The following is a 67,773-nucleotide window of genomic DNA, read 5'->3' as shown; positions in this document are numbered from 1 at the left end:
ATTTTAATAATTCACAAGTAAACATATTTCTGGCTACAACATTTTGGCGCCCCTAAAATACTGGCGCCCGGGGCAGTTGTACCGAGGGCCCCCCCCCTAAATGCAGCTCTGGAACAGGCCTACCTTTTTTAGATATTGGTTCACCCTCGAATTGATGGTTGAAGCTGTCTGACTACTCTTGTAAATGTAGAAAAAAATATATATGCATAATTTAAGCATAAAAAACTATACACATTAGTCTTAACGAAAAACATTGAATCATGGATATACTTTTGCAGGTGTCAGTTTAATACAATACAATTTTAACTGTGTACATTTCTGTTTTATTTAAATAAACTTGTATGATGAGATGTATTTTAGCTCAATGAAATGTAGATAAGATGCTGTTCCTACCTGCAGTCGTACTCGTGCATGCGACCATAATATTATAATAATATATGTACAATATGTATATATATGTGATTTGTAAATCGTTATCTCGCACGTCTCAACGAATGGATATTTCTTATAGTTGCTTGTGATTATTTTACTTGTGCTTACTGTTTGCATGTTATGTTTACGTACTAGCCTAGCTTACTTAATTTACTTACTAATGATATCTTTTTTAGTTTTATGCCAACAGTAGCACAGATTAAAATACCTATCGTCATAATATGCGATTTTATATGTTTTTTTTTTATTATTAGGTTTGAGACTTTGAGGACTGAGTTTGTTAGCTTGTAGGTTGGTAGGATTGGTACCAGTGGCGTGCGCAGAATTTTTCAGTGGGGGGGGGGACTTGAAAATTAGATACAATTTTATTTTTATTGTGTCCAGTCTAATAATTTCAGACGTTTATTTGAGGTATTTTAAAATGTAACTTCTCAACTTTTCTGGTAGAAAAAATGCTCCGATCATAAACTTCAATGCCTGATGTATGTTTTTGAAAGCAAATTAGATCTAGTTGGTACTTTCAGGAGGTCGAAATTTAAAATGCTCAGTGCTTTTAAAATAATTGGAGAAAAAAATGAAAATGTATTAAATTTGTTTTGTAACCATGGTTACAATCTGCAGATTGGTTATACCGTCCTTTCTTAGATTGTATTTGATTAATTAAATTTTTTTTCTTCTATAAATATCAATAAAAAAATATTTATCCGGTCAAAAAGCTTAAAAATGTAATACTTACGTAAGTTTTTATTATAGCTAAAATATTAACGATACATACATGCATAGTTATTTTTAATAAGCATTTAAAGTTCAAATTTCGTCAAAACTACAGTTAATTTGTAGTTCAAAACTTATAAAATATTAAATGTGTAAAACTAAGGCTAGTCAATTTAATACAAGTAGTTCATACTTTTACCGTAAAATTACAGATAATTTTAGAAAAATTGGTATGCAAATACTATGTTTTTTTCCAACAATTAATTCATTCTGGTAAGACGTATATGGAATTAACGTCTTGCTTATTTTAGTTGATAGTTGAAACTGTATAGTGGGGACGGCTGGTACGACCGGTTAAGAACACGTGTATCTGTAGCAAGGGTTTTGCGCACTACAAACCCGGGTGGTCACCCATCCGAGAACTGGTGGCAGCGGCCGTTGCTTATTCTCAATCATGTCGCGTGATTGATTTCAGCCACTGTGTCGCGCCGAGCCGCATTATATGTTTCAATAAGGTGCAATAATATGTTGTAAATATTTATTGATACTTACTTTAACTGCTCTCAGATTGAAACAACAAATATTCTATAAAATTGCATTTGTAAAAACTTAGTTGTATGTCATAATATAAAAAATATATTAATTATTACTTGGCATGGCTTGATGGATGTAATCTGTCACGCAGCGTGATTAAGGGTAAGTAACGTCCGCTACCACTAGTTCCCGGATGGGTGATCACCCGGGCTTGTAGTGGCAAGAACCTTGCCAACCATTCTAAACGTACCACCCATACCAACCCTACCAACCGTAATCCCTATACAATAGCCAATTGCCATAGATGCCGGGTTCAAGTTTAATAAAATTAAAAATATTTGGCATTACTTCATATTATGATCATATTGTTATTTATTTATTTATTTATTTATAAGTATATAAAGGCTGAAAGGCTATTTAAAAATACAATGGCTATGATAATATTATAGGTAATAATATACTCATTACAGAAATAGTGATAAATATAACAGTTGTAAGTCTAGGGTGTGGATTTTTATGCATTAAAAATTCAAAAATATGTAATTAAAAATACAAGATATGTAAAAAAAAATTATAAAATGAGCATATTAAATAATTACGTAAATATAAATTATACAACACTACATTATATTATTATTTTATTAACATTACTTAGGGATACATTAAAATTAAGTATTTATTCATTGGAGTTAGGATATACTTCGCCGTCAACAAAACAATTGACAATCATATACTTTTTTAAGTTGGCAAAAGTAAATTGACGTCGATTAGGACACAATATGTTTTTATAGCGGCTAAAAGACCTTTCCACGTCGACGGAATTTTTAGGAGAAAATTTAAAAGCCCCTAATTCAGCAAGACTAAATTGAAAAGAAGTTTGCGTATCGCTGCCGTTGTGAATGTTTGCTTCAAGCTTCAAGTGTTTTTAAACCTGAGTTTTTACTAAATACTTGTTCAAATTTTTTCTTAATTTTTATTAGGACCTCCCCAGGGGCTTCTTTTAATTTACTTTTATCGAAACGCGTATAGCGATAACTATAGGCCGATAACGTGTGAACTATGAATTAATGTCAGTGGACTATAATGGACTAATAATAGTCGCAACTCGTGATTATAATATTAGCACACGGACAGATTGGAGAAGATAACAACACACAATATAAAACGGCGATACATTACTAATTTTGTAAATAGCTCAATATTTAACAAAAATATGTAATACAAGTAAAATACGTAATTCAGATTAAATATGTAAAAACATGCAATATCAACCATAGCTTAAAATAATTAGATAGTCCTGTAACATATTTCTATAAAGGAATCATTCGTGACAAATATGTAAATAAATACAAATCCGCACCCTCGTTATAACATTAAAATAATATTTTAAGTAAATTTAAATAATATACTATAATAGTAGTGGGGAGCAGCTAACGTGAGTTCCATGATATATTTTATTATTTTTTTATGCATAAAAAATATCTATACATTACTTATACATAAATATTTACTTAAAATATTTCATTATATTTCTTATAATCATTCTTTTCTGAAAATGATAAGTTACAAATAATAAAAAATTGTGTTACCTACTCAGATCAAAAAAGAATATTAGGTACCTAATGATAATAAGATTTACCAACATTATTTTACATTTATACTATAGAACAAATTGAATAAAAAAACTTTTGTAAGATCATGAATAAATAATATATGAGAAAACTAAAACGCAACAAAGTTATAATTATATTATTGTAATATATGACGTAGGTATATCAACATAATATAACAAAATAATAAATTCACATTAAAATAGTATGTAACAATCGTTTATTGTAAAATGCATTTTAAATTACTAACTAACTGCCTTCGGATCACTGGATATAATGCAAAGATTCTTTTCAAGAGAAATAAAAAATATTGACAATTTCTAACCATGTGATTTGAACTAATAATGCATTGACAAGACGTATAGATAATTATGAATTGTGATTTTAATAGAATTCTTGAGCAAATAAAAATATGTTTTATTGAAATAACTTGTATACACAACTTTTTATTAACATACTTAGATTCTATAACTTTAAAAATGTCATATTATCAGCTAAAATGAAAAACCTTAAAATATAATGAATAAACTTCATGTGATTTACATAAATAAATTGAAGAAGTCGAATTAAAATGCAAAAATGACTTTACAGATTCTCCTCGTATCTATAATTTTATGTAAATATACTTAATGGAAAAATACTACACATAAATTGACTAAAATACGCCTAATAAGAAATACAGTCTAAGATTGGAAATATATTTTTAAACTCTTTACACATTTATACGTAGACTACAAATTTATCAAGGTTTTTTAGATTCACAGGAGTAATACATTTTACAATAATGTGTTTTTTTTCGATCATCATTTTTAAGAGTAGGAGGGTTTGAAACATCGTATATACCTTCTCTATAAATTTATATTAGACACTAATGGTACTTTACAGAAGTCATTTATGGAATTTCATAGTAGTTTTTCTGTAAATTCCAAAAAAATTACCGAAAAACTATTGTGAAAACAATGCAATTGTTTTAAAAAGTTATATTTATGTATCGAATTTGTTAATATTATATATTATTATTAGATAAACATTTTAAAAAACCATAAATTAGATTCCTGCTTGAAATAACAATTTTGAAATTAGTTTTGTAGAATTAAAATTGACGGTGGTTCAGAAGAAAATCATTTTAGGAATCCCCCTGAAAACTAATACAACATTTAAATTATTTGATCGTGCATCATTTTCAAAATAATAGATTTATCACGTTTTACTTGCTTATTTAAAAAAAAAAAAAACGGGAACAACACTTTAATCTTTAAGGTAGATATTGAGGTTTCTTATAATTAGATTTAGTTATAGTACTTTGGGAGGGTTTTCTATTTTGCTATCAAAAATTGATCTTTTGTATAAACTTGAAATTTTTACCAATTATTAAATAAATTATTAAATATATTTTTTTTATAAGAATTTTAAGTTCAAATTTCGACGCGTAAAGATCATGAAAATGTGCAAATTATTTTGTATGAGAAATTCATAAAAGTGTTTGTTTTTAAATCTAATATTTGAAAATATAATACAATATTCCTTATAAGTTTGTCTACCTTTATCAAAAAAAAAAAAAAATGTCTACAAAAAAAGTCAAGTTTAATTTTTATGAGCGTTTGAGGTTCATATTTTTACAACATTGGATACCTACTCGATTTCTCATGTAGCGATTTTATTATTTTGTTGTTATTCAAAAAAAAAATAACTGTAAATACATGAAAATTTCACTGAATGTTTATATTCTCATTTTCTATACACGATACAATTTTTAAAAATATTTGACTCATTTTAAGCTGTTAACGGAAAATTTCAAATTTAAATTTTTTAGTTTTTTTTTTTTTATAAATACCGATACAATGTTATTTATTGAGTAAAAAAGCGTGAAAAATTAATACAAGGCTCCTGCTATTTTGTCACAATCGTAGATGAAAAATATTAAAATACATGTGCACGTTTTTTCTTTATGTAATCGTTTAAAGTTCAAATGTTGACGTGTTTTATCAAATTTAATATTTACAAATTATTTAGTTTATTTATAAAATATTCAACTTTTATGACTAAGGATTAAAAATGTAAAGCAAAGTTCCACGTAAATAGGTTAAATATAAATTACCCTATTCAAAATTATATCATAAAATATACTTAGTAACATCATAGGCTGACTGACCGTCTTCGCTCAGAATCGTTTTTTTGTCTCTCGATATTATATTATCATGGAATTGTAATTTAACACAATCAATTACAGTGACCCACTTCTAACCTACTGTATAGCAGAGCGACAACCACTTGCCCACTTTTTTTTATATTAAAAACTTAGGTTTAAAAATATACTTGAAAGTTTAATATTATAAGATTCATCATAAGTTTTTATTACTTCCTAAAATTTGAAAAAAAAGGTAAGGGTAAATCCTTACATTTTTTATGAGAGTTTGAAGTTTAAATTTTGGTGACATTGGATATTTAAACGAATCTTAATGGTTTTTTCTCTAATGATTTTAGTTATTATGTTGGAAAAAAAATAATCTTGGAAACGTGATATTCTCGTATTGGTGTTTATTATTATTTTGAATTCACAATGCAATTTTATAAATATTCAGATCTATTTAAAGCTATTCACGCCGTTCTATACATTGATATTGACTTATCTATTAGCTATAAGCTAATAGTTTACAATATAATATTGCAATAATTAAATTAAATAATATTTGCTATGTTTTTGTTAAAAATAAGTTAATCTATCCTATTCGTAAATGTAGTAAAGTTTTCTTGATACCTCCGTGTCTTAAGGAACCGAAAAAAATATTTGACATATCAAAACTTTAAGTTCATGAAGCGATTCAAAATATACCTAATATTTTAAATAAAAAGTATGTTTATTTTAACAGAAATCATTATTTATAATTTACAATTTATTCATAATATGTATGTAATTAGTAATTACTTATATTGTATAGGCACATGTACTAGTAAATATTTTTATTTATAATAAGCACATATTATTTTCTATATATTATGTAGAAAATCTGTCATGATTTTCTACATCCATAGAATTTTTTGTTTTTGTTTATTACTAGTAGTGCATAAAATTACCTAAAATATTATGTGAAGAAAAACATTGAACGTTAAGCATCAATAAAATTATAAATCAATGATATATAACATTCAACAGTATTATATTAGCCCTATCGTTTAGCATGTACTATGTCGCTACTTTATGTAATCTGTCATACTTTCAAGTTAGTGAATAAGCGGTGGGTACTGGATGACTAGGTAGTAGAAAAATTTAAGCACGTAAGTCCAATGCTTAGGAGTTAGGACTACATATTTTGTTGTCTCCGTCTTACACACGCACGACATAGCATATTGTCGTTCACTAGTTTCAATAGTATGCTATTAGTTTTAATACTAGAGTGTCTAAGATCTCTAAGATTTCCGTCTTAGGAAATCTGTGCTTGAGCGTTGCCGATTTTTCGACATTTTCATTTTCAAGCAAGAATTCTCATATCTCCCTTGAAAATTAAAATATCGAATAAAAGCCAACGCTTAAGCACCTAAAAAATTGATAATAGGTCAAATCACTCTATAGATCACTCTATAATATCAAAACTAACAGCACACTATTGAAACTAGTGAACGAAAATTTGTTGTCGTATGAGCATATGACAGAGACAACAAATGCATGGGTAGCATCCTCCTTATAATCGGGACTGAAAAATAAATTGGACAAACTGAAACTTCGAGATACTTGGAATTTGAGACCCACAGTCTTGGATAAGAATCTATTTAAGTGTTCTAAAATTTATCATAAAGTTAAAATATTATAAAACATCCATTACAGTGTAGTTGACTTACTTAATATAAGTGGGTACACTCGTGACCGCTCATATAATATAATTTGATTTAAATAGGTTTTAGCATCAATGTTTTCATAAAATTATCATAATATCAAGGTTTCGTAAAAACATAAATAAATAAGGTTTCCATATGAAAAAAAAAAAATGATAGTTTGTAACGTCTTCACTGCAGAATAATCCTTAAATAGCACAAACACTTTAAGTACTTAACAATTTACTCTTTAAGTCGTATATCTATATTTTAATATAGTATATAAAAATCATAACTCTGAATCACCGCATAATTACAGGACAAAAAAGGGGTGAGCACGTTTGGTAAATCACCCCGTATATATTTTGGACCCCAACACGTTGCATGATGTATAAATCATAAATAAATACATACACACATATACACATATACATATACATACATATACACCTATAGTAATATACATATTATTATATTATATAGAATATAATGTACACATTTGCACGACTGCAGATATCTCCGGAAACGTTGTGTGTGAATGCGCGAATATATTTTAATGTTCTCGTCAAAAGCTCGCACATTACCATTCCCGCGGTGTTGTTTCAGTGGCCCCAGTTCGCTTTTATTTGCCAGATTCAACGCTTCCTCCACGGCACCGGAACGGGGGTGACTCGCCCAAAGAATTATTACATTGTTTGTATTGTACTCGAGGATTTCCATCGCCAGACGCGCGCGCGTTCGCGTCTCCTCCTCTGCCGGCTTTCCCGGAACCAGCGAAAAACTAAACGCCGTTACGAAGACGGCACACCGAACGGAATGTAAACGAGTCGGTGGTTTTCCCGTTGTTTGACGGAGATAAAACAAAAAACAAAAAGAACACAATAAGTATAATAACATAACAAAAATGACAAAATTCCATAATAATATTATGTGGGTACCGTGATTAAGTCACGCACACGTGCTATTCCACGACGGCCACACCTAATATATTTTGTTTTCCTGCATAATATTCGTATTTTTGAATAACTTGTAATAAACTGTGTGAAGTAAGTTACGAGTATAAGTTATATCATTAAATGTTTAAATAATAGTACTTTTTATCATTGTGGTCTTATAGGTTTTATATATTTTTAATAGCTACCTTCAACATTTTTAATTTCTATGGACAAAAACAGAATAATTTTCTATAACTGTCGATGTATAAAATATATTATTATTTGTATAAATTATTATTTATTATATGACCTTAACTATAGTAATTTTAAATTTTAAACATAATTTTGACAATTTTTGCCACATTAAAATTTTTAATTTTTTTTGTTTTTTCTATTAATATCCATAAAAAAATTCACTTGGTCAAAAATATTCAATATAAGGTTCTTCATAAGTTACATTAAAACTATTCAAAATTATTAAAGATACATATGACCACAATTTTTATTTACAGGCATTTGGAGTTCAATTTTTTTTTTTTTTATTGGATTATAGGCTTCACTAACTGAGGTCATTAGCCTGTAGGGTTGGTACAGTAAGGTTGGAACTGTTGGTACGGTTGAAAACACACGTATGTGTGGCAAGGTTTTTGCACACTACGAACCCGGGTGGTCACCCATCCGGGAACTAGTGGCACTGGCCGTTATTTATTCTCAGTCACGTTGCGTGACTGATTGCAGCCATCGCGCTGCGCCAAGCCCCTCTTGAAAACTTTATACAAGGTCCATTATACATTAAACACTGGAACCCAAAAATAAAAATAAAGATGATCACATTATTTTTTATTTTTACAGACATTAAAAGTTCAAATTTGGACAAAATTAGTTATTAATTCAACAAACTGCGTGGGCTCAGATCCAAAGGTACTATTTCAAAATATAAAATTGTTCAGGAGAGCTATTTTAAACTATTTTCAACTTGAAACTGTATTATCTTTTTTCGTAATAAATGATTTTTAATGATTGGCACATCTAAAAATTCACAAAGTTGTTCTTCGTTAAATCTAGCAATCAGTTTTTTAAAATTAAAATGAAAAAAAAAACAATAATTTAAACAATTTTCGATAACAAACAAAAAGTTCTTCAGATAGAACATTTTGGTTTTTAATATTATTTTGTTTACTTAATTAGAACTTTTTCGTTCTGAATTAAATGTATATTTTTACTAAAACGTTACCAACCTCAAAATAATAAATAATGTGGCATTTGCTTTCCATTTAAAGAGATACCTATTTACGAGACAGTATCCGGGGAGGGGATTAAGGGTTCAACCATCACCCCGTGTAGTTTTCTTAGATTATGTAATATAAATAATTAACGGTTACAGTTATATGGTATTAATTTTCATGACATCCCCTCCACCCACTCCCTAAAATTTGTTCTGTGTACGCCCATGCCTACTTAATTTATAATAATTTTACAATTTTTTTTATAGAAATCTTTGTTTTGTTGATAGTTAATAATGTTATATCGTCATATTATTATTGTATGGTTGATAAAATTAATATGAAATATTACTTTTTGGTTATCTCTAATTTATTTTATCATTAGGACCTTATAGTTTAAACACTAGTGTTAAGAACCAAAATGTGCATTTAGATTACTATCAAATAACAAATATTTTAATTTGATCGACTTGCCCCTTTTAGTTTTGAATAACTTTTTAAATAATGGACCTACAAGGTTGATGAGAGCTTGAATTATAGATAATTAAACATGTGTGTATGTGTATCAAAAAGTGAATTTTCAAAAAAAATCTATTAAGCACCTTTAGGTTCTGAGCCCACGGATATTTTTAAGAATAACGATTTTAATAATTTTGTTGTAATTCAAAAAAAAAAATGTTTACTTTGCTTTTAAATTTTCTTGTAAATTATTATAATTACATTTGTAACATAATATTTATATTAAATATAAGCAATTGCCTATTTATGCCACAAACCTATTCAAATCGTTAAATCAGGGGTGTGCAACCTTTTGTGAAGGCTGGGCTACATTAAGCGAGTAGGAGTTGGCATGGACCCCCAATTACAATGTGATAATACATATTATTTATAATTACAAAGAAAAAATATACATTTATTTATGCTTGAAAAAATACTATCGATTTTTTTTTAATAACAAAAAAAGCAAATGTGACGTTTTAAATTGTATTTTATGTGAAAGTCTTGAATTAATATTATAATTATATTGTATTATATTATATTATAATTATATGTTATAGCCACGTTAAACCCTACTGTGGGCAGAGTGCATATTACCTACTTTCCCTCTTTTTTAAATTAACTATAATAAAATAATATCCAAAAATCTTTTTTCAATTATTTAATGTAATTACCAGAACATTTTAACTTCAATGTCTTAAACTAATTGCGCACAATTGTTATGTATTTTTATATTCTTACATTTTTGAATGAACATTTTATGAATTTTCAACTACAAAAATAATCAAATTTTTGTGGTTTGGCATATTTGGTCAACACTTGAACTTCAAATATTCATAAAATAAAACCGTGTCTATTTAGTTTTAATATTTTGAATGAACATAAGTATAACTTGTGAGGAACCTTATATTACATATTTTATAAGCTTTTCGATCGTGAAAAAAAATTGTATCGTAATTTATTGAAGGTTCTTCTTAATTAAAATAATAATTTTAATGTCATAAAAATTTGAAAATATTTATATGATTATGATATTAATTAAAACACATAGGTAAAAATGGTGTATGGTTTTCATACCACCCTGGGAGTTGTTGCTATTGTTAAACATATAGTTATATAATTTGAGTCTAATGTAGTAGTGACGTAGTGTTGAGTTTTTATGTAATAAATACTTTTATGTTATACATTTTACAAAGTGCACATTTAGAGCTTTGCGTGGAGTAGGTATCATTATATTATTATATTTTCACACAATGTTTCGGTTGCCGAAAATAACTTCTAACGTTTCCTTTTATGCCAGTACGGCAAGAAAGACGGAAAGGAAATTTTATTTTAATTTTCTAATTAACGAATTATTAAGAATTGTGTAAACGTGACAGTCGCCATTAAGTGTAAATATATGCCTACTGAATGCCTGTGGTGAAACGCCATTTCTGTAACAATAACGTCACGATGCTTATTTGTTAATAATAATATTGTCGCTGAACGTGCATATACACACCATAAACTATGAACCTGACAAATTCGACAACCGATTAAAAATAAATATTTAGATGACATTATTATTACAATAATGAGTATCCGTATGACGTACCGGTCACATACACAATTTATATTCATTATAACGTGCTTCTAGTTCAGAGAATCAGATCGCAATTTGTGTTGATGATGCGTTGCAACAATATAATGAAATGAGATTATATTTTTTGTTCATATTTTACCGTTGCAGTGGATATTCGAATAGGTACTTCCGACATTAATAATGTGTACAATAAAACGTTTTCCGTTTCGCGGCCACGGCGTGGTATTATTATTTTTGCGTCCAGCCACACGTGAAATGGCATTCCGCAAGAATTTTCCGAGATCATTCGTGTTGCGTCTGAATCGGTGTAATCGGGACGTACAACTGGCATCGGTCCACGTCGCCGGTCATTTGGGACTACTCCATTGGGGATAAAATGATGAAAATACCAAGAGCCAAGAAAAATAAACACATGCTAAATACCTACTCCGAATGACAATTCTTCGGGGACCCGTTTCGCGACGTCGACTTAGAAACTGAAATATTATATAGCAATGAATGCGATTCACTCGAGTCATTTTACTATAAAAATAAATTGACTTATCAGACGCAATAAAATTATTTTATTACTCAATGGTATAATATAAGTTATTATACCAAATGACAAATAATGAATACGGCTCGCGTTTTGTTTTATTATTATATATTATTTTATTATAAAATTGATTATTTGGTTTAAATTTATGAGCAGTATTTTTCTAGAAATATATTTGTACATATTTACATGTTATTATTATGACCTATATATTATAATAAATTGCAGAATTTATAACTTTATATAACATATTTTATAACTTTTTTCACTCAAACTGGAGAGTCCTCATCGTGCATAGATTAATAAATTGTAATGAAATGTACGAATAATTTAAAACCACATAAGTCAATACTATGAACCTCGTTAAATATCATACAAGTATACAAGTATTGGTTATTAAACTAAAAACCATAGCACACTAATCAATATTTGTCCTCTACAAGGAAAATCTATGAATCATAAATATGTTTTTGTCAATAAGTAACCATGACTACGAAAACGTCTAATTTTTAAAATCGGCCAGAAAAATAAATTATCTTAACCCAGCCCAAAAACAATATTTGTGTAAAAAAAATTAACAATATATAGGTAGGTAGTGATTTAATCGTTGTCATATTTGATACAATAATAATAATTTTAAAAAAAATTATAAAGTTGTGATATAAATGTCTATTATAAAATCCATAATATAAAAGTCATATTATAAGCATAACAATAATATTTATCTATTGAAATACAAACGATAAATGGCAGTTACAACAGAGTAAAGACATAATATTATACAATACTTTATCTTAGTAACTCTTCATTTTTAATACCTATATATTTTAAAATCATCATTATAATATATAGTTATGGAATTATCTTGTGATTATTAACCTTACTACATCAACTCCAATACTGAAATAACTCGTGTCTAACTGCATTACTGCTCTTAGAGAATAATAATAATTGATATCATAGATTATAAAATATTATATTGACATAGGTATTATTAGATTTTTTTTTAGTCTAGGTATTTAAAAAAAATTAAGTAACTTATTTTTAACTGAGTTAAATTAATATTTTTATAATTTATACCTCATCTCTCATTCAAACTTTAAGAGTTCAATATACTGTTCGTCACCAGCTAGGTATATAACGTATAGGTTAAGTTTTTCAACGTTAACTTGATATGACTGACTCAGGAAATTTTAATAAAAATTAACTTTCCGACCTTTGAGATATCAAATAATACAACTATATATTTTAACCATATTGTTATCTATTAATAGTTGGTTTAATACGTACCTACCATACATGTTTTAAATTTTGAATTAGGTTTGTTTTGAAAAAATTAAATAATATAAAAAAAAGATTAATCAATCATATAGTTTTGTTAAAAACCAATTTTGTTTAAATATGCATTTTAAAATTGATAAAATATGTATGCTTAAATATTCAGAAATAGTTTGAAATTTATAATAAATAAATTATACTTAACACTTGAATGGCTAAAAACGACTTTGGTAATAACAAATAATGATCAATGGTCATAAAAGCAATAAACATAAATTGAAGATTTATATTATTACTTTCTAAACATTTTAAATGCTTTAAATATTTAATTATTTTTGGACAGTATTTCAAGTTTGAAAACTTTTCCAATTTCTTTTACACCACAATGAGCATTTTACGATTTTGAGTGCAGGAAACTATATTTATTTCAGTATAATGTTTTTGTTTTCGGTTAACACATTTTTTGAGCATTATTAATAAATGTGATTCAAATAATATTTATGAAACATTTCGCGCACATGAAATTTGATCAACACTTCTACTTCAGATTTTTGCAATTTAAAATTTAATATTAATGCTCATAGTTAATAGTATAAATTTTCAAAATATATATTCAAATCCTAGTTTCAATAAAACTATAGTGATTATAAAAAAAACAAATAATAAATCAGATGTATGAATTATAATTTCAACCATAACTAAAAGTACAATGATTATTATTCATTGATGCCTAGATAAGTATAATCATTTATAGTAAAAAATATTGATTTTCATGAAAATTAAAAATACCTCATACAAAACACCAGAGAACTCACTTCTACAATATAGTCGATTTTAATTAACCTTGACATTTAGTAACCTACGTTAAATCTGAATTAAATGATGAATCAACAGTGTATAAGACAGGCACTATTTTTTTTTTTTAAGTACAGTGTGTATATTATTACCTTGTATTATTAACTAGGTATGTTGGCTTGCAAATTTAAAAAAAACTTCAAAAACAAAATTATAAAAAATATTGTTGAAATAAATATCATTGATAATATGAAATTTCTACGACTATTCTTGTCTGAATTAGATGATAACACATAATGGATTTTATTTAAAAATGGGTGTACAACAAATATTTACATTTTCTGTTTTTTTTTGTAAGGTTTTGTTGGTAGTATATACTAGTAAATATTTACTTAATTTATTATTTAGATGAGTAGGTGCCTTAAAAAATTAAAATTGAAATAAATGTTCTGCTTCAAAACATGATGTTGAACACAAAAAACCATAATATGCAGGTATCATTTTACATTATGTTTATTTAATTTAAAGGCTTATTGCGTGGTTATTAAGGAAACTGGTCTTATACTTACGCGCGAAGATTTTTGTCACATTACAACTTTGCAAAATAAAAAGTTATTGTTCCACGATAATTAATTTTGATGGGCGTTGCAACTAGGTTACTTGTATTTTGTCGAGTGAAAAATGAGTTTACATTTTTTTATACCTAAAAACTTTTAGTTCTCAAGTTGTTATTTGGCTAATAATCGTGTGAAAAAATCAAATTAGTCACAAGTTTTACCCCAAATTCTAGATTACCAAAACGGGCCATATCATTTGTCACAATTAAGGTACTCATATACGTTTAAACAATGTGTTAGATTATCACAGTGGGTGGACATTTTACAACTGGACTTATTGTGAGTTATGTTATTGGTAATATTTTCTTGGTTGGAAAACCACACAGACAATGGTATTTTTGCAGCTTTTGACACAAGATAATCATAGGTAGTCGGAACATTACCAATACACATGAAACACCAGTTAGTGGCTTTATTTACCTTTCATTCGATTTTACGAAAGCCATCAGTTGAAACATACAAATAATTTGAAATGAAAAGCATCAATGAATACATCCGAGAAAAAAATTATTACACTAGGTACAGGTACCTATATAAAATAAATCACAGTTTCTATAATATGTTCTATATTACATTACCTGAACATGAACTTCTAGAAAAGATTGCTTACCTTATAACTCAACATTTTAAATGGTTCGGATTGCTATAAGTAAGAACATAATACCTCTGATTTATCATAATTCCAATTAAAATGAGATTAGAACTCTAATACTTTATAGTTTATATACTCGATAGTCGATTCTCTTAAAATGTAGGGATATAGTATCACATAAGTAATTATATGTATACTTGTATATATTTAAATGTTAATTTGATTACAATTATATTATTGATAACTTCAACATGTGTAGATAAGTATAAATGTACTTATATAGTATACTATTTGTACTACAAAAAAAGTTGGCAAGTAGATACCGATTTGCTGTACAATAGATGTCTTTAGCGATCGCTATGACGGATGGGTTAAATTTGAATTCAATCATATAAAATAATTGTATAGGAAAAAAGATGAGCGAAGACTTATATGTCCATCAGCTTCATAATATAATATAGTATATTTTATGATATTTTATATTCTGTGATTAAAGTAATTTACTTTACCATTAGACCTTAGCGTTACAGTTTCTTTAAATTTTTTTTAAAAAAGTTTCAAGTAGGTACTTATAACATTTTATCCATTTTTAAATTCAAAATAATTTGCAAATGTTCGAGATTTTGTTGCATTTAATCAAAATTTGAACTTTAAATGTTTGTAAAAAAAAATCGTAACTATGGATCTTTAATTATGTGAACTTCTATTATTTCAGTCTATGGTGAATCTTGTATTGTTAAAAAAAATTAGATATAAACAGACCATTTTTTATTGAAATTTATAGAACAAAAATTTGAAAAATTGAAAAATTGAAAATATTTGTAAATAACTTAAAGCAAATCAAACTATTTTTCAATTTCTATCATCTTTAGAAAATTATAAAATAACATTTGAGGATAATTTAAAGTATCTGCGGTCATTCATTTTTAATTATAAGAAATATATAAAAGCCGTTCAATAAGAATTCATCGTGTTTTTCTCGGCGCTTTTGAAATCTAATGGACATTTTGATTCATCCAAAGTACCAACTAGATTCACTTTCCTACCAGAAAAGATGCTGAAGTAGAAAATAAAGTAGACAATTTTATTCCCCAAAAGGTGACGGCAGATTCAAAATAAACACACACAATATACACCCGCACACGCACATACACATATTGTAAAATCAATAAAAATATCGCTCAGAATCTATAACTGTTATTTTATCAAAAAATTGTGTTTTATCGAACAATTGTGAATATTAAAATATATGATGGTGCTCAAATAACTATATTATTGTTTTTTTTTTTTTCATAATCCATCGAGACTACCAAAATTTATTCTAAAAATAGAATATCATCAATACAATCGTATTTACCACTCCGTGGTATTTAAATAAATAAACATGTAACAGAAATTTGTGTGATATTGATAATTGGAACCCGGATTGGTCATATAAACGAAAATCCTATACAAATACAATATCTGTTTATTTTATACTATGTTCAGTGGGGTTTTGGTAAATTCCGCATGCAATTCGTGTCAACAGTCCAATCTATTTTGATGTGATGATTTATTCTTACCACTCAAATATGATAATATTTGAATATTAAAAAAAATTTATGAACGATTCATAATGTACCCATACATAATATAGGTAGTCTATACCTCTAGTGCTTAGTATATTTTTATAATTTGAATTTGTATTTATTTTATTAATATGAATCATTGCATTTGCGATTGCGTTTGTTAGAAAATAATAAATTATATTTTGTAATGTCTTTTCAAAATGTACTGAAATTATTCATAATATCTAGATCGACATTTCCCTCTAGAACTGGCAAAATGAAATAAAATATTTACATCACTTTAACTGAAACGACATTTGAGTAGATTGCGTGAGCTTGTACGACTATTGTTTAATTTATAAATTCAAAAGTAGTTTAATAAACTCTGGAATATCATACTAGTATACAGCTTAAGACTTTTGTTCAGAGTAACTTTTCTGTAATTTAAAAAAAAATATATCTGAACGTGAAACGCCTATTTCAAGAGTGACTTTTTTTTTAACAATTAACATATTGACGTTAGCAAAAATTTTGATTCACTTGCATGTGACTTACAACAACGTGTAATATAGAGTGGTTACTCCAGTTATTAGATTACCCATATCTGAATTTCTAATCAGTTTTGCCTTAATCAAATATAATTGGATTACTGTTAGAAAGAATAAAAATAATTGGTTTAACAATTAAATTGATTATTTAATTCAGTTCAATGTAAAGAGGAACAATGATAAATTGAATTACAAATTTCAATGCATTTTTCCACTTAAACTTTAATCAATAACTAAACTATACAATTTTGACTTAAGTCATTAGTAATTAAGAGCCAAAAACCTGGAATCTTTCGAGTATTTAAATGTATTTTGTAGTTTAGCATTAGCCTGGTTGGTAATTAAAACGTCAAGTTAATTTATTAATTATTTTGTATTTAAATAGTAAGGACTTAATCATACACTATCAGCTTTGTGATTTAAATTTAAAATATAAAAAAAGGGACAAATACTAAAATTGTATACAAATAATAACAAATTGACAAACTTTATTGAAGTAAAAATGTGAAATACGCTTATGTATAGATCATCAATATGTTTGACCTGCAAACTACCAAAATAAAACTGTTACAAATCAGAAATATCGGCATTTTTTTTTTTGGTTTATTTTTTTTTACTTTTGTAATTTTATATTTGATTGTTATCCATAAACTATTATGGATAACATTATAACGTGTCTAAAAGGTCAATGGGGCACCTAACATAATATACGTATCCATTATGACACCGGATTTCAAATATAAATTATCTGATTAGATATAAAAAAGTTAATAAAACATTTCTACTAAAAATTACAACCACTTGATAAACACTTTACAACAAAATAAGAACTAAAATAACTAAAACCAAAGCTAATATAATGAATCTAACATATTTTTAAATTCTACGAATTGTGTTCAAAAATAATATTGTACAAATAATTTTTGTAGCTTGTAGGTTTATGACCTTATAGGTATATATTATAAAATGTACCTATATAAAGAATGTTCAATATACCTATATTTTTAATAATAATTCAGTGAAGAGAACCCAAAGATCTTCGACTGATAAAGATTTTATTTACAGTAACCATATTTTGATTCCAATACATCTTTTAATATATATTTTTTTCTGATAAAATCTAAGTACATTATATTCCATAAGGAATATTATAGGTGAAACTATAGTCTACTATACTAACTAGTCACCACTCAGTGTCTATAATAAGCAATCCAAACTCATTGTTGTACTTTAGGTAAAAGAAAAAGTCAACTAATCTATAAAAATAATTTAAATGTTATCTTTAAAATATTCTCATAATTATGTCACATCCTATAATTATAATATCAAACGTGCATATTATGCTGAAATAGAATTATTATGCATTAGCTTTACTCTAAATCTTAAAAATATATTGCCTAAACCCAATAGCGATGGTCTTATATTTACGCATCGTTGCTATATCATACCGAGACAGTGTTTGGCTGACTGAGTGAACAAACAGTACAAAGGACAAACATACTAGAAAATTATATGCACTCATGTATATAAATTCTATAAAAATGCAAAATATGTTTGTTCATTCAGAATGCACTATGATTATAATCTACATGTATTTTTGTTTTCTGTCACTAAGAAGGATCGTTTAATACTACGTTTTTTTTGCAAAATAAACTTCAGTATAATAATAATAATTTTTTTTTTTGAGTGTGCTCGCAATATATTTGCACTAAAATATATTAGATAGGTATAATAAAGATACCACAAATAGGTACTTATTTGAAACTTCATATATGGACACGGTTTGCGCTGACACGGTCGTCGTAAAAATCCAACAGTCAAGTCTGGGACTGGACCTCTAACGGCTTCATATTAGCTAGCATATAATAATTATCATTATTATTATATCATCGAGTATAGCCACTAAACAGATGCAATTTTATTTAAAATATAATTACTTCTATTACTGAATATACGAGTCAAATGTATAATAACATAATATATTTTTATAATAGCTATATAATAATAATTGTATTATAATATATTGCAATATTTTATTATATAGGTATCTAAGGCAATCTATGGTGAATGTATTGTGACTCTTACTAACAATGTTCGTAATGCTTCTTATTATTTTATTCATTGACATTAAACTATTAAAATCATGAAATAAAAACAATTTTACGACTATAAATTATAAACTAACAGTTCTTTGCATTTTATGATAAATGCTAATGATACCAATTACCTATATATTTGCAGATAATTATCACCGAACAATGAATGATTAATTTATCACACATTATTACATTAAAAAATAATAAAGTATATAATATATAAAAATTAATCTATAATTCTTAATGTATCAAATTTCTAACAACATTTTGCTTGCTAATAAATATTTTTTCACTGCACTATAGGCCCAAAAAATATCTATAATTCTTAAATTTTCCTTGCAGAGGAAATATATCTAGTGGCATGCTATTTTTTTACTTATTATTTATGAGCCACTATCCTCCTCTCTAAAGTTTTTTCCCTATATAATGCGTAGTAAAAATAGTTTTAATTAGGAAAATAGTTAAATTATACATCTGTAGGTCAACTGTTTAAGTATCAAATGATACGATTACTGGACAAATAACATGATATAGAATTTTGGCTATAATAATATACAAAAATTTACTAAAATAAATAACTTACATATTATTTTTGTTATCATTGTACTATATTATTATTATATATTCAATTAAACAATATTTTTATATTAATAAGAAGTGAAAAAAAAAATAAATATATTTACAATTGTATAATTATTTAACTGCACATTTTTTTTTTACACATTTCAAAAAAGAACCAAATAGCAAGTCCACCGTTAATCAATCCATAGATTAGAAACTGAAAAATAAAATAAAATATTATACCTACTCGTTAGAATATAAAATACAATTTTAATAGATAATAAGATATTTAATTTATACCCATTCAGTTTATAATATATTTCAATATTTCACATATTCTGAGAAATAATATATCAATGCTAAGATAATTTACTCAAGATTGTTAATTTGTAACACTTTTAAAAAACATAAATAGATATTGATAACTTACCTACCTAATTGTATCAAATTATTATTTAGTGTGATATGAGAACAAACCAATTTTATACCAACGGTATTATAGATTAAATAAATTACATAGATTAAAGTATAATCTTTTTAAAGTCTAATCGTAATAAAAAAAAATAAAACAATTAATAAAAGTAAATTCATGTCCAAAAGTTGTATTTTGTAACTGTGTTTGTACTGTTAGTGTACAAACATTGTATCTGGTATAGCTAGTACACATACAGTTGATATTATTAATTTAATGTATAGGTTATAATTAGGAAACACGGAAAATTGAACATTATTTGTATGTGTCTCCCTACGTATAATATAAATGTATTAAATTGGTCAGATGTCTTGCAGACTAAAAGTGTTCGCAATGTTTAAAAAAAATAATTTAAAAATGGTTCTGAACGGAAACTATCTCTAAGGGTAAATACATATTAAAATGTATAAATATCACTATTTGTAAGTAATTTATTTTTTTATTAGTTATATAGTTATATTATAGTAAGTTGTACTTTTTTTGCTGTTAGAGCAACATATTAAAACGAACCATGTATTAATTTTCAATCTTCTTGATGTACAACCTAACATGTTATCAACATGATAAAAAAATATAAACTAAACAAAATAGATATTTTCAAAGTCTAAAAAAGAGCATAAAACGAGTTGACACATTTTAAAAATGACATCATATTTAAACATTTCATAGAAATGTCATGTCTCTCCAAATTATATGTTTGATTTGTAATAAAAAAATAAAATCAATTTTTTCAAAAACTGATATTGCGTACCTTACTATTCCCTTTTTTCGTATAATTTGTTTTAGTTTTTCTCAATTATTTTGAAAACTACTGTATAATTTTGACTCCTTCCCCTAAGCTTCAACTAGATCAAAATGACTAACAGAAACCCCCTTTCATTGCTTTATACTGCTTTACACTGTTCCTAAAGGTGACGTCAAAGACATAAATCCAATACATTCATCATCCTGCTCAGAATCTAAAAATTAATGGCTATCAATAATAAATTCAATATTCAACCACAATAGTAATCTATTATTAAATTTTTTAAATATTACGTGTAAATGAAAAAAATTCCAACATTTCATGGATTGTTTTGATAAAATACCTATACGTTTTTACGGTTAAAAATATAATATATAAATTGACACTCTTCAAAAACGTCAGATGTGTGAACTCGTTATTTATTCATTTTTATAGAATTGGATTACCATTGACCTCTATAATACCTACAGATTATTTAAATATTGGCCAGTGACTATTACTGAGTACTAACTATTTGTTTATAGATGATATTAAGGATTCAATAATCTTTGTAGTCAAACGAAATTCCAATTACGTATTATTGATTAATTATTATTTCTTGATTTTGTATAACAATTACAATTACCTGTACGTTTACCGGGACCGCAACAATAGTACCTTGAACAAATAAATATGTAAAGACACTTGACACAACTAATGAAATAAAAAACACGACACCAAAAATGAAAGCAAAACTGTCATGCTTCAAATTTTTAGCTGTTTCGGACCTAGAAAACACAGAAATCGATAAGTACAAAATAGCATGTTAAATAAGTTTAATAGTACCTGGCCACAACATTCATCGATTGGAATACGAAACAGAACATAATGTACATTATGTATACCAAATTTAATGATGTTGTCACGTAGCACACACACAGCGTTATGCAGCTCAAAAGTGAGCCAACAAAGAAGAATAAATCACTTGTGGATTTCCAATTAACCTTCAGAAACCCTATGAAGTATGAAGACAATGCACCTGGAATTACATTTAGAAAAATTAGATCAATACAACTACTATAATCGAAATATGTATTATTTTCTAATTTGAGTTCATAACTTTTTACAGATCTTAGTAAATAATATATTAATTGAAAATAAATTAATATTTTTTTTAAAAGACTATTTGTTGTCACTTATATATATAAAATAAATTAAGCCTATTTAAAAAAAAAAATGATGAAACAAACACTAATATTTTATTATCTTATTATTTTTATTCATTAATTATTATAATATCATGTTTAATTCCCGACAAAATATTTTAATATGATAATATTAATGATAATAATAGCATTTCATATATATTAATTATTTCTTATAAATTACTATTTAAGTAAATAATAATATATTTTACCTATATTTAAATGTATTATCAGTTTGAATATTTATAGAAAATCGATTTTGATCATTGTTAGCTTATAAGCCCTTAGAATATTACTTCAATTAAAAAAAAAAAAAAAATTTTAATTGTATAATAGTAATCTTATTGAAAATATATGGCAAATTTACAAATACTAGGTACCTATTCAATTAAACTATATTTTGAAATATTTTTTATCCACGTGTTGAAATACAGCAACCTAAAATCAATATTTCTGGACATAGACAGTAAACGTGTTCATATATTTTAATATATTAGAGTGCATAAGTACATACATATACATAATAAATATATGCACATACATAAACTTTTGATTTAATATATTTGTATATAAAATCTTTATTTTCCATAACTAAAAAAAACGTTCATAACATTTTCTTATGATTTTGCATTTTTACGTATAATATTTTTATTGTGTAATTTTTATGGGAGTATTTATTAATTTCTAGTGAATTTAATGATTTTAAATAAGTTTATAGTATAAAATATTACATCAATATAATTTTAAATAACATGGTTATATTCCATGTGATCCTAGTTCACAATTTAATAATATTGCATTAATTATAAATAAAAAAATCATTGAGCATAATAATTATTACAGTGGTTAATATTTCTGTGAATGTAAAATTTTTATTGTACTTTGAAGTTATTACTTATAAAATACTTTATTAAAATGGTTTGGCCAAATCAATTTTATAAAAATAAAAATAAATACTAACGGCTAACGAGCTATAATTGTAATGCGTTCCCGTAACTTCCTCCATAGTATGAGCTAGATTATAAATATATTGGAGAATTTGGTTTCAGTTTGCCCCCATCCTAAAAATTTACTTAAGTAACTAGATGGGCACATCGAAAACACAAAGTACCTAACATTATAATAACTGTTGTCAGGCACGCAATTGGATTTTTCGGTTGGTAGTGAGTGTGGAAAGGGGAAGGGAGTGTTCAAAGATTAAAATGTACTTACATTTTTTGTAAAACTCCTTCATTGGTCTTCCAAATAATTTAACATTGAGTAGTATTTTGTAATTATTTTATTATTTTTCAAATAAATATTCATTGTGGTCCGTCAAAAAATAATAATAAATAGATAAATTGTGCATGGTACAATGTTGTCGTTTGAACAAATTACAACCATGGTCCATGGGCCACGAACTAAAGTCCTAATCGTTAAATCGTTTCATTAAGAAATCATCAAAATAGAAAATTTCAGAATATCAAACGAAAAAGAAAGTTAAAAATGTCATTCCTATAGGCGCTTAAATTTTAAATCTTATCACCTAATCATATATCTACAGTTATAAACTTCAATAAAGGTACTAAAGAATTATATATATAATATTAAATATAATGTAGCCCAATAATAATTTTAAAACAAGGTGGAAACATTTGGGCACCAAAATAAAACCTAAAATGTATTACTCGCCAGATATCGCCGCAAGACAGTAACGATGATACTCAGAATAATGTAATTACCTATGTGTGAGACGTGTAAAATTTAACTTACCACTTATGAAAGCCAAAGCGTCAACTCCACCATTGTACAACTTGTTGTTGACCGGATTGCGTTCGTTCAATTTCAAATAAAGAACGTCATTGTACGTCATCACCTGTAAATCTGCCGAAAAGTCAAATCATATTATAGTTCATGTAACAGCACGCCTTGTTGATATAAAAAAATCAATTAAACTTGTGATGATGGCGTGTTGTGTCGAATGTAAATCTATGATAACAAATCTTGATCGTACGTTTTTTTTTCACGTTATGGAATTTTGGAGTAAGTAACCCACTAATTTAATGAGACATTGTCGTTATTATCGAGTAAATAATTAAAAAAAAAAAAACGATGATACTTTTTAAAACTTTCATCATAGCGTATTTGTGGCATACGACATGTTATTTTTAATAAGAATAATACAATTTTGAACGTGGAAATTAATACATAGGGCTTTTAAAAAGATAGTTTTTTTCAACCAAATGGCAAATACTGTAACTTAACATGTATTTTGTATTAGACCAATAGTTTTAAATGTGTTGGTATTACAGCAAAAGCGATGTACCTATTTTTTGTTTTTTTTTTGTATTTGGCGTCACTTTTAGGAGCAGTATAAACTATAAATGCTTCAATCCTCTGCATTTACGGTGGTTTCTGGTGGAAAATTGATTGTGGTTGGTACTTTAGACCGTGGAAAGTAAGAAATTTACAGTACATATCAAATAGTTAGAAAAAAAAAAAAATTATAAAAAATACGGGAAAACTTGCGCAAAATTAGTTGATGACAAAAAAAAGAGACTTGAAACTTTTTGACATTTTGTAATATACCAATATAATTTAACGATATTAATATTATATAATGTGATATAATATGCAATGTTGTTTGAAGAAATTAGTTCAACATACCATAAGTAATATTAGTATTAGAAAAGACAATTATTTATAGTAGTATGGAAACATCTGTATTATAAAATATCATTCTTAGATGCTAATCATCTCGTCTTCTATATTCACATATAGAATCAATGAGTACCTATAATGATTTACCATTGAATTCGAATATAACATATCCGTCACAGTGGCCTACTCGACGACGAAGGACCTATTAAACAGCAGATCGTTTTCACTGTTTTTGCTTTTTTACATTTACAATATTAATATTAATGATTATGGACTATTTATTATTATAACTGAATAATTTTTAATACGGGATACATTACACAATTATTGCGTACACTAAAATTTAAAATATTTTAACATTTTAAATAGGTACGCCGTTCGCAACTGTTTTATACGCTATTGTTGGACGTAACTTTTACAAGAGAAAAAGGTACGCAAGTAGAGTACTTCTGTTGAATTGCGTATTATTTTAAATCACCTGGAAGTAGACTCCGGTGGCGAAGGCAAACCATATACCGTATTTGAGTAGATACGGATTGGTGTACGCGTCCCTCAATTCTGAGTACAGCTGATCAAATACTACACGAACAGGCTTTGGAGATTTTTCAACCAAACACGGTCCAAGGTCCTGTGACAACGGCAAATATAATATTATTGTTTTGATATCATCAAATAGACGCGAGTAAGTACGCGTCTAATGTTAAAAGCGGTCATGTTGCGATTTCGGTCGCATTGTGAACAAATTAAATATAAGGAAATATCAATCGTTTTTAAAATTATCAGAAATGACAATTCGTCAACACTCGCGCTCTAAATCCTTCGTTATATTTTCTTTGTAGTCTTAACACAAACACGAAAATAAAATTTCGCTTTTGATGGGCAATTTAATTAATAAATGTCAAAACTACAACTATGGGATGAAAGCTTTTTGGAAATAATTACTATCATCGACAAGCAGTCTTTTGTTTCCTGGTAAAGTTTTAATTGACGGATTACTCGACGTTCCAAATAAACTGAAGAAACGATGGAAATTTACTTTTGCCCCCTTACTTTGATTTTCCTGGGAGAAAACCTTCAAACAATCACCATAATGTATAATATTATTATCGATATTATCGTAATATTAATTTTATGAATTTAAGTCTAAAACATAATTCAACAATATGCTTTGTACCAATAGTTTAATCCTGAAATTATAAGACCTTGAACGAGAAAATAATAAAAGTCTTATAATATTAAAATATTACTACCTAATTTGAAACCTATGAAATAGCTGAAAATTGTTTTCAAATCACGGTCTGTGTTTCGTTATAAGTTTAAGTTATATATTTGAATAGTCTGAAATTATGTTGATGCAGAGTGACAGAATAATAATATCTTGAAAACATTTTATTTTCAATCATTTTTTCCATATTTTAAAAATATTATTTATTTATAATCGTAGTACCTAAGTTCAAAATTTAAATATTATTTTGAATACAGATACATAAGTAATATAATATGATATCATTATATTATTATAAGTATCATTTTTTATTAACTCCAAACTTTTATGAAATGTAAAAATTGTATTGTTTTATATTTTATACTTGTGTATTTGTAGGTACTAAATAATAATTTAAAATTGATAAACGAAATTATATGTTAAACATAAGTATTTCATATTTAAATATATTATCGGTTTATATAAATATTATAATATTATATATAATTATATATAGAGAATATTTAAAAAATATCATGACCCAATGGATTTAGGTAAGTTATATTGTTTTATCAAATCATATGCATGGAGTTGAATTTGATTGTCCGATTTATTCATTGCATGTTGATACGCGTTACGATGTAATCTCACCCTTTGGCTTATGTTGGCATTTAAGGTTGTCCGATGGAAGTTTTATAGTATTTTGTGTCGATAAGGACTCAACTGTTGACAAATTTATAAATTGGGGTGATGAGCTAAACAGCAAAACATCCGCACGAACGTTTTCATCAAAAAATCGATTTATCTATCCAAATCAACTGATACATTTTTTGTAACATTGTGATTTGTTTTATATTAATTTTATTTGTACATATAGGTATTGACGTACCTAATGTAGTAAAAAATATTGTACCTACTATAAGTTTATAACATGTCAATTTTGGTTTTGTTTAGGTATATATTGCTGTTATTTTCCACTGTTTGCATAATATCTATTATTTAAGTGTTGATACGCCTTAATACGCATTAATTAATGCATTATAAGTATAATAACGTAATATAGCCATATGGGTACCTACTCAATTTAATAAATTACCTATGTTGTAGTGTAAGACGTTGTAGTAAAAGTATTGATTTTAAGATGCGTTAGGTTGTGAAAATAAAATATTTGGATAACTATTTAGTTTGAAAAGAAAATATGCCTCAGACCTGTAGAATAATGGAAAATCTATTAAGATGACGCCTAACCCGCATGAGTTGTCTACGGCTTAGTATCTTACAAACACATAACATTGCATAATAATATTGTACGTTCTGCATAATTTATTAATTTAACCCAGTTATTTTTAATTTTAGAGTGAATAGACTTAAAATCAAATTTAGAAGTAAGAATAATATCATCTTTTTAATGACCTAGGTTTTTTTTTTATTTTCATTTTAATTCACGATCTAAGATTAAAATATAGTTGCACATCCATTAGTGATAAACTGACTATCTTAAATCGTATTTTAAATACTCATAACTTGCTTTTAAATAAACATTTAAAAAAAAACCTAGGTCATTAACTAGATAATATTATTCTTGCTTCTAAATTTGATAATAGGTCAATTCGCTTTTATATATATTAAACATGCCTGTATTAAATAGATTATTCAGAATGTAGAATTATTTGCTATGTTACTTGTTTGTGAGACAGAGACACATATGCGAGTGTAGCGTCCTCTTAAGAAGAAAACAACCAACTGCTGAACCATTATTTTTATACTTGCTAAAAATAATATTATAAGCACACAATATTATATAATAATATTGTAAATTAATACAATAATGAAATGTTGTTTATTTTAAACGATGCAACATGAATATTATAATCCTGCTTATTGAGATTTAAGTTCTATCATCTTTATAATAATCACGTAGGTGGTAGGTATTACTATTAAAACAATTTCAAAATAATCCTTTCAATTCAGCTTGAAACCTGTACTCATCGACTATTATTATTACACATGAATGTATAATGCCATCTTGTGACAATATGAAAGGATCTAATAATATAGCTGTAGAGTATGACGCTAGAGTGCGCTCAAAGTACTAAAATTGGATATCAAATAATATATCATAGTCTCAAAATAATATTATTATAATATTATATTTGAAACTTGGAACTTTTAATTTAACCATATTGTGTTATTCTAATGTAAAATATACTTAAATGCAAATTGCAATCATTACAGAAAATCTAATGAGTGATTACCAAGCATGATCAACCCCTTTTCTTAAATTATAAAGTTATTCAAAATCTCATTTTTTGACATTATTTAATATACTTATAGGAGCAATACTTTCAAATTCTTGAGGTTTTTGTACTATTTAAGGAGTGTCCAGAGGAAATACAAATTACTGATTTTCGAATTGGAACGAGAGGGTCATATCTTCCAAACCCGTTGATATATTACGGTAGAAAATGAGTCTTACTCTAAATTATTTAACTGATCATTTTTCTGGAAATGTTAACGTAGGTATCAGAATCGAAATTCGTACGAGTAGTATTTGAGTTATTGAACTTTGTGTACTAAGGAGTAAGGGCAATACAATTTCCATAATAATGGGTTTAAAAGATATGGGTTTTTACCAGGGATCGAAACCGGTTTAGTCGGTTTTCCAAAAAAACCGGTTAAAACCGCGGTTTTCTCATTTCTGAACACCGGAACTGGAACCGGAACCAAAAGCTTTTAAACACCGGTTAAAAAACCGTAACCGAAACCTAAGACCTTAAAAAACCGTTTTCAAAACCCAAACCAAAACCATAGAATTGAAAAACCGTTCTTGTACCGTTCTTGAAAAACCGATTGAAATTTTAAACTAATTTCGGTTTCTATGAATTCCATAAAGTTAATTGTATTATTTGTAATTCTACTATTTTTATACGAAGAAATTATTATGTTTGGATTTATTGATAAAAATCCCGATGCAGTTACTGAGTATTACGAAATATTAATATATATATATATATATTATTACTAAACTTATGATTGAAAATTGCAAATACAAATAATATAGTGCGATGTTATTGTAATATACAATTAATATTAATGTAACCGAATAATGATCTCAACCATAATATGGCAACATAATATTATGTCGAATGCAAAAGTAGGCACGAGGCACCTAAATTAGGTACAAAATATTCAAGTTAATAACACGAAATTAGTTCTGCTGAACGTAAATTTGTTATATCGTATATTGTACACTAATTATACAAAGTAGCCATATTTCAGGGCTTTAGACTCGGCCCTTATAATAGTTAATATATAATAAAAATCGAATCTACAGTAATTAGACAGGAAAATAAAATGGAAATTTTTAAAAACCGTTCCAAAAACCAAAACCGAAAATTTTCTAAAACCGTTCTTTAAAACGGTAAAATATTTGAAAAACCTTTTTTAAAACCGAAACCAAAAAATTTTGAAAACCGGTCTTAAAACCTAAACCAAAACCAGAAAATTTAGAAAACCATTCTCAAGAACTAAAACCGTAACCGTTAAATTTTGAAACGGTTTCGATCCCTGGTTTTTACAAATGGGCAAAGTATAATAAATACTATATTATCAAAATATTACATCTAATTTATATTTTTACAAAACCATTTACAATATAACAGGGGAGTACTCGTTAGGTTAGTACAAAAAAAAAAAAATCAAAAATTTGAAAAAAATTGTCTGATTTTTCAAAAACAGGGTTTTTTTTCCAAACTTTGAATAAATGTTTTATTTAAATAAAAAATTGGAATGGCATGCTTGGTGAATTTCCTCATGCCTGTATATTATATGAAAGTATTTTAATACTTTTAATACGTTCTTGTAAATTTATTTGTAATTTAAAATCTATAACATGAAAAAGTGTTTTAATAAATATTATTAACTACATTCTGAAATATTTCTTTCCAACATTGATCATATATTGTTACATATTATTATTATGTTATAGGTATTGAGTAAAATTAAGATAAAATTAGCTAGGTACTATTGTTATTATAAATAATTACTTTATGGCAGTGATTGTGAAATGTACTGTAGTTGACTTTCGGCTTGGCAGTTTTAGGACTTTCAGGATGAAAATATATACTTACATTTACTGGAGGAAGAAAAAATGAAAAAGCTAAGGCTACGATGGAACCTGAAATACAGTAGTTTTAAAGTTAATAACTAAATTTCAACTATAGCTAAAATCAGTTAATTGTATCAATGTCTTACCCGCTAATGAAATATATACGAGTAACCCATATTCAATGTGTAAAACTGAAACTGCAATTTGAGCAAATGTGGACGATAAACATTTTCCCAAAAGATTTGAACCTCTTACAATTCCAGTCATTTTTTGGTATAACTTACGGTCACGGATCTTTGCGTACGCGTATGACATGTATGCTAGTTCGGATGCAGACGTTAGACCCAAAAATACCATACTTAGCTGGAAAAAATAAAATATTTATTATTATTATCAAAAAATATTAATACCACGATAATTAAAACAGAATATTTAATAAACAAATGTTGCGTGGTGTATAATAGGTGTCAAGTAGGTATCTGGTATATGATTATTATTAAAAAGAATTAACCTTTATTATTATTGCTGTTATTATATTAACATTTAACACTATAACTCATTGTTGAGTTACAATAATTTACATTAGGTAGTTGAAAATCCATTCATAACCTATACGGTATCGAAACATTCGAAAATTGAATCTTACTTTTGATTTGAAGAGAGTTACAGGTTCCAAAACTAACAAAAACATCACCATTGAACTTAAAGCGTCCAGCATCACAATTGGCTTATAAAGAACATAGTCTGTGACAAGAAACATAATAATTATTAGACTCGTAGTTGCGTACGAATTTATCGGATAAATATCTTCGGTCACCTAAAAAAAAAAAATAAACGTATTTTTAGTATTATGATCAATTTTTAGTACCTTCAAAAGTATTTGCTTAAAATAAAATTGATAATGTACATTATAATATAACGATATAACATTATTGTATACTATTATAGCTGCCACTCCTAGCGTTGCCCAAAAATTTGTAGATAAATTTATTTATAAAAACATATTTTATATGCATAATAATTGCATATACATAGGTAGTAATATATTGTATCCAATGGCAACCATATAAACAGTGGCGTAACCATGGGAGGGACTGAGGGCACTGCAGCCCCCTCCCAAATGTTAAGAAAATTAAAAAATTATTTTAATGGTCTATGATAATCGCTCAAAAAGTCTTATATTGTATTTAAAATATTTAAAAATGTACCTATAAGTATTAACACTTTTCAGCTATCTATTTGTGATAGAGTACGTATTTAATGTATACAAGTGTAAAAGTTGATCAGCCCCCTCCCCCCGCCACAAATAATACTATTACCAACGAACAGCATTTAATAATTATAATTTATAATGTAAATTACGTTCATAATGATGAACAATGCAACTCAATTTTATAATTTTTTCTGAAATTTGATAAAAAATAACTCCATAATCCGACAATAATTTTTATTCAACCCCAAAAATCAACTAAAACAAATATAGTTACAGAAAAATTACAATTTAGAATAAGCATTAAAACTTTATGAATATGCCATAAATAGTTGTATATAAGTAAATTACCTATTTAATATATAATAATATGTTCAAATATAATTGTCATAACGAGTAATAAATATTATGGATAGGTACTTTGAAAAAATTATAGAGCTAAAAAATAAACATTTTTTTTTAAAGATAAATATACCATATTACCTACTTATCCTCTACATAACACATAAGTATTTTGACTGAAAATAGCATGAAAGTCTGACACGAATGTTAATATTGTTCCATCGCAATAATAATAGAGCATGGTAAGTTAATATACTTTTGAGTATAAGAATTCAATAGCTCATTTTGATTTTTATAACCTCTAAATAATTTCCCCAAAAATACTCTAGTGAGAAGATTTCTCACTGATAATTTTAATATACAACTAAATATTGTTATATTATAATATTCAACTAAAAACTAAATTCTAACCCAGATATATTAGGTAGGTACTTTTATCATACGTTTCTCAATTATATTTATTTTGAATTTAATATGAAAGACAATATTTGCTGCAAGTTTTAAAACCTACGTATAAAAATTACTTTATACTGTATATTTTACTAATCGTAAAAGAAAATATCTTGATTAGGTACCTACTAAAATAATTATTTTTAATAATAAAATATAACAAAACATTACAGCTAAGTTAAGAAAATTATTTAAAAAATAATGAATCAGTTGAAATGGTGTATTAGTTTCAATAAACTTTACTTTATTTGTTTTTACTTTTATTACAATATGAAAATTAAAAAATAATATCATATAAAGTTAAAAAGTGTATTTTAAAACCACGATTGTTATTGTAAAAATAATAAAGCATAAGCTATATTAAAACTTACTTGCTCAGCAGTAAAATTTACGGCTGGACTGGTTAAATATGATGTATAAAATGAATCCACTGGTCGAAAGTCCCGAAAAGTTGCAAACAAACTTACACATAGTGTTATTTTCAACCACTCTTCCATTTTATCCGGTTCTTCAAATATTTTATTTTGAAAATGAAATTTTTCTGCCATAATAAGAATATACATAATATAATAAAGTATACACGTAATCGCTATATTCTATGAAAACATGCAAGAGAAAAAGTAAACCGTTTTGTTAAATAATTGGATTAAAAATATCATGGTTGTCCATATTTTGAATAATGAATTTAAAAATAAATAATTTTATTTGTCAGTCTGCTATTCATTTTAAAAAGTAAATCGAAAAAAAAAATAAGTTAAAATAAATAAATATAATATAAGCGTTGTCGAGTACATAATTGTATTGTATATTCTGAATTATATACTATTAGCTGCATGAAATTACAAAAAACAAACGACTCGTTGAAAAATATAATATTGAACAATTATATTATGATGATTACTGTTTATAGGTGTAACTTGTAGTTATTATGTTTACAAATTATAAAAACAGTGTGTTAGCATAATATTTTATCACACCAATACTGCACCAATTAAAATAAAACAAAAAAGCTTAGTTAATTACCTGATATTCACTGTATAAAGTATAAAAAGCACTTGATTTTGAAATTTTAAATTAATTACCTATTTCAATTATTACAATAGACAGGTACTGTTTAATATTTGATATAAAATACCCGCGTCAAACATTCATACTACATTAGTAAACAATGAAAAACAAACAGAAAACCATACTTAATTAAAATCCGGTAAAATGACGAACTACTGTAATCAATCAAATGAAAATTGTGTGTGATTCCGTCGCCGAGCAATTCAGAAATAAACCTCAAGCCGTTAACGCAGACTGGTCGGCTGCAGAGCTATTGGAGAACGAGTGTTACTCGAAGGTCAGTCGGTTTAAAATTATGTAATCACTAAATTACTAAAGATAAATAAAAAAACGGAACACCAACCGTATGAACTGTATAATAATATGGTGAATTGAGTAGGTATACAAGTGTGCATCTCGTTTACAAAAAATATGGTACATTTCGAAGTTGCAGGCTAATCAAATTTAGATGATTTTATATACGATATTTATTCATATCGGGTAAGGCCTAAATGTTGACCTTCCAGTTGGATAACTAATGTATTATTAATTGATCGTATATATTGTTTTTATTGCCTACTGTAATATTATTGTACTGATACGTATTTTGTTAGGGATTATAATAAAATTGCCTATTTAAACCGCGTGTTGCGAAACAGGTAATAATACGATTTTTATAAAATCCAAATGAACAATTTTAATGTATCATGAAAAACGTGTGCTTTAATTTTTTATTACAACAGCGTAATATTGTATAATAAAGCCTGTGGTGTGTCTTAGTTTTCTATTATTTGACCTATTTGTAAGCAAATCAAATGCGTTAAACCGGAGATGATCATTTTTTTGTTTTAAGAAATTAGATTATCTTTATTCTTCATACTAGGTACCTAATACCTAAATAATATTATAAGATCTACATTTCTTTGTTAATTTGAAACGTGGTGTAAACATTATATTACCTATAGGCTATATTCTAAGAATAATAAAAAAATAAATGACTGCTGATGAGAGAATAAATCATATTGAATATTTGAACAGGACCATAATTATGTATTATAATGTTCAATAATTATCTGAAAAATAACATTGACCATGGTCATAATAATTCGCTAATCATCATAACGTATACATTTACCTGTCAGTAAAATAATACGTTGATATTATAGAAGTATAATAGATAGGTATAAAATAATTCACTGAATAAAAGACAAACATAATAATATATTATATTATTATGTTACGATGAATTAGAAAATTATTGTATTTTGATATTCTAATACCTAAATTCCAAATTTAACATTGTTTCTAATTATAATTAATTTAACAACAACTTACATTTAAATAATAAGAAATAAATTGCAATAGTGCATTAATAATGAAATAAAAATTTTTAATAAAGATGGGTAAGTTGATGTCGCTCCGCTGTACAGTACGGTACAAGTAAATCACTGTATAATGGATTATATTAAATTTAAATTCAATGATATAATATTATCATTGTATAGGTACGAAAAACAATTCTGAGCAGAGACGGTTTGTCAATAAGATATTTTATATTATATTTATATTGTTACTTCTTATTATTCATACAGTAGCCGGTAAGATAAATTAATATTATGAAATTTCAACGAAATAACTAAAATCGTTATTCTTAATTATTTAATATGTAATTTCGTCCAAATTTGAACATACAATAACTATAAAAAAAAACTGTGTTTTTATATTTTTGAGATTTTTTAGTAACAGAATAAGCTACTTACGTGAAATTTTGTTTTAAATTTTCAATCCTTATCTAGAAAAGTTAAACATTTTATAAATTTTTATCTACAAAAATTGTAAATGCTTATAAAAAAAAATTGGCCTAAAAATGTTAATATTTTTCAACTACTAAAGTAACAATATATCAGAAGCCATGTATTACATTTTCAAACTAGAAACTGAAGTTGAAAATTGAAGCATTATTTCGACTACTTCTCGTGTACACAGACACGAAAAATTAAAAATTTTAACACAAGCCAGGTTTTGCTTAGCACAAATATATCATAATTGCAGTTATTTGAATCTAAAAATAGCGCAAATTCATCAAAATGTAGCTTTATACCTACTTCTAATATTTAATGAGAAAACTGATATAGGTAGAATTAGAAAACTTATCAATTTATTTACAATTAAGATTATCCATCAAAATTTTTTCGACATTATTTATCAAGTTAATTTCATCAAAAATATCTAAATTCATTATTAGTTACATAATTATTAAAACAATTTTAAGCCTTAATAAATATCAACTATAGAACAGAGTTAAACATATTATCTGTAAAAAAAATGTATTAGTTCTAAATTGTATTTTTGTGGAATTTATGGAAGTTTAAATTAATTAAACTCTAATAAATTGAAAACTTGACAAAACTTATCAATTATTATTTCCTATATTATATTATATTTTAGAAAATTTAAGATTGAATGTGCTTCTAAAATATTATTATGATATTATTTATATTATTGGTGGTATTAATATGATATTAAAGATTTAATCAACGGTATTCCAATACAATATAATAATATATTTAGATAATTACATAAATATTTATTTCATTCAAACATCATATTATATTTTTTACTTATCGAATAATTATAATTGGAGCGATTTAATGACTTCTACATTTTAGTACTATCAATATTCAATCTTCCTTAATGTATTCGGTTTGCATTAAAATTGTTTTATAATATTATGTTATAATGATAACTAAAGTCCACATTTATATTCTCTTAAAATACACACCTAAAATATGATGCTAATATTTTTTTAGCAACTTAATAATTTTCTCCTTATGTCCTCTTTAAAATTAAAAAAATATACAATAATCATCAATTAACTTCTTTAAATTAAGCTTAAATTTTAGCTTAAATTGTTCATAAAATGATCAGGTATACACTTACCGAATAGATAATTGATTGTTTTAAATATTTATTATGTTTTTATCTATTGTTTTAAAACGTGTTTAATCTGAATAGATTTTTTTGTTTAAATCATTAGTAAATTTTATTAATTAATTAATTAATTAATTTTTATTCAAATACGCAATTGCTAAACTAAAATATATTTGTACTTTTAATAAATACACGCTTTTTTGTTATTAGCTTAAGTTATGTAATCTAATATATAACGGTACAGTGACATAAATAGTACTAAGTCACTGAGGTAAAATATTTTTTCAGGTACCGTAATATTAAAATTAATAACAATCATTTTAAAAATAAAATAAATTAGTATTTTTTTCTCATAATTTATAAAATATTCCAAATTATACTAAATAATCTAAATACACTTTAACACATGAAATATACTCAAATATGCGAGAAAATCTTTTTCCAATGAACTCTGTGTTGAATGAATCTTATCCACATATTTTACTCTCGTAAGACTGCATAAACCCATTATAACGATAGGTATGTAAAAACATATATCTGGATTTTAATGATAACTTTAATGATAATTAGTTTATTTATTTATACTGATACGCCCACATTTAAATCATAAGTAATGGATAACCCAATTAGCCTCAAACACCAAAGTATATAGTATATGGGTCTTATGCTTAAACCTAATCCTAAACCAGCTTTATTTAACCTTTTATAATTCTAATTGGAAATATAATTATTGACACGACAACTATGTACCTTCATATCGCCAATTGTATCATTACCTAACTTACAAAAATCGACTTTATACCATACTAGCTGATCCCGTGCACTTCGTTGCCATTAAATGTATCAACTCTATATGACTCAAACTTTGTTCAATTCGTAATTTAATATTCAGTGTATGGTGTTCAAAATATATCTTAACTTTTCCGTTGCCCGGAATAAAAATACTGATTCGCAGCAGTACATTATCAGGTGGCAATCTACCTGCGGTAAATCGCAGACCCCATGCTGCTTGTACGTAAGTGTATGATTTGACTCGAAAGTATCAAAGTTATACCAAGTTTGTCGTTTTTACTTCATTCCACCTACGGTGAATTAATATAATCAATTTAAACAAAATCCTATCCTAACCTAACCGTACTAAAATCCGACGAATAAAAAAAAAACAAATTTAACCCTTTGTAAATGTACTATAACTATACAGACTAAACTCTGTAACTATTATTATATATATGTATATTGACAAAAGAAAATAATACAAATCAACAAACATGCCCGATTAACCAATAGCGACTAATATATTATTATACACCGGTAGATTTTCTTAAAATGTTCTTTCATATTATAAACCTTCTCTTTGAAATACTCTTTCATTTAAAAAAAAATCAAGAAGATCTGATAAGTAGTTCCAGAGTTTAGCCTATACAAAAATTTAGTTTTACAAATAGTTTTTTTTTTTTTTTTTAATAATAATAGCTTAAAAACCCATGGCAACTATTTATAAACGAAAATTTCTATCAGAAATCTCAAAATTCCCGTTATAGTACCTTCCGGGGTTAGGTCCTCTCCCTTTTTAAATTAGCTTATCTTTTAAGGTGGACCAAATTACACACAGTGTAAACAATTTCATCAAGATCGGTTTAGTAGTTTTGGAGTTTTCCCGGACAAACACGTGACACGAGATTTTTATATATATAAGATTACCAAGGTTATAGGTTACATAAGTACATAGGTTACATGGGGACATATGTTATAATATCATGTAATTAAGAAGTCAGCTGCCACTGCAAACTAAAGTAACTTCACAAAATATACTATTTACGTATTGTTAAAATTTTATTAATTTTATGCTCATATTTAAATTATTACTCTTAATCAGTTTGTCGTTGATTATAATAATACCTATTATGGTATGGATTGTAGATTGCATATCGTAGAATGTTATTTTATGAAACTAAATTTCCTGAAAACCTAAACGGAATGCCCATATTAGTGTTAGATGTCGTCAATGTATAGTATATTATTGGTTATTGCCTATTGGTGGTTTGTATTTGATATAAGGCCAATATGTTGTAGTCTACCATTTAATACATTTTTAAAAATATATTGGTATAATGTTACAGACAATAATATAAGTGTGTATAGTTTGATTTTTAAGTTTTTAAAAATGAGTTATATAATATAATATGTAATAGGTACAATTTAAAAATGCAATACCTATTTAAATAAAATGAAAATATGTTCACCATTTTTTTTTTAATTAGGTGGGTTAGGTTAGGTTATAAGGTAATAAATAAATTGTAAAATATAAATACAATGTATAACTAATAGCCATTTCCGCCAAAGTTTTGAAAAGAGACAAAACAAAATATAATCGTTTGAAATTAACAAACGATCAAGTTTTTTGTACATATCTCACATATAATATATCATTGAGATATCTCCATGTCGTAGCAGCGTTAGCAATTAATATTACGAGTGAATGTCCATCTATACAAAGAACTTGTGATTAATTGCAATAATGTGCGAGTTATCCTCTCAAATCGTTATAGTCGGGGAGGGGAGAGAAATTTCGACGTACAGAAAATTATGAGGAAGCACACTAACGTACAAGACTCATTCTGCAGAAATTTCGTTACACTGCATTGCACACCGCTACACTAATACACATTCGTCGACGATAAAAACGATTTGATCGAGGATCGAACAAAGGATAATGTGTAGACAAGTTGTGAACGCGTTTCCAGTTGCTTACACAACTCACTGGTCACTGATAGACGACTAGAAATATCGAGTTACCCGAACAACGACCACGGAATTCATACCACGTTCGTGGTGACAGACTTTATACATCGATTGAGGTGACCGCCGACCAAAGTATTATTTACGTTATTTGTGAACGGGTAACCGTGGTATTAATTTCCGTTTGTCGGTCTGGTAGGCAATCGGTGGCCACCCAATGTCTTCACAGCACCGTGTTATACTGTTATTGTCAATGGTCCTGCCGCCAAACCTACGTGAGTACATAAAGTGTACTCATTACACAAGATGAAGTCATGTCGACAAAACCAATCTTGTATAAGTAATACAATAAAATCATTAACGAAACTCTTCACTTCCAGACTTCCGAGTGGAAAAATCGCGGCATCCGCTTAGACATTTTTTTAAAAATTTTTCATCTCGTTATTATACGCGCCGATAATGATGAACACAGAAGAACTGTGCAGTAAAGGCATTGTGATCATATTTCTTGATAACACAATTTATATTGTATTATATGTCTTTGTTAAACCTGTTTTCCCTAGGTATTTAATTAAATAACAAAAATAAATACATATCAACAAATAATTGTTTTATGGTTTATTTTATTATTATATATTTTTTGTCAGAGTAAAATAATATTTAAATTAGTTCCAAACCTCCAGACGAAAGTGTCGCTAATGGGTGGCTGCTTTCCACAAATTATTCATGTAGTACGTTTGTGTAATTGAAAACTTTTTTTTTCTCTTTGATTGATTGGTTGTTCTATGACTTTGTGTGTATGTATTCCTGTATTGCATTTACTCATTGTGTCACTACGTACAGATTGTAAATTTCTTTAAAAATAAAAAAGCTGAAATAGTGAAAAAAACGCCATCTATGAGACAATATATACAGCTGATGAAAACAAATGTATATAATCATAGTATATTGTTCTTCCTCATTTTAAAGGCAGATAGAGCAGTGAATTTATAAATTTTGTTTAATAATTTTTTTTTTTTATCAATGAAAAAACTAAAAAGAGTGTAATGTATACCTAGTAATTTCAAATATAATAAAATTATCACACTAAAATATAAAAACAATCACTTATTTCAAAGATAATAACTGTCGAAAAAGACACGAATTAACATTTGATTTAAGAAGTAACATTATTATTTAAGAAAGACACAATATTATACCTATCAAAAATTATTTTTATATTTTCATTGAAAGATATTTCTTTCTGAGTAATAAATTATAAATAATAAATAATGATTTGTATAATTTGTCAGCATTTAGGTAATAGACACTGTGCAAATATACATCAATTTATTAAAGTAGAACATGAACTAAACATACTCTTCGTCAGGAACCTTTCCCACATACTTTTAAGCTAGATTGGTGGAAGAAAATTGTTACATAGGTATCATAAATAAATACCCCCTCTCCCCACCACCAATATTTCAATTAATACGTAAATGGCGATTATTCAGAAAATTATATTATTATACATACTTAGCAGATTCAGGATGCCCAGTGTCGAGACGGTGACGATCGAAATCAAACCCGGAGATGATATATTAGTCAATGATTTGTATGATGTGTGCGTCAAAAAAAAATTAAAACTACGTATGTCATTCAACGTGTAAAAAAAAAAATTGTTGGTATTGTTTTTTACCTACTAATTCTTTTTTGTCATTACATGACAGCCAAGAACCAAATGATACTCAATTTCTCGTCACAGATTATTTTAACGATTATTATTATTGTACATATACGTTATTATAAAGTCCTAATTTTTTTTATAGTGACGTTAAAAATCACAGGTGTATTATCCTGGCCATCCCCCTCCACTGTCGTCACTCAGCCAAAAGTACAAAACTATTAAATATTTACATTATAATTAATAAGATTTTCTGTGGAAAAAAAGTAATGAATACCTAAGTAAATACAATTTATGTGTGTATCAGCTGTATGTTGACAAGTTTAAACCTATTGAGCGATTAGGTACCTATATTATATTATTAGTCATAGTCTCGTGTGCTGTTCTTCTGTATATTTTAGTAAAATAAAATTGATATTACTTATAATAAAAGGTTAACTCTTCTAAAACACTCAAAAAATCCTACGCATTGTGTGTAGGCCGTAGAAAAAGTGATCGGGACACCTTTAAACTGTTGCCAAGTAAAACTCACTCCTTGTGCACCGAGTAATTTATTTTGAAGATATACAGTTTACCCTCTCCTCGTCTCAGTTTTGGAAAACGGATTGCACAGTACAACGGTTTTGGTTTAGAGAATTTTTGCTGGCAAAACGTCAAATCCCTGTTAACTTGACAGAATTGCTTTATTTTGCACTCTCCCTTTGTTCGGGTACCCCTATTGTCCTACGGCCATCGCAACCTCCTCCCCCCTTTACACCATCACCCATTTGCTCGTCCATCCACTCGTCCATCCATCCATCCATTCATCCATCCAAAACCTTTACACCCGGTGTCGACAAAAACCAAAGGAAATTATTCTGGAAATTATGTTCTCACCGTCTGGTTTTTCCGAATCAAAAAGTCAGAAAAATAGGCATTGTTTTTTTAACCGTGAAATATTTATTTATTTTCTTATTACACGAGCCAAGTTTGTAAATAATGTTTTCGTTTATATTACAAAGATTTATAAACAAGAAAGAACGCTCAATTCCTAAAAATATAAGGGTTTTATAGAAATGTTTCTTGCGCGTAATACTCATTTAATATATTACACCTAGGTATTACAATATATCTACTTAAATATATTAAGCTTCAGTAAGTATCCAGAACTAAGTAAAACAGTTCAAATTAAAAATTATTGTATAAATATAAGACAATTGATCTTGCAAAGAATAATGGAACTCAATATTGTTATAATTATATTATACTAGTAAACAGTAATATTAAATTATCAAGACAAACATTTTTTTTTAAAATATGAATATAATATTATAACTAATAGCATTGAGTATATATTGCAATATATACTCAATGCTAATATGTTAGTATTAAATGAACATAATATTATAATATTATGTGAACTATTTATGACATAAAATGTAAATAATCAACTTATAAATCAAACTATAGCTATAAAATTGTGAACTATAATAACAATTAATAGTACTTAATAATAGTTTTACAAAGTCAAATAATATACTTAAATTGTTTGATATAGTGCCTTTTCACTTGTACATTGAAATTCAGGGTACAAAAAAAAAACAGTTTTTTCATTTTAAACAAAAAAACCATTTATTGTTTCTTAATTAATTTTAATTTTTTGTTTCAAAGAAAATAATTTTTCCATTTTTTTCATTGTTCTAAACATATTTTAACTATATTTTGAATCAATAGGTAAAAAAGTCAGTACGAAATGGCGATAAAGTGATGTACTTCAAAATATATCCTATAATATATCTAATCCAATTATTTGTTGTAGTTATGTTTTAATATTAATTAAGCAGAATATGTTATGTACAAAGTCTAATTAGATACCTAGCAAAGTATTTTACTGTTATCTACAGTGTGTGTTTTTAACATTTTAAAAATATATACCAGTATAAGTCATAACTAATTGGTTAATTTTCACTTAACATTTAAATTATTAATGGAAAAAAAATAAAACTGAGTTATCATTTAGGTACTAGCAACATTAAAAAATTAATACAATTAGTGTTATTACTGAGAAAATAAATATAATTTAAATAATATGTTATTTTTTTATTTGTTAATACTTTTAAACATCATGTAATATAAGATGTTTTAAACAGAATGTTTAAACATTTTGTTTTAAGGACACAATGCTTAATTTCAATTGTTTAAAACAAAATATTTAAAACTGCGAACCCTGCTTTGAATTCAATTATTTTATGTACAACTAAGGGTATCTGCACCCAACTCTCTTCGCTTACCAACCCCCCTGAGGGAAACAGGTCAAGAGAACTTTGTTGGCCCACACCAACCCCCCCTGAGGGCTTTGCACAATACATACTAAAGGTAGCCCACTCTGAATCTTGAAATTTTATATCTCCAATTTAAAATATTTAAAAAAAAATATACAAAATGTTTAATATAATTAAAATAGAGAGAAATATATAATCCACTAAGGTGTAGAATATTATTAATTATATAGGTACTTTAAATATATTTATAAATTTATTGTAAATTAACATCTCGGAAAAATCTAAATCTATGGTTTGTGAATAATTGTGATAAATTTTGTTTATACATTTTAAGTATTTTAAGTGATTCTATTGTGTTTGATTTAGAGAAAAATGAAGCGTATAGTTTGAATCTAAGGGGAGAGAACTGAAGAGAATTATTAGAGCTATTATTTACAAAATGGGTCACAATCCAGTTTAAAATGAAATATCGTTCAAGTCGGGAATATTGTTAGAAATTATATATACTTAAAAATGCTTGTGAAGTAGATAAGAAAATATAGCCATACCTGCATTACAGAAATTGTAATGTTGAGGTAAACGAGTGTTGTAATATGATTTAATCAAGTAAAGTATGAATGCCTATAACTCGTCGCAGATTGTATACGATAAATAATATTATGATACAAAAATAATGTATAATATAGTTTAAAGTGGAGGCGATAATATGTTTTTTAGGTTGTTGTATCATGAGTTACATAATGTCACATGTAGGTATGCTTATTGCTTAAAGTTGATTTTATTAATTACGTAATTAAATGGTCAAAAAGTTATGCCCAACAGTATTTAGAAGTGATTAAATCTTTATAATTAATTGCAAGAATCCGGCATGCAAAAAAAAAAAATATTTTAAAACAATAATTTATTGTAGCCGGGGTTAATTGTTATCGGTTGTAGAACTACTAGAACTTGGAAGATAATATTAATATAAAATTATTTCCATCTAATAAGGCAGACTTAACTTTAAATACAATTATTATTCCGTATAATAATGTTTGAAATTTAAAAATAATAATAAACACTTAAACGCCGAAAGTAATTTAGTATAACACTATAACATGAAGTGTTTATAATAGTACCTGTAAGTGACTTAAGATCCAAGAAACTTTTATGTTCAGAATATAAAAAAAAAAAATAAAAGTTCAATAGTTAGATAAGTACGGTTCGAATAACACTTATAAGTTATAATAATAGCTATATCAATATTTGTTCTATCACGCGTAGTTATGACTTTTATATGTGTATGAATCTTATAAAGGAAACCTTAACGTTGAGATGCTTCTCGTAACCCATTTCAAGATAAAAGTACTATCAATTGTGAACAATTTCTGAGATTAATATAGAAGTAAACTGTTGAGTTCTTAAGAGACATTACTGTTATTTTCGTATAACTTTGAATGTAAGATAATATACAATAAAAGTTTGTGTCACCAGTTTTTGTTTTTTTATTTATTTAATACCTAATTAAAATGATCAAATATTCAAAATAGACTGGTTAAAAAAAATTATCAAAGTACAATGGATTTCAAATATATTGTATTATTAAGTAATATTTTATTATTTTAATACATACTTTGTTTTTATATCATAATCCAACTCACATTGTCGCACATTGTCCGCGATGCCTACCAAGGTGGCAGAGTTGCACTAATTGCATCGAGTTACACCCAAAAAGAGTTAAACAATCACAATTTTTTTAAGAGTTGTCATTTTTTATGACAAACAAAGTGCGCGGGATCAGCTAATAATAAAATAATTTAAAAAACACTTCATTGTAAAGCCAATAGGTATGTTCCCGAAATAATAAAGTATCAACATCAAATGAGTGATATCCCAACAAAAACACTCCGCTAAACTCCGTATAAAAAAACTTTAGAATAAAAAAAAGGCTCTAAAATAGTGGATAACCTAATCTTTGAATTCTAGATATAATTTATGTTAAAATGGTCTGCTAAATAATTTAACTTAGCCATAAGCGCAAATAGCGTTTGAGATTTGGGGGGGCTAATAGGGCTAATATGGCCTTACTTTGATGATATTGAATAAGCTTAAAACGAAATGTAGGAAATGTTTGGGAGGGCTATGGACATTTTTGGGGGCTTAACCCCTAAAGCCCCCCCTATTTGCGCCTATGAATTTACTTAGCTTAGCGACTTAAGTTCATAAATTAAAAATACTATAATATTGAGTACATATAATAATGTAGTCTACTATCATTTAAATAGGTAGAGTATTACTAATCAAGTGTTTTAAAGTCACTAAGCTAAGTTAAATTATTTAATTGACTATTTTAACATAAATTATATCTATAGTTCAAAGACTTAGTTATAAAACGATATCACAAATTTTAGAACATTTTTTTTCATACGGAGTTTGGCAGAGTGTTTTTGTTGGAATAATAATTATGAATAACTAGTACAAAAGTTTAAAATATAAATAATAAACACATTAAAAATAAAATCACATACCTATCACCTCTTTTATGTAGTTTATCGGTACCTATCTTAGATGTAGGTGTTTATTAATGTATCTATAAATTAAAACTATTATATTGCATTATAAATAGTTTTATAATCACTTGTAAGTTAAATAAATAAAATACACAATACACATATTGTATTATCCTTCTAATATCATATACGAATTCATACAGTTTAAAATGTTATCAGAATAGTGTTAATATAGCCGTATCAAAAAAAAATCAAAAATTTGTTAGCAAACCTAATAGTTTATCATTTTCTATAATGTTGTTATAATAATCACGGGAATTTTTTCATTTTCGCACTACCCTTGGTAAAATGATTCTTTAAAAAATCATAAAGTTTTTCAATTAGTTCATGTTTCACACCTTATGTAGAAACCAAAAAAATTTGAACCTACGTGTTCTGAATCATTACAAATAAAAATATTTTATTATAGGTACCGAACTAAACAAAATATGGTATACAATATAGAGGATAATATTATTATTGTACTGTTAAAGGGCCTCTTTGTTTTCACTTTTTACTTTTAACAATAATTGTAATTTAATCTATAAACGGATACCACCGTGGTGATTAATTTTTTACTTTATTTTTAAACAAATATGCTATTGATTTATTGATATAAGGTTTAAACTTTAAAAGTAAAATATATTGTTACATATGTAATATTAATTTATGTTTTATTGTTATTAACTCAATTCTCAATGGTTTGATAACTTTGCATAGAATATATTGGCAAACACACTTTAAATTCTATACGATACGTTTTAACTTAAAAAAAAATTTTAATTCGTATTAAGTAATAAAATATAGTTTTCTTGTTTTTTGTCATAAATTAATACCTTTAAAGTAATGCAATATTTAACCTTTGGATAAACTATCACACTCTAAATAACTTTATTAGATAGATAAAACATCATATATTATATAATATAAAAGTGACGCTAATTCGTTAGATGGTGAACACAAATTTAAAGGTGTTTAAAAAAAGTTTTTTTTTTTTTTTTTTATTTAACCTGAAGATTAAAAGGGTTATTTATCGCTGACTAAAGCCGAAGAATGTATTAATCTGCGCGGCCCGTCGACTTGCGTTGTTAATAACAGGATCGCATCAGACTAAATCTCGCGTGCAAAAGGGTGTAACAGGCCCTTGTGAAAAAAAAGTCATTGAAAAATTATTCACCTTTTCTGGATTAACCTTAGTTTTAAAACAACAGTAATAATAACTCCTGATTTATGTACCGGGACCGAAGAAATAATAACAATAATAATATTCTTTTTGAAATTATCTACACCCTACAATGTTTATTCTGTGTAAGACGAATTTTCAAAAATAATAAGTTTAAATGTTGGCCTCAAAGCCAAACTCATCGTTTTGACAATCGTTTACAGCTAGGTTATATTAATAATAATGCGAATCGGTGGCGTTGAGAAAAATACAATGAAAAAACTGATGCGAAAAATCAATTTATTGAAATGCAAAATAAATGTATTATGACCAAGATGCAATACGCTTGTTAACAAAATAATATGTCGTTTACGAACTGCTAACAAGTTCAGATGAAAGACGATCAGTGGCACACCTAGAAATATCGCATGAGAAGGATGAAAATAATTTTTCTAACACAGTATACTGTGGGGAGGTTCTAGCACACCCATCAACGCACTATAAAAGGAATCCAATTTATTTCCACATAAAAAAAATATATGTTATGATTGTAAACATGATTGTTGTCATTATTAACTAGGATTTAAGATTTCAGAAAAAACAGGTATTTTTCCAGAGCACAGAAAATTTTGAATTACAAAAAAATACAAAAAAGATTGTTATTCTTCGTTTAAATATAACTTTTTTTAGATTTGTTAGTTTCGGTAATAAATACTTATGAGGAGTCTAGTATTGAGTTTTCAAGAAAACTATAAAAATGTAATATTTAATAACTTATTAACTGTAAAATAATTTGCACATTTTGAATTTTGTCAAAATGTTAACTTGAAATGCTTATAAGAAAAATCGTGCCTATATGATATTCACATAGGAACAGAAAAAAAAGCGAGTAAATGGATGTCACTCTGCTGTACAGTAGGTTACAAGTAGGTAATTGTATAATGGACCGTATTAAACTTGAATTCAATATGAAATAATATCATTGGATAAGAAAAACGATTCTGAGCGGAGACGGCTTGTCAGTCTGGATATTTTATATTGTTATTATTTATTATATCAAGTAAGTTAAATTAATATTATAATATTATTTTTTTTTTATTAGTTTCTATGGTGATAAACAAAGCGTTAGAAATTAAAATCTCATTTTCAGCGGTTTTTCGTTATTTTTCGGTGGGTTTTTCCCGTGGTATTAAATAACTATTGATAAAATCGAAAAATGACCCGCTTAAAGTACCATCTTGATCCAATTTGCTAAAATATAAGGTACTATAATATGTTGAAATCGAAGCACTCTTTTTGGTAGAAATTTTATATACAGGATATTATATGAAAAAAAAAATAAATAATAAATAAGCACCATTGTAAAACCAATAGCTTCCTCGCTCCGCTCAAAATCTAAAACAACAAATCATTGTAAAATAAATACAACCTCTCAAAATCTAAAATATAGACAAAGAAAAAATACGTTATTTCAATTAAAACAAATTTTAGTAATAAATTAAGCTATGATAATATGAGATACAATTTATAGTCTGTAGACTTCAAATAGCTTTAATTTCAAAACTAAAGCAGAAAATTGAGTTCATTATTTCACCATAAAATTCAGTAAACATAAGAGTACAATAAAGTTAGAAAAATAATATAAAAAAAAAACTACCAGTCAAAGAAGAAAAATATAGAAATTTAGTAAACTATAGTATAGTATAGTAGCGGTAATACTGAAGAACACTGAAGTGGTTCACGGTAAAATAACATATTAAAAATAATAATAATAACTGGTATATTACCAATATGAATATTTCATTTAAATAGTATATTTAATAATATAAAATTGATCATGATGGTATCCATAAGATGCCAATGGGCCACATTTACCCCTCCACCGCAATTACGTCACTACAGGCGATGTTCATGACGTATTGTATTGGAGGTTTCATTTTATACCGACAGAAGATTCGGCGTTTTCAAACTTTTATTCCGGATTCAGTTTTCCAGGTTGCTGTACATTGATAGTAAAAGTTCTGTTTTTGTTTAAGGACAATTAAAGACGTTTGATTACGATTTACAAGTCGTTAAAAGTTCAAACGATAAAAATAATTTAAAAAAAAAAACATTTTCTGAATGAAATACAATATTTGGTTTATCCATTTCCTATGAGTAATATGCACAAGCTTTTTGAGACTGGTAAAACAAAGTTAACAGTCGGATAAAAATCAATAACCAATTATAATATATTAATATAATATTCTAAATAACAACGAACATAAACAACATAAAAAACATTCAACTTTTTATATTTAATACATTTCAGTTTATCCTAATATTACCTAAACATTTTACAAGTTAACAACAAATAATAACAATGAATAGATAGGTACGTCATAAGTCATAACGACGACATGAACAGATTTTTGGACTTTTAGATTAACATTTTTTTCTTATACAAATATGAAATAATTATTAACTATATGTACATATAACTATGTAAGTATCTAACAAATCACATGAATCATCTAGTAAAAACGTTACGAAATTTTATAAGATTAAGGATATCTTATGCATTGTTCAGTAAATAGTAAATACTAAGTTTACAATATTATAATAGTTATTCATGTGTATGACGTTAAATTATTAATTTATTAATTTTGATGTTTTGATGAAAATAATAAAATATTTATAAACATTTTTTAAACGAAAGGGAATGAGGAAAAATAATTTCAGAATAAACCACTTTGTTGGTTTTAAAAATAAAACACTGTTTGAGTAATAAAAATAAAGCACAACTTAATTTGTTCCAAAAACCAAACAGTGTTCGTTCGTGACGGTCTTAAACAAAAAAAATACGTCTTGAAAGCAGTTTGCTAGAAAAGACCAAAAAAAAATTTAAAAATAAAGTAACTTGGAAAGTTTTGCATCATCGCGATCAGTTGGGTATAACGAAAAACATTTGAGAAAATAAAAGGTACATAATATTATAATAAATGTATATTGTAATATTATAAAGCAATTACTCCGACGGTAAACCACACTATTATGGTTTTCATGCGACATTTAGTTTTAAATAATAATATGTGTTAGGTATGCCTTTAATATTCATTCGTATTAAGGTAAGTACTTGTATTCGGGATGTTGAGACGTAATGAAGAATAAAAGGAACGCAAACCTATCGGCGGCCGGGCCAAATCAAAGGCGATTGCTGATAGGCCGATCAATCAATGCTGCTGGGTTTCCATCTATACAACATACACGAGGTTCATCCATTTCATTGTGACAGAAAGTGTTTCTACACCAACACCACACCACCTTCAGTTCTAGGGGTAGATTTGAATTTTCGATATCACAACAAAAATTCTATTATAATATTGTGTGTTGTGTATATATTATTATAATATTTTTATCTACATACATTTAGCTATTTAAATAGGTAGGTAAGTCGTACGATTAAATAATATGGAGGACAGGGTTCAGTTGAAATTATTGTATTGCTCACGTTTACGTATAAACTAATCGATTCAATAATAATTACCGCAAATAAGGAATTTCTAATTTTTTCTTTGCAATGGAAAAATTACAAATAATAATATTATTGTTCGATCTACGCGTATTACGATAAACTATTTACTACATACATATCGTTACCTATATCTTTATAGTGAATTAAAATTTTTTATATTACTTACGCTTTGTTTATTAGCTTGCAACATACATATTTTTACGAAACGAGGCTTTTTTCCATAATACTTTTTCAAATTCACATTTCGTTATTATATTAAATTGTTATTTGTTACTTCAGATTGTGGAACAAATGAACACAACTTATTTTAAATTATCTTCGATTGGCTTGTCGTACTAAACCTTAATTGTTGGTAATTCATAAAATATTTCTTGTAGCAAAGTAATATCTAAAGTTTTACCATGAACCTAATTTATTATTTTTAATTTTGACAAATGATTTACACTGGGTAGGTAAAGTGTAAGAATAAAAGTTTTATAAAAATATGATTCACGAATATCTAGTTAAAGAAACAAATGTACCACTTTACGAAAAGCTTTTTGGTGGTTTTTCTTTAAGCTTAAGCCTTTTATAAGAAAAAAAGTCATATTATGATCTCGGTTATAATAAATTCTAAAAATACGCTATCCATACGATAGGCAAGTTTAAATACTGACTATATTATATAGTCAATACACGGTTTTTAGATCTGTAAAAGTTATGAAAAAGTATTTCTAAAATAAAATCTGTATTGATCATAATGTTAGTTATATGGTGGCATTTGGTTTTGATAAACGCGTATAATAATCGTGAGAAGAAAGATTAGTTTATCTGTAATGATAGGAAATGGACAACGGTTATCATCATCTCCAGAATTGAAGTATATATTATTGTCTTTTAAGAGGGGAAATGGGAATCGGTAGATGAGTTTCACCATTCAATTTATACACCAAATGCCACTAATTATAAACCAAGATTCAAATGAGCAGTCGATTTGGCATCCAATGAAAATTAATTTGTTTAATTGACAAGAATTACTTCCCCTTCCATAGACTATATAATTACCATTGGGGGAGGGGCTGGACTTGGACCGAAATGAGAGCATAATTGCTTGTTGTTTGGCTAGTGCACAGTGCCTCGAGAAGTGATAGGGATAACAATATTACAGTTTAAATCGGTGTAAGTAAAAATATTTCCCATAAAAAAGCATGAACGAAACTTCATGAGTAGCGATTTTTATCGTACGATAGAAAATGTCAGATGATAAACGGTACAACAATAATTATTATCATTACGCTACCATAATAATGGTCATAAAGATAAGAGAAAAACCAATATATTTGTTTTTATTGTATAGTGTTTTTGATTTCAACGTGTAAGGAAAATAACTAATAATTTGTACAAAGTAAATAATATATAGAATTATCAATTAATCAATTAATCAATACATCGTTTTAAATAAACATCTATATGATCGTTTCCATAAGCTATACAATATAAAATGAATGATACACATTTTGTAATATAGTTTATATATTTTATGGGTATCTACCTAAAGTGTAAAAAAGCCAATAATATTATTATTATTACAACTTTCTATGATACCTTATTTATTATAATAGAAAATATATTTGTGAGCTACAAAGGCTGAATAAATTATTATGGATCAAGAATCTATACTTGTAGTGGCACAGGTAAGTCATTGATATATCGAAAACAATAATAAAAGGTTATAGTATTAGTCAACTCTTAAAAAATGTTTCTTAAGTATTATTTAAAAAAATTATATTCCAAATTTTACTTATTTAAGATTGCATATTATAATTCTGTGCGGTGCGACGAATGTATTGTTTTACAATGATGTGTGTTATTTTTTGTGTGTCTGTCCCACTGTTTGGGGCAGTAACACTGCTTCGATTTTTTCAACAGTATCTTGTTCGATGGGAAAGTGAATCAATTTGGTGTATTCGAGAAGTCAATATTTAAAATTCTCAATAGTTTTCAAAAGCGTAGGAAAAAGCAATACAAAAATTAAGGAAAAACAGTAATTTTTTCGAGAAATTGGTTTTCAATAAAATATTTTATTTGGTGAAACTCGAAAACAAATAACTGTATACAATATTCAATGAATTAGTTTTGAACGGATTACAGCCATTTTCAGTTCCGATTTTTTTTTGTTTTCATTTCTATAAATGTCATTACAATTTTATTCATTAGGTCAAAATGCTTCAAAATTAAATACAAGGCTCCTTATATATTGTTACAATGACAGTGGAAAAATATTAAAAATACATATTAACAATTTTTTTTTTTTTAAAGCATTTAAAGTTCGAATTTTGACAAAACACCAAATACGAATTTAAAATTTAAAAATTATTTTGTAGCTAAAAATGTATTAAGTGTTCAACTTTCATACCTAAAGATTGAAAATATAAAACATGATTTCACGTAAATAAGTAAATAAATTATTTAATTCACAATAATATCATCAAATATACTTGATAATATATTATCATAGGCTGACTGACCATCTTCGCTCAGAACCATTTTTCATATACAATGATATTATATCATTGAATTCAAATTTAACACCATCCATTATTACAGTGACCCACCTGCAACCAGGGCTGTCTTTAAACTTTTTGAGGCCAAGGGCAGTGGTATTATTGGGCCTCTACGACTTGGACAGAGCACCATTTTATTAAAACAGGCAAACAGAAGAGCCCATCGAGGGGCCCCATCGATCGCGGGGCCCTGGGCATGTGCCAAAAGTATCCAATGGGAAAGAGGTGCCTGTTTGCAACCTACTGTACAGCAGAGTGACACCCAATTTCCCGCCTTTTTTTAATTTAACTTATTGAATTATGCATTTAATCCAGTGCATACTTTACTTGCATTTGATTGTTTACTATTCAGGACAAATCATATAACTACCTAAACGTTTATTTTAACTACTTAATATGCGTTCCTTATTTCATTGACTTCAAAACTGATTTCGTACCTACTCATAGTCAGTTAAAAATACAATTTAATTACTGTGGGAAGATGTATTAAATTTATGATTGGAATAAGATATTTATTCTAATAGATATATTTTACATTAAAAGGTTATCAAGCAACATACTTTTTCTAAAATATAGTGATGAATTTAAAACCTATAAAACTATAAATGATAAGTTCAAGTTGCAATATTTACAGATAATTTATTATGAGAAAAGAGGGTATGAAGGTTACCTCTCTGCTTTAGAATATGAGTTAAGTGTACCTCGTCACTAAGTAAGTCACTGCAATTTATGTAATACATTGGAATTCAATGATAAATCATTGCATACGAAAAACGATTCTGAGCGAAGGAGACGGCTGACGGGTGTATCAGCATCTGAGGATGATTTATAATATGATTATACTACTATAAATAATTTATTTTTCTAATATATATAATATTAAAGTATATATTATATTCTATATTATGTTAAACTAATTTTTTCCAACCTAACTTAGTACATAACATGATTTATTTATATTGCTACTATAGTAATTTAGTTTACAATTGGTAATATGGTAGACTGAATTAATATTTGCCAAAAACATTGCATTTATTATATTATGAATAGTTAATTATTATAATTATAAGATATATTATTAATTATAACATAATATATTATTGTTATTAGCTTTTGAGTCAATAGATAGCTAAAGAAAAACGATTGCATGTGAATTGAGATTCTTTGTATAAACAGATAATTGCTTAATAGTAATGTAAATGTTTTTGAAATTGCATTGTGTGTATAAAATATTATAATCATATATTTTAAAAGTTTCAAGCACACATAAATCATATTTTTGAATTACAACAAAATTATAACATATTTCTTAAAATCGTTACAATGTGTTTAATATTATAAAATGGTGCATATTGGAAAATATTTAACTTTATAAGGACATTAAGCGTTTAATGGCTCAAAAAAATATGTGAGGGAATATGTGCTCATCGATGCAGATATGTCCCAGTTTCACAGAATTTACATGAATTTACATAAATACGTGCGGGCAATATTAATTGAAGGTCTAACGGTTTCAACGGTTTTCTATAATAGTAAAGATATTTTAAATAGGATTGTTACTAGGTACTTAAGCTATAACATAATTTTTTTTTAAATCTTTTAAAGATAAAATCTCAATAGTTTTTATTTTAATAATAGATTTATTATAAATTTATTATAAATTATAATAGACATATAGTACGTATATTGACTAGATCATGATTAAATTTATCAGATAAAAATAATATAGGTACCACTAAAGCGGTAACTTTTATAAAATATAAAATATAATACAATAATTATAATATGGTCTGGCCACCTGCTGCCATCACAATATTCCATTTCCATTCAATGCATATAAAATAATATGTATTATATACTGTATAATGGGGCGTCGTTTTGTGGTGATAAGGGGGAGAGTTAGGGTGGGGATTTGCATTATAAAATGGCTTCTATGGCCTGACCAAAATAAAATGAAATATGTGTTTTAAATCTGATATTGTGTGTTTAGTATTTTTTTTACTTTATAAATACATGTTTGTTGTGGTGCAAGTGTCATACAACTGAGAGTATTGACCATTACCAAGTTCTAAGTGAAAATTGTTTACAGTAATAATATGTATTATAATTATTATAATTTGTACACGGCACAACCTCGGGACGGTGAACACGAACTATAATATTATAGTCCTATTTATAGTCCTAATCATTAAAACAAGAAATCACAATAATTTATAATTTATAATTCCCATCAAAATGTCTAATATAAATGATAAAAATTGAGTAAGTAAAATCTTAGCTTTGCTGTACAGTAGGTTACAATTGGGTCACTGTAATGATGGATTTACTATTTTATTACTAGATAATTGTATACTTTTAAAATTGTAGTTACCTACCTTCTAAAAAAGTTAATTTTACAAATATAATTTCTATACATAAATGTACTTCTTTAATTGAAACATGAAAATAAAATAGAATTTGTCATTTTATTGTACACATTGTATACATGTTATTACAATATATAATCACTTGGCGTGAAATTTCTCTTACGTGCAAAAAACTAGTGTTTCAGGAGAGATATTTAAGTTGTTTAAAATTCAGTATGCGATAAAAAATTATAAACAAATAATTTAAAAAAGCGGGTAAGTGGATGTCGCTCTACTGTACAGTCAATTACAAGCGTGTCACTGTAAAGGATGCTTTAAATTTGAATTCAATGATTTCATATTATTGTATACGAAAAACGATTCTGAGCGGAGACGGTTTGTCAGTCTGGATATTTTATATTGTTATTATTTATTTTATCATGTAAGTTGAATTAATATTATAATATTGTAATTTTTTTATTCGTTTCTATGATGTTAAACAAAGCGTTGGAAATTAAAATCCCATTTTTAGCGTTTTTTTGTAATTTTTCAGTGGTTTTTCCCGTGGCATTAAATAACTATTGAGAAAATCGAAAAATGACCTCTTTAAAGTACCATCTTGATCCAATTTGCTAAAAGATAAGATACTATATGTTGAAATCGAAGTATTCCTTTTGGTATAAATTTTGTATACAGGATATATAAAAAAATAAATAAATACCATTGTAAAACCAATAGCTTCCTCGCTCCGCTCAGAATCTAAAATGTGGAGACGGTTTGTCAGTCTAGATATTTTATATTATATTTATATTAATGTTAATAATACGGTAACCGATTAAATTAAATTATTATTATTTGTTTATTATCATATTTATTTTGTACATAATAATATACTTGAGAAGTTTCAAGTACCCACGAATGATATTTTTAAAACACAACACAAAACTAGAATCATTGTTCTTCGTTTAAACAACTAATTTCGTCTAAATTTTAAATCGTACACATTTTTGTTTCAGAATAACCTTCCTACGTGGAACCTTGTTTTAAATTATCATTCCTTAGCTTTAAAAGTTAAACATTCGTACATTTTTAACTACAACATTTTTTCAAATTGATAAATTTGGTCAAAATTTGATCTTTAAATGCTTATAAAAAATGTTTGCGTTAGTATTTTTTAAATGCTATTGTAACAATATATCAGGCCTTGTATTAACACATTGAGTGCCAGGCCAAAAATGACAAAACTGACCATTCTGACCGGGACATTTGTTTTATAATGTGTTTATCATATAAATGTGTATCATTATCAATACACACGGCACAAATAAACATATTAGTTGTGTATTGAAATTGATACACATGGCACTCAAAGTGTTAAATTGTCATACTTTTTGAAATAGAAAAAAATAACTAAAAAAAAAAAGAAAATTGAAAATGGCCGTTAACAGCTTAAAACGAGGCAAAATATTTTCAAAATGTTATCAAGTAGGTATAGGAATTGATAAAATAAACATTCAGTGAAAATTGGATGTATATGTTGCACCGTCATTTGTTTTAGAGTTACAACAAAAACCAAAATCGAATTTGATCAAAACCGATTTTGAGTAAAGTTCCCGTTTTTTCATATTTTTTTTTGTTTTTTCACGGTGCTTTTGAAAACTATTGAGAATTTTAAATTTTGACTTACCGAATGTATCAACTAGATTCACTTTCGCACCCGAAAAGATACTGAAGTTTAAAATCCAAGTATTGTTTTTGTGTACACAGACACAAAAAATTAATAAAAATTAAAAAAAACACTCCATTGTGAAATCAATACTTTCATCGCTCCGCTCAGAATCTAAAATTGAAGATACCCACTTATATATTTATATAAATATTAACTCCGTTATAACTTATTTTTTGATTACTTATATTCTTTCATAAATACATGATTTGTGAGAAAATTTATTTTATCTTGTTAAATTTAATTAGTTAATTAAATATACGAAAAATGTAGATATTATATAATATATGTAATAAGCAGATATTATATGGCAAGGCAATGATTAAAAATAGGACAGCAAACATTTTGGCACTAATAATTTATAAACTGAATTACACACTTATATACATTTCTTTTCGATAGTAAAAACAATTAAATTATATTAAACGTTAAAAATATTTTTTAATTCATATTGGATCACAAAGAGTACAATATTTTATTTTTAAATTTCTAAAAAACGTTGGTTTTAATTTCTGCAGAAACATAAACAATTTAAGCAAATCATCAGAATCTGCTGTGATTTCATATTATATATAGTATTATTTTTTACATATTCATACATATTATTGCTTATAGTATTTCATATTTATTTATTAAAACTTCTATAATAAGCTAAATGTATTTAAATATTTGGACATCACCTGTTTTTCGAAATAGTCCTTTCATTTTATATTAATTGTTAAGTTTGCAACAGTCATAACGATTGTCTAATCAATAGTGTTAACGCATAACATTTCCTTTTTCCGTTATTCCATATCAATGGCATTCTTCACATTGTGTTACTGTTGATGTTTATTGACTGTTGTAGTATACTTTACAAAAAAAGATTCCATTCTGTCACGTATCAGTGATTTGCCCTCGGGGTATCCAATTATTAGACAGATAATATGTCACCTATTTTCAATGCGTCGACTCATGTCTTCGTCTTGACATTAGCATATTATAGCTGGTAAACTTTTTTTTTTTTTTATAAAGTTTTTCTTTGATTTTCCGAAGATTTGCTTCATTGTAGAATAATATATGATTATCATACAATTATATCATATTTAAAATTAACTCTCTTTGGTAAAATGTATACTTTAAAAATTCTAGCCCTCGTGACTTCCAATTTGCCCTCTTCCATTTTTCCTCACATGCCCAGTTGTATTATTTTTGTTTTTTGTCGATTAGTTTGTCGATGATTATGGTTAAAAGTAAGATAAGATATTTGAATTACCTAATTTAGGAAAGAAGTAAATTAGAAATCGGGATGTTAGATTTTTATTTTGGTGTTCATTATTTGTGTTAATATGAATATTATTTTATTTTGTTGCTTATTAATACATTTAACCATTGTTATTTGTTTACTTAATTTTAATCTCAGATGTTGCTGTAATGCAGGCTTGATAAAGTATATTGAAATCAAAATTTTAATTTTATTCTATTTAATTTGTGAATTTTATTTTCTATTGGTTGTTTATGGAAGTATTGTAGATTTTTAATAAATTAGATATTCACGATAGCCGATGAGAAGATATTTTGTTTCACATAGCACATTTGGCAGGAAAGTCATGATTTTTTTTGTTCCGATACTAGTTTTGTGGTTTTCGTTACAGCGGATAAATGTGCACTGATTGTTATAGTATTTTGTGTTATGAGTATATGACCATAGTTATAGAATTCGGTTCCCTAATTTCTAATTCTTTACAACTGAATATTTTATCATCTTTTTCAACTATTTTTTATTTTTTCACAAAATGCTTGATCACTGTGACCTTAAGATTTAATAAATATTTAAAGGTTTTGAGGAAGAGTAACGTGGATTTAAGCATCAGCGTTAGTATCCATTTCAGTACTTATATCGTTGCTTTTTAATCAATTATCGAATCTATTTGAAGAAGAAAATTACGTCTGTGTAGATGGTTTTAATTGATTAGGTGATTATGGAAATGGTGCCAAACCAGTGGAATGTAAACGTTTATACAATTTAGATTACTTTCATCCAATAAAATCGAACATTTCTTTCAAATCCGAATTTTATTGTTTTATATGGTTTCCTACCGTTTTTTTTCATGCTGTTTTAATAAACAATTTTAATTGATCGACTTGGACCTTGGATACTCTGTCATTTATTAATAATACGTAATAGTTACAGATAACTGAAAGAAGTTGTTGCTTTAAAATATTACAAGAGTGGTTTAAACTAAGAATACTTAGAAAACAGCACCTTTTCAATGGCTTATAACCAGAGAGAAAGAGAGAGACAGCGAGTTGTTTTATACAAAGAACATAATATGACGTGTTAAGTTCACGATACTAATTCTTACTGTTACGCGAAGCTAAATTCCATTAGATAAATAATGAAAAATTATTTTTGAAAATAATGATGGTTTGTAAGACTTCTTTTTCGTTTCTATATAGACTACAAACAATATTCATTGTCTACGGAACAAACGCCACTGGTGCAACGAAGGGTTTAATTAGCTATCTACGATGGTATTATTGTACGTGAGCGTACATTAACTATATATCTATATTTTAGACTATTACTGCGTTTTCTATAATTAACCAAAGTATTATATACTAATGATGATACATAACATTTGAAAGCAGAATCAACGGTCAGTTGGTGGGTTGATTCATTTTGTTAGTAAATATTTATTGCTAAATCCCAACCGACTCCTTCCGTTTGAGGGCTTACAAACCGTTATTTCTAATCAAAACTACACCAGTACACACCTACCCCGCGGTAAACGACTCCACTACACTGCCACTGTATCTGCAACTGTTCGAGTAGCGAAGTGTTCATTATGTTTCGGTGGTGCACATTGACATAAAGCGGTATTATGTTATAAGGTTATTATCCTTTTAGGTACCCTCACGATAATATATGTCTCAATATCTCATTGATATCTGTCTCCGAAACGATAACATCGTTCTCGTTTATAATACCTACTCAATATCTACCGATGACTACCTATGATATTATAATATGCCGTGTCTTTGGCTTAGAAGTCTTCGTCAGTGCTAGATGAAAATATAGAATGGCAAACATTGATTTCGTGTCGTCGTTCAGAACCGCGATTAGATAATAATACAATGTAGGTGCATATAATATAATATTAGGTATACGCAATGTATCGATATTTTCAATGATGAGCCCTCGTCATCAGTATTTTTTTATAATGTCTGCTTGTTATAATATAATAAAATAGGTACGCTGTTTAAAAAACCACTGCCAAAAATATTCCAATCGTTGATTATCATTTTTATCACCAACCAAGTCGATATATTCTACGTCCATATTTTCATAACGATATATGATTTATACTCGATGTATACTGTTTAAGTTCAAATAAAAAAAAAAAAAAAAATCTAGGAAAAAGATGTAATTTTATAAAATACTTAGATACAGAAGGTATACGTTAAAATTTGATTTTTATCTTATTTTCATTTTCATTTTTTCTTCTATCTTATGTAGTTTTCTTATTTGGTTCCTGATGTGACATTTTATGTAAATAGACCAGACAATATCTATATTGCTCCAACTATTCTTTTTTCAAATTTCTATCAAATTATGATCCAAAAATTAAGTATTAATACTGTGGTAATCTAGCAATCGCCTTGATTGCGTTGACTACCGGTTGCAGGTAGCCTTTGAGTTGTATATTTTGTCTTAGGGTAGTTGAACAAAATGTAGAATTGTTGAAATTTAAGTGTTTATTTCAAAGTATATTTCAGTAAAAAATATTCTAAGTCCAAAATGACAAATTTTTGTACCAACTGACGTGAAGATGCCTGCTAGTAGAATGAGTGTACACAACTGAATACAGGCCGTTTCAGGTTTGTTTTTATAAGCCTCCCTTGCTCTCCGACCTTCCCCCTGTCTACTGGTTTATCTGTGGCCCACACAGGACGTCAAATTATTATCTCTTCATTTCTCATCCTGAGTCGTTCCAAGAATTATATCCATTATCGTACATTACACTATGTGTCATGCACCATCCGTTAGCATTTAGATACCATATCCTATGTATATATATATTTGTACTTATACATGTATTTATTTATATACGTGATACGTAATATTCAAATAGTCATGTTCATTTGATTATAATGTACGATTATATTTGTACTATAGGCTTTTTTTGTTATATGTTCAGGAATGCGTATTGCGTTTGGACAATGCGTCTAAATATGATTGATGATATGATTAATGGTCACCTGCCAGTTGATCGCCACCCCCGTTATTATATGTGAACCTGTTTGTTTATAGTTAGCCCGCGACTATCTTCTTAACCTATCTAGGTGAAATGGTCCATTATAATCGTGATGCGCTCCCAAGGATGCTTCGTCCCCTCGTCGTATTCCTACAGCGTATTTTAATAATCTTAATTTATATATTTCATTTATCCGTTGATCCCTAACTTAATCTTTTATGCTGTCTAATATATTTAAAGATGAAACGGACCATAATAATATAGTATTATATATTATTTGGACGTTACAATACCTACACGATATAAGTACTAGCAAAATAATATGAATAATACGTTTTGACGATGATAAATCGTACTATGTTAATTATTATACTATTGTATACAGTTGTCACCAAAAACACAAATTCAATTATCAATATTTATTTTCAAAAAGTGTGTATAATAACTAATAATATAAAATATTTTTAAGGTTAGAACATTCATCTTATAAAAAGTAGGTAAAAGAAATTATAAATTAACCAAGACGAGATAGTATTAGATAGTAGGTAACTGAGTTTTAATTTTTGTTTTAAGATAAGAATATTTTTTGGTTTGGATGACAATAATATGTAATTTAAATTTTTTTTCCAAGGATGAAGTGTACTTATTAGTTTTTATCTAAATACTGTTCAAAACTGCTAGCCAATTAATATTATTAATTATAATGGACAGGCCTGTTTTGTATAAAATTCGTAGGAAAATTATTTTGTGATCGGTTTAATTGATTAATTACGATTACTCTCCACATATTAAAATTGCTAGTGTTTGAATGGATACGGAATGAGTGAACAAAAAAAAATGTGTCAAAACAATAAATAATCAAAAACATCCCGAAACACATAATAGGTATTGTCGTTTCTATAAAAAAATTCTGGAAAATTGATTGTACAAATGTGATCTAGGTATAGTACAAAAGAAAACTATTTTATCCTTGGCAGATCGTAGATCCTTATAAAATATAGTTTGGGCACCTTTAACTGCGTTATAAGACGTCATGGGGTCGGCCGAGTAATTTTTGGAGGTGTAAAGAGTGCAAATGACCCTTTTGCAGTGATTGTGGATAGTGGGGCTGCGGTCCGACGAGCGGTTTTCTAATTATTACAACTATTACAATATTATTATCCGTTAGAGTTGCAGTATACCTACATGTTTGTATTTAACTACTCTTACAACTTTTGTATAATGATATGCACTTCTAACGCTGTTTCCTACTGTGGTGGAGGGTAATAAACGAAACGTTCATTATTACCGCAAAGTGCGAACATATTATATTGAATTTTTTTATTTATTAGCGATATCAATGGGAATTCATCGTGGCCACTCTGTTATCGGGAAATTATTACCACGGTGCCTCGGGTAAAACATAAAATGAAATAAAATAAAAAATCAAGCCAGAAGTGTTACTGCAGTTATGACTGGGAAATTCTTTCTAACTTGTTCTTCATATTCATATAAACTATACTTATTCACATACACGTATCGTGAAATAATAGATTTCTACTTAATGTTGTAAAATATATATAAATTAAAACACTAGTCTTAGTCATGAATATTGTCGATGCATGGAAATTGTTTTTCTTAGATATTTATTATATTATATAAACTGAGAGTGCTGAAGCGTTATATCATAAAACATGATAATTAGTCGCGAATAATTTTCTCGAGTGCGTAAAAGAATTACCATAATAATTTGATTTTTGCTTCGCAACTATTCACTAGAAACCTTTAATATGTAGGTGTGTTCTTTTACGTGGAATCGGAGGAACTGGGTTGTGCAAGCCAGTGGTGATATTTAATTTTAAACAAAACCAGAAACCACGTTTTATTTTGATTAATATAATTCTTTTTTAAAATTATATTTAATACTAAAACTCATGTTCTTATTTTTCTGGTGGACATACTATAAAGTGACGTAATTATTATTGTGAATACCTACGAGTCAAAGGTAAAACATTTTTTACCGAACTATTTAATATAACTATTTACAATAATAATTGTATGCACTGGAAATACTTAGTAAAATAAATTTGCAAAACCATAAAATAACTCTAGTAATAACTTTTTTTACAGGTAGCTAATACTTATTTTTAACTGTCTACTGACGGTAAATTTTCGAATTCCGTGTTTTAAATAATTGAGCCTAGTAAATTATAGTATAGTATACAAAATAATATGACTAGAAGGGATGAGGGGTAACAATCATGTAATATAACATGTAATCAAATTTTCATCCCCTCAGTTAAAAATCCTGAGAACGACATGTCTTCATTGAATGTTAAATTACTGATGTTTACCGTTATACATAATCAAACAACATTATTTATTAATTTTATATTTTACTTATTTTTAAATAGATTTCCCTAGATATTAATAACTCTGGCACAAGTTTACTAACTTTCAAGAAAGCCTCACTATGGCAATTTTTCACGAGGTGGAGGCGTACTCATTGATGTTAAAATTTCGTTTAAATCCTCCCCGAGTACATCTGACATTAAATCTCTTAAGAGGAATGGACTCAGAGCATCAGATAATCTGTTTGGTCCATTGCTCGAGAACTTAAACTGTAAATGTATTTTGATAGTCCAACGTCTAGGAGACAAGGAACTATCAAGTAGCGCCTGAAGCGGAGTTTATTAATTTATTCGGTTTTATGTTGTACATATTTCAGCTGCTTATATACTTGAGGTTTATTTCTCTTAGAAAGAATGGACCCAAGGCATTATATGATCTATCTAGCCCATTGATCTAGAATATTTAAACTGCGCATATACTTTAGTAGTCCAACGTCTAGAACAGATAATGAACTATCAAGCAGTGTCTGAAGTGTAGTTTATTGAGATATTTATTGATTGAAGTGCAATTATTAACGTGGTATTTATTATTTGGATTGGATTGTTGGAGATTTGGTGTTTGGATATGAAAACATAGCCGCATAGGTGTTTTTCCTAAATAATTAATGTCATTGAAGGATAATTAATCAGTGTAAAGAATTGAAATAACAGTTTTTTGAGTTTGAAGAATAAAATTAATATACCAAAATGAACTCATATCTGGTATTAGAACAAGCGCAATAGTTAAATTGACTTCGTAGAGAAAGATTAATTTCTGCAGATTAAGAAAAACTGTACGGTAGCACGTAGATTCGCTGTGAGCGGCGTTGACGTCTTCATGTGTGTTGATTTCCGTGGAGCACTGCGTCGACTTGGCACATCATATGATCGCTGAGGGATGCAGCCACGGAATGAGTATGTCTATTGTTTACTCGCTGTGTATACATAGAAAAGTGATTGTTCTACCCCCACTCAATTGTTATTGCGTAACGTTAAAATAGATTGTTCGCGTTTGTTATGCGAATCACGCACGCGCATGCACTTGTGTTGTGTTTTTGGCAATATTGGTACGAAGAGGGTGTTTTGTATATATGTTCAGTGCTGTTATCATTTTCCTTTTGCGCATGGTTTTAGCATTGATATCTGGTTGTTTGAGTGAATGTTGCATAGTGCGCATATGCCTGCATTTATGTTGTATTTTGCATTTCGTCGTTGGTTTTTGGCAATATTTTCCCAAAAGGGATGTTTTCTTAGGTAATGTGTTCTTGTGTGCTATTTTTATTTTCCCCTTGTGTAATATTTCAACACTGATATTTTTTCGTTTGAGTGAATGTTGTATAGTGCGCATGTGACAATATAATTGTTAAGCAATTATTATAATATTAGATTGGTTACCTAATATTATTTTAAATCGCGTGATATATTTTAATTGCGTTTGATTTTTCACACCCAAATATTATGTTCCTATCTGGTATACTAATTCTATAAGTTTATTCAAGTATACAAGAGTATATTATTTATATATTACAATATAATTGTATACAGCTATTGTATTATATAGAGTAGAAATGTATGTATTTTCATTACACATTTCCCTAACACAAAAATACATATTATTTAAACACCACCGTTCACTTATTCACCTATATTATAGTTATGTAGTTTAAACATTAAATACATTTTATGGTTCTATAAAACTCACATTTGTATTGAGCACGAATAAACTACTAAAAACTTTTATTCCATCATATACATATAATATGCATACCATAGAATTGTAATTTTGTTTTCATTATCAGTATAATGTGTGACGTGGTATAGTTTGTAAATGATCGAACGAAAAACTTTTCTCATAATTTTAAAATATTTAATAATACGTTATTTGAGTCAGACAGCAAATCACAAAACAGATTTGGCTAGATAGATCAATATATGATTACATTTTTCCGCGTATACGATAAAAAAAGTAACATTTCTATTTAAAATATTTCATGCTTGGCATCAACCTTCAGGAAATTAATTTGGTATCTAACGGATAACGAAAAGGTATTTTCTCATGATTTATGACATTATGCGGTTAACCATTGACCTATGGTATAAGATCGTTGTAAACAGGCAGTCAAATTAAATTTCCACAACTGTTAGCTTCTTGACTACTAGCAATATGAGAAGGAGGTAGATACAGCACATTTTAGATCACGATAGTCAATTGTATTTTTTATAACAAAAATCACATTGGTAAAATATTTATCCAAACGCAGCGCAACGAGTAAATTTTTTTCGGGTTTAGTTCTTATCGTACCTATTGGCTATTATAGACTCATGGGCCACCATTTATACTATTCAAAATGTTAGTTCCTGTTTATTGCCCACAATATTGGATACTTAAACAACCCATGGAAATAAAATATCAGTATAAAAATAATACATTTCGTTTCAAAAAAAGCTTCTAAGAATTTCAAAACTTTGCCGTTTCTACCGTTGCGTTAGTCGTACTGTAATATTTTATTTTGTAATATTCAGTATACAAAATAGAACGAATACTCTTTTTACACATTTGGTAAAATAATATGTTATTTTAATATTGTTTTTAATTTACACGGAAAAAATTGTATTAATGTGATGTTATTTTTATGTGCATAAGAGTTGTTGATAAATGATAATCATTTATTTATGTAGATAAAAGTATAAGTATTATTATATCAAACTGGATATTTCATAATACGATCTGATTTTCGTGTATACCTATTATAGTTTAATGGTTCGTGTAATAATATATTATTTTTTTTTTTAACTCTTAACAATATTTTTTAATTTTAATTTTGTAAAATGTACTTATTTATTTTTCTATTATAATTTATAATTAAAATTCTTGACACAATTTTTTTATAATTTAGTTACGTTAAGTAAAGTAAATACATTTTTTTTTTAATCTATTTAATTTAAAATATTGTTTTGAGTAAAATAATAGAAAAATCATTTATTACAAAGAACTTTATTAATATTATCTTATGTTGATATTTTAAATAATAACTGCATTCGTTAAAAAAAACGACATTGATTATCATTTATCAACTGTTTGAGTTGTAAACAATTTTTCAATTTTCCCCATTATTATTAGTTTCATACATGTACCGATGGAAAACACACAAATATGCAATATTACATAATATTAGTACACTAAATAACATTGTGCGCCAATTAACTAATAAAATTGTGCTGGTTTTTGGTACCAACGGATATTATAAGCAAAAATTAAATTATTTTCTGAACTATTCATACTTAGCTTATAATATTAAAGTATACCGATATTATGATGAGCAGACAGTTCCATTATAAGTGATTGCCCTTATACCTATGTTGTTATTATTTTATACGTTTCGTTAGGAATACTGAATTTTATAATTGCATAAATAAAGTACTTACCTAGCTGAAATAAGTGATCGATTACCTAAATATTTAATATATATACATAACAATATGATTATGAATAAGTCTCAAACAGGTATACTTTATTTCAAAGGCATATTATAATGTGGAATTCCGGATAGTAATTATGTTCCGTGAATACAGTTTATTGATAATTGACATATATTTTAGAGTTGAAGGTCCTGAATGATGATTATACTTTTACTTTACCAAACATGTTTTTAACTTCAAATTTTAGAAGACTATATTATATATCCCTTATTGAAAACATGTTGTTCAGATTTAATACATATTTCATGATTGTATTTAAATTATAATATGAAACCGTAAACACTATTAAAAATCGAAAGTCTAAATTATAATTAAATATAAATTGTTTGGTAAAAATATATTAACGTGAGCATGTGACTTCGTCAAATATTATTAACTATTTATAGTTTAAATAATGTATGTTATGTGGTTAAAAATTGGAATGATTATTGATTTTTCAGTATTACTATTGTAATTTAATGTAATGTATTTATATATTTGCAAGTGTTTACAAAATTGATAAGTATAGGTCCATGATATTTTTCAAATCAAAAATGTTTATGATTGTTAGTACCCAATATAATAGTGTCTCACAATGAATAATGTCTCGGATTACAATTGATAAGATATTTTAAGAAACATAAGCTGTTGGTATTCAAAAAAAAATACAATCAGATTAATGTAAATCCATATTTATTATTTATACATGTATATTAGGTATGATGATGGATGTATGCAGTGGTTTGTTCTTTGTTTTTTTTTTTTTTTTTAATGGGTAGGAATTGTATATTATGTATTTATTCAGAGCTCAGTAGCTTCATCAACAAGTTGCTTTAAAATGTTTATAACTTAATAACATTATCAACACTAAATGTCTAAATACATTTTAAAAATTGTATTGAACTCGTTACCCAAAGTTAAATATTTTTCCTAAAATAAAATATAACCTAATACTTATTAGCTTATTAGTCATTAGTCATTATTAT

General features: G+C 26.9%; 1 protein-coding gene across 4 annotated transcripts; it reads right to left on the bottom strand.

Annotated features, from left to right (window-relative positions):
- Positions 1-7,281: 7,281 nt before the first annotated feature.
- Positions 7,282-33,627, bottom strand: LOC100165133 (thiamine transporter 2). Of its 4 annotated transcripts, none has more exons than XM_016800394.2 (10): positions 33,286-33,627; positions 32,634-32,803; positions 30,907-31,077; positions 30,407-30,623; positions 30,199-30,329; positions 25,427-25,576; positions 24,061-24,163; positions 21,950-22,142; positions 21,750-21,891; positions 7,282-7,881 (listed from the first exon to the last, which is right to left on the bottom strand). In XM_016800394.2, the coding sequence occupies exons 2-10, from the start codon at positions 32,757-32,759 to the stop codon at positions 7,723-7,725; spliced, it is 1,392 nt and encodes a 463-aa protein (XP_016655883.1). In that variant the 5' UTR covers positions 32,760-32,803; positions 33,286-33,627; the 3' UTR covers positions 7,282-7,722. The 4 variants fall into 4 exon arrangements, with proteins under 4 accessions (XP_016655883.1, XP_029345036.1, XP_016655884.1 ...); XM_029489176.1 differs by having other exon boundaries at positions 33,345-33,627; XM_016800395.2 differs by having other exon boundaries at positions 33,456-33,626.
- Between the last annotated feature and the right edge of the window lie 34,146 nt (positions 33,628-67,773).

The sequence above is a fragment of the Acyrthosiphon pisum genome, chromosome A2 (genome assembly GCF_005508785.2).
Source record: "Acyrthosiphon pisum isolate AL4f chromosome A2, pea_aphid_22Mar2018_4r6ur, whole genome shotgun sequence".
NCBI classification, from domain to species: domain Eukaryota; kingdom Metazoa; phylum Arthropoda; class Insecta; order Hemiptera; family Aphididae; genus Acyrthosiphon; species Acyrthosiphon pisum.
This window is presented reverse-complemented; position numbering and strand designations above follow the sequence as displayed.

Excerpts from the sequence above, each read along its gene's own strand:
- LOC100165133 (XM_016800394.2), bottom strand. The coding sequence starts at position 32,759 with ATGGAAGAGTGGTTGAAAATAACACTATGTGTAAGTTTGTTTGCAACT. Across the intron at positions 30,330-30,406 it reads CGTATATATTTCATTAGCGG|GTTCCATCGTAGCCTTAGCT; the intron begins GTAAGACATTGA and ends ACTGTATTTCAG. Across the intron at positions 7,882-21,749 it reads CGGTCCCGGTAAACGTACAG|TTTTTCGCTGGTTCCGGGAA; the intron begins GTAATTGTAATT and ends AACGGCGTTTAG.